Source organism: Erpetoichthys calabaricus, chromosome 15, assembly GCF_900747795.2.
Source record: "Erpetoichthys calabaricus chromosome 15, fErpCal1.3, whole genome shotgun sequence".
Lineage (NCBI taxonomy): Eukaryota > Metazoa > Chordata > Cladistia > Polypteriformes > Polypteridae > Erpetoichthys > Erpetoichthys calabaricus.
The window spans coordinates 24260879-24332967 of NC_041408.2; the positions used below are offsets into that span (position 1 = coordinate 24260879).

The window sequence follows — 72089 nt, forward strand, 5'->3', positions numbered from 1 at the left end:
TACTTGAACTCCTCCACTTGAGGCAGGATCTCGCTACCAACCCTGAGAGGGCACTCCACCCTTTTCCGGCTGAGGACCATGGTCTCGGATTTGGAGGTGCTGATTCTCATCCCAGCCGCTTCACACTCAGCTGCGAACCGATCCAGAGAGAGCTGAAGATCACGGCCTGATGAAGCAAACAGGACAACATCATCTGCAAAAAGCAGTGACCCAATCCTGAGCCCACCAAACCGGACCCCCTCAACGCCCTGGCTGCGCCTAGAAATTCTGTCCATAAAAGTTATGAACAGAATCGGTGACAAAGGGCAGCCCTGGCGGAGTCCAACTCTCACTGGAAACGGGTTCGACTTACTGCCGGCAATGCGGACCAAGCTCTGGCACCGATCGTACAGGGACCGAACAGCCCTTATCAGGGGGTCCGGTACCCCATACTCTCTGAGTACCCCCCACAGGATTCCCCGAGGGTCACGGTCGAATGCCTTTTCCAAGTCCACAAAACACATGTAGACTGGTTGGGCAAACTCCCATGCACCCTCCAGGACCCTGTTAAGGGTATAGAGCTGGTCCACTGTTCCGCGACCAGGACGAAAACCACACTGTTCCTCCTGAATCCGAGGCTCGACTATCCGACGGACCCTCCTCTCCAGGACCCCTGAATAGACTTTTCCAGGGAGGCTGAGGAGTGTGATCCCTCTGTAGTTGGAACACACCCTCCGATCCCCCTTCTTAAAGAGGGGGACCACCACCCCGGTCTGCCAATCCAGAGGCACTGTCCCTGATGTCCATGCGATGTTGCAGAGGCGTGTCAACCAAGACAGTCCTACAACATCCAGAGCCTTGAGGAACTCCGGGCGTATCTCATCCACCCCCGGGGCCCTACCACCAAGGAGTTTTTTGACCACCTTGGTGACCTCAGTCCCAGAGATGGGGGAGCCCACCTCTGAGTCCCCAGGCTCTGCTTCCTCATTGGAAGGCATGTTAATGGGATTGAGTAGGTCTTCGAAGTACTCCCCCCACCGACCCACAACGTCCCGAGTCGAGGTCAGCAGCGCACCATCCCCACCATATACAGTGTTGACACTGCACTGCTTCCCCTTCCTGAGACGCCGGATGGTGGACCAGAATCTCCTCGAAGCCGTCCGAAAGTCGTTCTCCATGGCCTCCCCAAACTCCTCCCACGCCCGAGTTTTTGCCTCAGCAACCACCAAAGCCGCATTCCGCTTGGCCTGCCAGTACCTATCAGCTGCCTCCAGGGTCCCACAGGACAAAAGGGACCGGTAGGACTCCTTCTTCAGCTTGACGGCATCCTTCACCGCCGGTGTCCACCAACGGGTTTGGGGATTGCCGCCACGACAGGCACCGACCACCTTACGGCCACAGCTCCGGTCAGCTGCCTCAACAATAGAGGCACGGAACATGGCCCATTTGGACTCGATGTCCCCCACCTCCCTCGGGATGTGGTCGAAGTTCTGCCGGAGGTGGGAGTTGAAGCTACTTCTGACAAGGGGCTCTGCCAGACGTTCCCAGCAGACCCTCACAACACGTTTGGGCCTACCACGCCTGACCGGCATCCTCCCCCACCATCAAAGCCAACTCACCACCAGGTGGTGATCAGTTGACAGCTCCGCCCCTCTCTTCACCCGAGTGTCCAAGACATGTGGCCGCAAGTCCGACGACACGACCACAAAGTCGATCATCGAACTCAGGCCTAGGGTGTCCTGGTGCACATATGAACACCCCTATGCTTGAACATGGTGTTCGTTATGGACAATCCGTGACGAGCACAAAAGTCCAATAAGTCCAATAACAAAACACCGCTCAGGTTCAGATAGGGGGGTCCATTCCTCCCAATCACGCCCTTCCAGGTCTCACTGTCATTGCCCACGTGAGCATTGAAGTCTCCCAGCAGAACGAGGGAGTCCCCAGAAGGTATGCCCTCTAGCACTCCCTCCAGGGACTCCAAAAAGGGTGGGTACTCCGAACTGCTGTTCGGTGCATAAGCACAAACAACATTTAGGGACCCGTCCCCCCACCCGAAGACGAAGGGAGGCTACCCTCTCGTCCACCGGGGTAAACCCCAATGTACAGTTTCCAAGTCGGGGGGCAATAAGTATACCCACACCCGCTTGGCGCCTCTCACCGGGGGCAACTCCAGAGTGGTACAGAGTCCAGCCCCTCTCAAGGAGATTGGTTCCAGAGTCCAAGCTGTGCGTCGAGGTGAGTCCGACTATATCTAGCCGGAACCTCTCAACTTCGCGCACTAGCTCAGGCTCCTTCCCCTTCAGAGAGGTGACATTCCACGTCCCAAGAGCCAGCTTCTGTAGCCGAGGATCGGACCGCCAAGGTCCCTGGCTTCGGCCACCACCCAACTAACACTGCACCCGACCTCCTTGGCCCCTCCCATAGGTGGTGAGCCCATGGGAAGGGGGACCCACGTTGCCTCTTCGGGCTGTGCCCAGCCGAGCCCCATGGGTGCAGGCCCGGCCACCAGGCGCTCACCATCAAGCCCCACCTCCAGGCCTGGCTCCAGAGTGGGGCCCCGGTGACCTGCGTCCGGGCAAGGGAAAACGCCGTCCAAAATTGTTTTTCTTCATAGGAGGTTTGTTTAACCGCTCTTTGTCTCATCCCTCACCTAGGACCAGTTTGCCTTGGGTGGCCCTACCAGGGGCATAAAGCCCCGGTCAACAGAGCTCCTAGGATCATTGGGACACGCAAACCCCTCCACCACGATAAGGTGGCGGTTAAAGGAGGGGTGAAGCCAGTCATGCCTGCTTTAAATCGAACTCAAATATACAGGTGCTGGTCATAAAATTAGAATATCATGACAAAGTTGATTTATTTCAGTAATTCCATTCAAAAAGTGAAACTTGTATATTAGATTCATTCATTACACACAGACTGATGGATTTCAAATGTTTATTTCTTTTAATGTTGATGATTATATCTGACAACTAATGAAAGTCCCAAATTCAGTATCTCAGAAAATTAGAATATCAATTAAGACCAATGAAAAAAAGGATTTTTAGAAATGTTGGCCAACTGAAAGGTATGAACATGAAAAGTATGAGCATGTACAGCACTCAATATTTAGTTGGGGCTCCTTTGGCCTGGATTACTGCAGCAATGCGGCGTGGCATGGAGTAGATCAGTCTGTGGCACTGCTCAGGTGTTATGAGAGCCCATGTTGCTCTGATAGTGGCCTTCAGCTCTTCTGAATTGTTGAGTCTGGCGTATTGCATCTTCCTCTTCACAATACCCCATAGATTTTCTGTGGGGTTAAGGTCAGGCGGGTTTGCTGGCTAATCAAGAACAGGGAAACCATGGTCCTTAAATCAGGTACTGGTAGCTTTGGCACTGTGTGCAGGTGCCAGGTCCTGTTGGAAAATGAAATCTGCATCTCCATAAAGTTCGTCAGCAGCAGAAAGCATGAAGTGCTCTAAAACTTCCTGGTAGACGGCTGCGTTGACCTTAGACCTCATAAAACACAATGGACCAACACCAGTAGATGACATGGCACCCCAAACCATCACTGACTGTGGAAACTTTACAGTGGACCTCACGCAACGTGGATTCTGCGCCTCTCCGCTCTTCCTCCAGACTCTGGGACCTTGATTTCCAAAGGAAATGCAAAATTTACTTTCATCAGAGAACATAACTTTGGACCACTCAGCAACAGTCCAAAGGCGAGACGCTTCTGACGCTGTCTCTTGTTCAAGAGTGGCTTGACACAAGGAATGCGACAGCTGAAACCCATGTCTTGCATACGTCTGTGTGTGGTGGTTCTTGAAGCACTGACTCCAGCTGCAGTCCACTCTTTGTGAATCTCACCCACATTTTTGAATGGGTTTTGTTTCACAATCCTCTCCAGGGTGTGGTTATCCCTATTGCTTGTACACTTTTTTCTACCACATCTACCACATCTTGTCCTTCCCTTCACCTCTCTATTAATGTGTTTGGACACAGAGCTCTGTGAACAGCCAGCCTCTTTAGCAATGACCTTTTGTGTCTTGCCCTCCTTGTGCAAGGTGTCAATGGTCGTCTTTTGGACAACTGTCAAATCAGCAGTCTTCCCCATGATTGTGTAGCCTACAGAACTAGACTGAGAGACCATTAAAGGCTTTTGCAGGTGTTTTGAGTTAATTAGCTGATTAGAGTGTGGCACCAGGTGTCTTCAATATTGAACCTTTTCACAATATTCTAATTTTCCGAGTTACTGAAGTTGGGACTTTCATTAGTTGTCAGTTATAATCATCAACATTAAAAGAAATAAACATTTGAAATACATCAGTCTGTGTGTAATGAATGAATCTAATATACAAGTTTCACTTTTTGAATGGAATTACTGAAATAAATCAACTTTATCATGATATTCTAATTTTATGACCAGCACCTGTATGTTTGTAGCTCTTTCGTATCACCAGCAGGATGAGACTATAGGGGGGTATTTTGTTTTGCACTCCCGTCATGTACCTTCCTGACTTTATCAGCAGTTTGAACACAAAAAGATGTCGACGAAAGAAGAGAAGACGCGAGCTGCTTGGGTGGGGAAGAGAAGAGCTGCTCAGGAAACAGCAAGTGCATCAACATCTGATTAAATGAATGGTAAATGGACAGAAAGAGGATAAAAACTAGGAACGCTCAAGTCAAGTGTATTCACTGCACGTTATCGTTATAGCAGTGCGCCATTATTCGTGATACTGTAGATAATGGACTACTGTATCAGCGCCTGTGCCAACCCTCTCACAGAACAGCTGAATAAATTATTTTTCCTGCCTTACTGATTCCCCAAGTAGCTGTTCATTATGGATTGACCAAGGCAATGGACAGAGCAGCACAGTCCTTTTACTGGCCCTACATGTCTTCGGAGTTTGCTAACTGCTGCCAACAGTGTGCTGCTCATCAGTCCAGAAGGTCTCCTGTACCTCATCCAAAGGCTCCTTTAGTTTCTATCTCACTTGAACGGCCACTCCAGGTTGTTCCTGCAGAGCTCCCAGTTTCCACAAAAGGTCACCATTACATGATAGTGCTGGTGGATCTTTATACTTCATTTATCAGTCTTTATCTGTTAAGGGATCAGACTTCTGTCTCAGTGGCACATTCTATTTTTGAACAGTTTATCCCACAACGTGTAATTCCTGAATCTCTGCCCTCAGACCAGGGTCGTCAATTCGACGCAGACCTCGTAAAACAGTTTTGCAACTTCTCGTCACTTCACAAGCTTCACACTTCTCCATATCGTGCACAGTGCGATGGATCAGTGGAACGTTGTAATCGCACCTTAAAAGAGGAACTGGCCAAATATCTGTTTGACTTGGGTCAAGAATGGGACAATCACTTACCACAAGTGACACTGGCATGTAACACTGCAGCCCATGCCAGCACAGGTTTCATGCCTTTTTTTTTTGGCTCGTGGGCGGGAGGCCTGAATTGTACTTAACCCACTTAATAATGAAATCAGCTTCAGCAACAGCTGGCACCCCTGCAGCGTATGCAGCCTTATTGAAGGCACGACTGACAAATGCCAACAAATCTGCAACTACATTTAGAAATAGAAACTGGAGATCTTGTACTGATGGACCACCTGGCACATCATCAAACCAAATGAGCCCCATGTTAGATAGGCCCTTCTTTGCACCTCTACAATCATCTGAAAATAATCCTCCTGTCAACTTTACACTCCATGACCTGTCAAAACCCCAGACTAAGCCATAAAGTCATCCAAGACTCTGTTTCACCTCCACCTTAAACAACAGGTCTTATTCCAAGTCTTGTGCCACCAGCTGCACCTTCAGTTCCTACGCTGCTTCAATCACAGCTACGACTGCCTGATCTTACTGTTACAGGTCAGAGCTGAACTCCCTCCACAGCAGAACCAATCCCAGACCCCCCAGTGACCTCCAGGAATGAAGCAGGATTAGGTAACCCAGGATCATCACCTTCTTCTCCTCTCGTTAGGGACTTGCATCCACATCAGAGGAACGTACCTGTAAGATTTAAGGACTTTGTGCTCTACTAAGTTGTATTGATTAGAACTCAGTGCTCTCTTACTTCGTCACACACTGTTTTATGTTGAAGTATTGCTTGTTGACATTTTCACTTTATTAGAACACCAACCTCGCTCATTTAATTTACAAATCCTGCTTTAGCATGTGATTAATATTTCAGTACTACTTAGGTGAATTCTGATAGCAGCTGAATTATATTGTGATTAAATTTGTTATTTCTTGAAAATATTATAGAAATGAGGACATTTCTTTATTAGGGAGCAATGTAAGCAGTAGTTCATGTATTAATAAAGTTTATTAATTATTAGAAAAAAGGAGCAATTAGTGAGGGCAGGTGTAGTGAAGTGAAGTTTTTGGTGTCACTCAGCGTTGTATGTTCACCCTCGTGTCATTAAAGGAATTGGCATACGGTCCACAATCTGCGGATTGAGGACTTCTACGCTAAGCTACCGAGGTCACTCAAGAGCTGAGAAGAACCAATGGCAGATTCGGGTTAGGGAAAAATAGTGGACTCCACCATATCCAGGACAGACAGCTTTTACATTTGTTTTTGGTGAAGCCACGTCAGCAGCAGTGAAACTCTAGATTAGATTAGCAGCCTGGAGACATTCTGGGGTTCTTCAGTTATTTATTGGGATGGACTGTTTCTGCACCAAGTCGTCTGGGCAGACTGGTAAATTACAGTTAGTATATTAGTGCTGCCACGGGGCACTTCATTCATGTAACACTGTAAACATTTGGTTTTCCTTGCATGCATTTTACACTTCCACGGTTAGGAAGATCAGTTTACTCACCGAGTTTGTCAGTTTTACCGTTTTTAGTTATGGAATCTCAGTTAGCAACAGGATGAAGAGTAGGTTGCTTGCAAGTTTACAAGCGGTGGAAAAATGTGGACTTGCAGCAATGCCTCAGCAGCTCTTCACAGCAATGACAGTAGGCAGTAACAGTGTTATAATATACTTACAATGCTTTTCACGGACTGGCGCCGGTCCATGGGACACACTGGTTTAAAGGAGTGACATGCTGATGCACTGGTTCTCCTCCGTTTGCAATCTTTTTCAAACTGCAGGGAAGACTTCATGAAGCCGACACAACTTTGTGATGGAAAGGTCTCCACATCTACCCAGCTAGGCTTGCAGATGATGGACTGGCTGCTCAGTCGCCCACGCATGTGCACAATGATGGCGAGTAACATTCTTCTCACACACGCACCCTGCTGCTGTTTCATTAACTTGTACTGGAGATGTTCCTTGACCCTCTTCACTCACCCTGTGATGACTGTCAAGTTTGCAGCTTGTCCAGAAGGCGATTGAGAAGGGCCAACCACTCGGGTCTATGCCCGAGATGACAACAGCATACCCTCGAATTAAAAATGTGTTTAAAGTTGATAGAAACAAATCAGAGACCGAGTTCTCAGTATTAACAATAAACGAACACTTTAATAATTATAAAAACAAACAGAAAAACAAATCTTTTATTTTTTGATGATCTTATCTTCGTCTTCAAGATGCCTCCATATCCTGGGCTACTAGACTCTTCCAGCCAAATGCACACTAATGAATCGGAAGGACAGCATGCAGCAAATGAATCATCAGCAGACCACCACACAGCATCTAAAGGAGACAAAGAAGAGAGAGCTGAAATGACTTGTTTACTGCTAGATGCTGACTAAGTAGTAGACACTAGGAGGCTCACCTGCCGAGGTGTCAGCCCATTATATAGCGCCTTTAAGCTCAGAAAAAGTTCAGTCAGCATGGCATTGAATTCACATCTTTGCTGATTGCAGTCCAACACCCTCACCACTAGGCCAAGACTTGCGGTGACAGCACAACACTGAGTTCAGAAGCTTTGGCATCCCTTAGATAGGGGGCAGCTTCAAAGTATCACTGGTAATTCTGACCGGCACCATTTCCACCAGTAACAGCAGCAGCATACCTGCTACGGGCATGCTGGCCGCTCACCAATTTCAATTAAAGGCCAGGATCAGGAAACAAAGAGCTTCACTTAATTCCTGACCAAGTGCGATCTCCACTGGGACTCAGCTGAACCACCAGTTATGAAACTCGACAACATAGGCTGGTGTACGCTGTAGCAAGGTCCTGTAAAATGGACAGTCAGAAACTGGAGCATGAACCAGTCCACACATTTCTATTGAAACATTCACTCAACATGGAGGCCAAGAGCTCACTCACCTCTGTAAAGCTGGCTTCGTTGTTTGTCCTTCTGCCTGTTATAGGATATACATAACAAATATGCTGCAGTACGCCATAAACAGCAGCAGTTGGCACACAACATTCTGAAAAAAAGAGCAAGACATCCAACTGTACTAAAGGTCAGTTACCTCCTCCTCCTCCAAACCGCAGTGACCCCCATATTTACAACTGTAACAGCTCCTGGCTTTGTTACACTGACCAGCATCCACCCATTTTAAGGTAAACAGTCCCTTCATAACTGGCCATAATGGCAGGACGGCCACACTCCAGTCAGACTTACCAGAAAATGCCAGCAGTATTTTTTAGTCCTGCAATAAAAGGTCACAAAGAGCCCCACAGTCACAATGCTATCAACTATCATGCTATCAGCAGAGAGTATTGCTAACGTCTGTGACCATTTTGTCTGCACTTTTTGCCGGTATGCCAGCACAAACAGGTGAACATCAAAAACCTGCAAAAAAGAGACAAATAATGAGAATGAAAGCACAAATCCACAAGTCCCCCATTCCTGGAGTGACCCTACCTCACAGACAACGTACTCAAATCCATCATGTCCACACCAACCTGTTAGAAAACTATAGGAGGAGACCGGACTGAAGACACTCAGTCACTAGCTGGAGAGCCATGTGGTTGGGGTGTGGGGCAAAGACCCCCTAACTTGACTAACAGAAACTGAGCACTGTAAGGCTGAAAGAACATCAAGCCCCTCTCACACCAACAGAGCAAGCCTTTCCAGTCTCCACAGCGCCCCTTTTATTGCCTCAGGCAGACAATGGACCAGCCTCATTCCATCTCCACCTGCAGAAGTCATCAACCACCCAGTGGTCATACATGCAGAGCAGCTGTCACCCTCCATGGCTGGTCAGGTAAAAATTAAGAGAAACAAAGTGACTTCAGGTCAGCTGAAGAGCTCAAATGGTGAGTGACCCATTGAGAACATTGACCCTGGCCTCCATGGACCAGGGTTCAAATTTTAGTAGTTAATCACAATCCACATAATTTTAAGTCTGTGGATGGTCTTTGGACAACCCAAGGACAAAATGGTCTGCTCAGTCAAGCTGGCATGTGCTGTGTAAAGTGAACGGCTGCCATTGGGGTGTCAGAAGTCCAGCAGGTCAACTGCCCATGAAACTCATTCATCAAGCCCCAAAGGTGAAGATGTCGTAATGGCGGGACCAGAGTCTGTGACCAGAACTGACAGGGGGCACACAGGTGGGTCTCCGAGAGTCCAGACAGACAAGTTAGGACTTGCTAAGAATCAAGTGGGCACTAACTCAGCTGGCAAAGATGCCCTTTACAGTGCAGGGTCTAAACCGCCGGGCCACAACACCTCATTAAAATACAATTCGAGCCTAAGCGTGTTTGAACTTTTGTTCAGGTAATCGTGTCTTGAAGGAAATACAGAAGAACCAGTGTGTGATGTCACAACATAGCAGTCTCCTGAACTTGCTCTAAAGCTAAATACACATTTAGTATGTTTACTTGGCTGATTATTTCCACAAAAAGTGCTATTTATCTTTTTTTTCTTTTCTGCACGCCCAGTAACAAGTCAACTGTGACTACATATTTCACTTAACAGTCAGACTGGAAACTGACAAGCATGTGCTGAATCTGGGATGAGAAACGTGACAAGTCACAACTGTGAAAAGCCCGACCACAACAGCAACTAGTGTGAGAGAAAATGAATTAGGGGTATGGAGAACCTCCAAAAAAAAAATCAAAAACAGGTAGATACAGCTTATGGTATTACAAATACATCCTGTGAATCCACAGCTGGAGCCTAACTGAGCAGTCAAGGGGCCTAAGGCAAGAAGAACATCTGGACAGGGTGACCGACTATGACAGGACCAACATAAACTCACCCTCGCACGGGCCAACTCATCTAACACAGAGCGAATTAAGTTCAGTCTCCTTACTGGGGAGGTGCCACCCTATAAATATGTACAAACTGGATACTGAGAGAGAGCCCATTCTCCTTACTGGGGAGGAGCCAGCCCACCGCCGCGCTACCCATCATCTTTATCTTTATTTATAATACGCTAGCGTGGCTGTTCGTTTGTCTGTCCCGGATTTTAAATCACCTGTAGCTCTCAAATCATTTGACACATTTACCTGAAATTTGGTACACATATACTACGTGACGTCTACTATCTGCTTTCGGGGTGACGATTGACCTCCAAGGTTATTCCTCATTTTATTTTATTGTAGAATCAACTCTCGGCAGCAACACATCCGTAGGGACGCCGTTCTTTTCACTACGACCTTCGCCGTCACTTCCCCTACCTCTTCATATCTTAAATCATTCTTGATGCACATTGAAGACTTAAGTGCCAGCTTACGTGAAAAATGAAAGAAAACGTACTAAGTAATTACAACACAAACACTGACTTAATCAGTTTTAACACGAAAAGATGGCTACAAAAGAACAGAAGACGCAGGCCGCTAGGGTGGAGAAAAGAAGAGCTGCTCAGGAAACAGCAAGCGCATCAACCTCTGAGCAAACGAATGATAAACGTACAGAGAATGGGGATGAAAACTAGGAATGTCAAGTCAAGTGAATTCGCGCCGTTACTGGTTATATACACACATACATACTGTATACACGCATAAATAACAGGTGACAAAATACAAACACCTGAACAAAGAGCTCAGTCGATGTTCCATTAGGCATTTTAGACATCTAAGCCTCAGCCTTGAATGAGTTTCACAACGTACACCCGGGCCCGGGGACAACTAAACGCAAACGTCCAACATGCGTCACCGCCATTGACGAGAGGGGCCAACGGATACGTGATAATAATGTATTACTAAAATTGACTCTTGTTAAAGACCGGAATAATGCCTCAAACATCATTATCAAATTAAAATAAACACACAAAACACGCGTTTTTAGAGCTGACACGGACTCCCCATAATCTACGCTGGCGCTCCTTACAGCTTTTTTTTTATTTAATTTTTTAGCACGTGTATTTATTTCCACGGACACGACAAGTTTCGTCTTGAGCACCCTGAGAAGCCAACTGCAGTTGAGCCAAAGGCCGACTGTGACAAATATTTTGGTTATAAAGAAAGTGGAGATTTTTTTTTTCATACAAATTAATAAATTCCAGCCCACGGCGGCTTAGGTAGATGTTAGCAATCAGGCCGTGACTTCTAACAAATAACCTGAAACTTGCCCCCACATTAATGGAAGCACACTGAACTAGTGATGTGTCGTTCGCGAACGAGCCGGCTCAAAGAGCCGATGCTTTGAAGCGAACAAGAGGAGCCGATGCCCGTCGAGCAGAGCCGAAGCTTCTGTCGCTCCTGCTCAGCTCTGCTGAAAATCCATTCGGCAGGGGCGGGACTTTACTTATATGGGCACACAGAACATTGGCTCATAATGCCGGCTCGTTTACGAACAACACTTCGGACTAGGATCGTACCATTATGTGAAAGAAGAAAGGGGGGCAGACGCTCCGAAGGTAGCGAGTGTTGGTACAGGCCAGATACACAGAGCGACTGCGACAGACGAGGAGCCAGATTTAAATGCAAGCGAATCGTGAAGAAAAAAAGAAGAGTGAAGAAATGAGTGAAAGCCGAAAAAGAAGCAGCATCTGGCTGCATTTCAGTGATATTGGAGACTGCAAAGCTAAGTGCAGAATTTGTAATATGAAAATATCCGTTAGAGCAGGGTCAACAACAAACCTGCACAGACATATAAGAACCACCCACCCATCCGTGCAACTGGAGGAGAGCGTGCCCTCTCTCCTGCCATCCACTGAGCCTGGAAAAGAGCCAAGTACTTCTGCTGCAGCATCCACTGTCTTACCGAAAACTGCCGGTATAACACAGTCTTCAGTTCAAACCAAAATAAGCACATTTATTCCAAAACAAATGACGCCAAACAAACAAATAAGTGTCGATGAGGAGCTGGCCAAAACGATAGCTGGCGACTTTTAACCATTTTCCATTGTGGAGGACAGAGGATTTACAACTTTTGTACAGGCCTTAAACCCCATGTATGTTCTCCCTAGCAGAAAAACTTTGTCCCAAACAATTATTCCATAACTATATATCTGAGGATGGAGTACAACACTGTGCTTTCAGAAACCACTGCTCTGGAAAAAGGTAGCATTTAATGACAAAAGAGCTGTGGATGAGGCATTTCAAAGAATAAGTGCAGCAGCAACAAGATGCAACCCCAGCAGCCTGTCTGCTCCTCCATCAGAGGGCCAAAAGGAAGAAATTGGAGCAGGGGCATGTTCACAGGAACCACCAGCTTCTGCTGTGTGGAGGCTCTTTGACGAAAGAGCAACAGGAGACACTGCAAGGAGAAATCCCACAGCTGATGCTATGCTGGAGTTGAGGTCCTATCTTGAGGAGCCCCTCATCCAAAGATCTGAAGACCCACTGAGCTGGTGGAAGGCCAAGGCTGCAGTCTACCCACGCCTGGTTAAGGTAATGGTAGGAAGACTTTGCATTGTCGCTACATCGGTCCCCTCAGAAAGAGTCTTCTCAAAAACAGGACAAATAATCACGGAGAGGAGAAATCGCATCAGCCCATCTAAGCTGAGGCATCTGGCATTTCTGAATGCCAACCTGGCCTAAAAACTTTTATTCAAAGAGTCATAGTGTTGTGTTGTTGTTGTTGAGTTTGGCCTTTATTTAATTTGCTTGCTGTGTTTTTGTGTTAAGTTGTTCATTTAAAGCTTTTATTAAAATGTTAAACAATAGTAACTGTGTATTTATTGTAATGAAAAAAATGCATAAAAATACGTAATGTTTGAAAACAATGAATAAGAAATTGCTTAGGCTATACACAAACCATTCACAATTGCTTAATTAGGCTAAAATATAAGCATCCAAGTGATACTAAACGAAGAGCCATTCAGGAGCCGTAAGAGCCAGCTCTTTAAAGGGAGCCGATCCAAAAGAGCCGGAGTTCCCATCACTACACTACGGAGTGGTGGCTCTGAGGCTAAGGATCTGCGCTGGTATCCCGAAGGTTGCCGGTTCGAATCCCCGTCACTGCCAAAAGAGATCCTACTCTGCTGGGCCCTTGAGCAAGGCCCTTAACCTGTACTTGCTCCAGGGGCGCTGTACAATGGCTGACTCTGGGGTATGCGAAAAAAACTAACAAATACTGTTGTAAGTCGCTCTGGATAAGAGCGGCTGCTAAATGATGTAAATGTACACTGAACCTCCCCGACCAAAGCCATCAGTTTAGTTTCATTTATTTGACTTACCAGTTCGGCTATAAATAAAGCCACCGATAAAGTCCAGAAATGCCTCATCCCAATCATCTTTACCCACAGGTAGCTGCCGTCTGTAAATGATAACAACACCTTGTGCACCGTCTTTTATACCTGAACCCATTCCTGGCCCCGCCTCGGAGTTCCGAAAGAAATGACTCATACTGCATTTTTTTTTAATTATTTTTTAAAAGTCAAAAAAGAGTTCATTAACCCTAAAGTTGCCGTCTTTGACAAGGCCAAACTCTATACACACTTTTTTGTTTTCAACACATTCACCATATTTGATCTCCTGACAAAACAAAATCCGTAGTGTTGAAATCTTGGTGTGAGTGTTCAATGTGTCATTCAATATGAATTCATTCCTCACAGTGCGACATCGACTCCGCCAGCCGAGTTCATGTGAAGTGTGAGCCGCCTGTTCACCGACCCGAGGTAAACTAACATCTGGGAAATAAACCCCGTGCCGGTACTGTAGGGCGTGCAGCTCGTGGAGACTTGGCAGCGCCATTAGTTCATGGATTGTTTTCTGGCTTGGACACTTTGAACGGGTGCACATCTCCTTAATTACTTGTTCTACAAATTGTAGGCTTGCCGAAAAACGTTTGCGCTTTATTTCAACGAATTTCAAATCTCCGCGGTGATCCTGTTGGAGAGTTCAAAGTGAGCTGGCCTAAACTTTCTATGTGATAGCGTGCCACTTTGCCGATTGTAGCATTTATAATATTAAGTCGATATCTGCCCCCGTTTGAGTTTCTAACTACAGATGTGTTTTTGCTTAGCTCTATCTTATTTCGGATACTTGCGTGGCTTGCGTTAGTAATGTTTGGCATTTTCAGCCAGTGAATATATCGTATTATTGTGTTTGCTCGAGGTATCTCATTTTGTCACTTAGTTGTACCCTTGAAAAGATGACACTACCTACAGAAGCGGTGCGGTTACTCGTTCAAAATAACTGGCTTGTTAAACCTTTCTGAGGTCGGCGTGGCGGCGCCATTTTGTCATCGCTCCAACTTCCAAATGCCGGCCGCTGTCGAGCAGTGATGAGACTTCTGAACATTTCAAGCATTCTGCATTGTTTTGATTTCAAATAAGATATTTCATAGAGATGCATCAGAGCCAGTATATAGCGACACAACAGAAAGTCTGTTTGACAGTTTTGGGGCAGGGGAACACTTCGTGAGCCTGGCATATGAGAATTAGAACTTCAGTTTTCCATCCATCCATCCATTGTCTCCCGCTTATCCGAGGTCGGGTCGCGGGGGCAGCAGCTTGAGCAGAGATGCCCAGACTTCCCTCTCCCCGGCCACTTCTTCTAGCTCTTCCGGGAGAATCCCAAGGCATTCCCAGGCCAGTCGAGAGACATAGTCCCTCCAACGTGTCCTGGGTCTTCCCTGGGGCCTCCTCCCGGTTAGACGTGCCCGGAACACCTCACCAGGGAGGCGTCCAGGAGGCATCCTGATCAGATGCCCGAGCCACCTCATCTGACTCCTCTCGATGCGGAGGAGCAGCGGCTCTACTCTGAGCCCCTCCCGGATGACTGAGCTTCTCACCCTATCTTTAAGGGAAAGCCCAGACACCCTGCGGAGGAAACTCATTTCAGCCGCTTGTATTCGCGATCTCGTTCTTTCGGTCACTACCCATAGTTCATGACCATAGGTGAGGGTAGGAACATAGATCGACTGGTAAATTGAGAGCTTCGCCTTGCGGCTCAGCTCCTTTTTCACCACGACAGACCGATGCAGCGCCCGCATTACTGCGGACGATGCACCGATCCGCCTGTCGAGCTCACGCTCCATTCTTCCCTCACTCGTGAACAAGACCCCGAGATACTTGAACTCCTCCACTTGAAGCAGGATCTCGCTACCAACCCTGAGAGGGCACTCCACCCTTTTCCGTTCAGTTTTATGATTTGAAAAGGCTGCCGTCATGTATCGCTAATACAGCGGGTCAAATACGGTACATTGCCTACGATGACTTGTACTGTTTTATAAATAACATTTTATGGTCAGCATTCTGAACGATTTCGCATATCTCTATACAGCATCACTATGCTTTTTAAAGTAGAGTACAGATGACACAAAAATACTCTTAATTAAAGCGTAATGGAGCCTCTTTGTCAGATTTACTCACAGAAGGTAAAGTATTCCTTTGTGATTCAGTCGATTTAAAATACTGCTGAGCACACTGGTAGTTTTTTAAACTGGAAGGACTGATTTTCATGTTAACAGAAATTCAACATCAGCAGTAACACCGAAGTGCACATTATGGACGACACCGGGGCCGAAGTCGATGAAGATAATCGTCAGTGAAGTGTTAGATGAGACGTCGGACATGAAATGGAAAGTTAGTGATGGTGCTGCACCTTCAGGTAAAATTAAAACAAGTCCTGTCCCTGCATTAGTAAAGTCTTTTTGACACTGCTTTGTCAAACGGTGTTTTAATCTCTGAAAGTGTTCTGCGTTACTTAGTACTGCTGTTGCAAGATGAAATCCGTGCACTCTTCACAACTGTAATTCCAACACATTATTATTTTTTTAAAATAATTTCAGACATGAAAAGGAGATTTTAATTTAATATTAATCAGTAAAACTGAGAGATTACATGATTTAATATCAACAAGTTTTTGATATTCTAACTGCAGATAATAATCCATTGTGGTTTATCCCTCACTTATTACTGTGGTGGTACACCAAAGTTCTGTAGTTTGACATGACTAGAACTGGGAAAATGTAAGACAGTAGAGATGTTTAAATTACATAGGCATTCAGAATAAAAGTGATTAGAACAATTTGGTTTGTTTAAAATAAATTAAGTTTGTATGGAAATTAAATATTATTCATTAAAGATGTTAACAAAAAAGTAGTAAAGAGAATATAGATAGATAGATAGATAGATAGATAGATAGATAGATAGATAGATAGATAGATAGATAGATAGATAGATAGATAGATAGATACTTTATTAATCCCAATGGGAAATTCACATTCTCCAGCAGCACCTTACTGATACAAAAAAAAATATTAAATTAAAGATTGATAATAATGCAGGTAAAAACAGACAATAACTTTGTATAATGTTAAATGTTAACGTTTACCCCCCAAGGTGGAATTGAAGAGTCGCATAGTTTGGGGGAGGAACGATCTCCTCAGTCTGTCAGTGGAGCAGGACTTTGACTGCTGTCTGTCGCTGAAGCTGCTCTTCTGTCTGGAGATGATCCTGTTTAGTGGATGCAGTGGATTCTCCATAATTGATAGGAGCCTGCTGAGTGCCCGTCACTCTGCCACAGATGTTAAACTGTCCAGCTCCATGCCAACAATAGAGCCTGCCTTCCTCACCAGTTTGTCCAGGCGTGAGGCGTCTTTCTTCTTAATGCTGCCTCCCCAGCACGCCACAACTGTCTGATAGAACATCTGCAGCATCTTATTGCAGATGTTGAAGGACGCCACCCTTCTGAGAAAGTATAGTCGGCTCTGTCCTTTCTTGCACAGAGCATCAGTATTGGCAGTCCAGTCTAATTTATCATCCAGCTGCACTCCCAGATATTTATAGGTCTGCACCATCTGCACACAGTCACCTTTGATGATCACGGGTCCATGAGGGACATATGCGTAGGCAGACAGATTTCTTAAGTTTAATCTACTGCTACAGTTTGTAAATCGACATCCCTAAATGAGGCAAACAAACCCTGTGTCCCCTGGTCTATACATAACGACCGCCAAGCACAAACCCGATTCGTTTTTACTATTTTGATATTTATGTAGCACCAGTCCGGCATTTAAAACAAATGCTCCTGCCCTTATAGAGTCATAACTTTTATTACAAACAAGTAACTAGATACAATAGAACTCGTCAAGGCTTAAATGAATACAAATGAACTTCATAAAATGCATGTAGTGAAAAGTTAAGCAAAATTACACCTTTTATTGGCTAACTAAAATGATTACAATATGCAAGCTTTCGAGGCAACACATCTTGCCTGAAGAAGGGGCCTGAGTTGCCTCGAAAGCTTGCATATTGTAATCTTTTTATTTAGCCAATAAAAGGTGTCATTTTGCTTGACTTTTCACTACATTCATAATGGATAACATACAACACCCTAGTACTATAAAATATATGAAAACCCCACAACCCAAAAAAACACTGGTGAAATAATGAATAAAAGAAAATCTATAAAGAAACAGTGCGACAATAACACAAAACAAGTCAATCTAACAATATATTGTGAAAAGAGTAAAGAAAAAACGTGACACGCCCTCTTGTATCATAAAACCAAACAGTTAAGGCACGGATTTCACTTCCTTACTGCGAACTCCCAGTTCAACGTTACTCTCCTCCCACACCTGCCTTGAGACTGCTACTGGGCCAGTTTATACAGGTGACTAATCTCTTAAAGACACACTCACACTATTTAGGCCATCCATCTTTATTAATCCTACATTTAGATAGAAACCTCCCTAGTAGTAGTACATACAGAAAGCAACTGTCAAAGGAGGTGTTAGATTGATTGATGACTTTAAACCCCACCCCCAAATATGAAAATATGAAAATATAAAAATATGAAAATATAAAAATATAACAAATATAATTTATGAAAATATAAAAATATGAAAATTTATGAAACTATAAAAATATGAACTATACCCCGCCCCTGGGGGGTTGGACCACCGTCATAATTGATCATCTCTAAACCACACCTTTTAGGGTGGGTCTTTCATAAATCAGACACCTATCACGCCCCATTAACAATACTCACGCCCCCGAGGTACGCCTTTATCTCTCAATCCGCCTATAGGGTTAGGGGTGAGGCGTGTCTCTCACCCCCGACTGTGGGAGGAGACGAAAGAGTTCTTGTATAAAATTCTAGTCATTTAGTGAAAACGCCACGACACACAAAAGCAAACAGAATGGACGGTCTTGTGAACGCTCCTAAGAAAGCAAACAGGGTGTCCAGAAGAACGTTATGGGAGTTATGGGAACCACGCTTCAGCTCAGTCTGGTACGACTCTAACTGTGCTTTGTGCCGGGTAGAGGTGAAAAGAAATGCTGAGGGACAGCTCACGATCGCTGTTTCCAAGAAGGAGCCTATCCTTCCCGAATATAATGAGGCCGGTCACGAAGAGGAGGAAGATAAAGAAAATGTGATAAAGGAGCGAGTGAGTGAAATTAATTTTTCTATAAAAGACTGGACTTTTTTTAAAGCTCTTATGCCAAATATTGATGAAGCTATTTACCAAGGGAAACTGTCTGACCAGATGAAAAGAATTAAAAGAAAATTGGAGGAGGTGTTTAGCATGTTGAATAATTCATGCTCGGAGGAGGAGGAAGAAAACTGGGAGGCAACCACCCCTAAGTGAGTGGGGATAAATACAGAGATCTTTTCCCCCCAGTCTACATTAACCTAAAAACCTATCGAGATGTCTTCAAATACTTACCCTACCGAAGCTGGTGCTAGCTGGTCCGGTCGTCTCCCTGTTCTCTCGGCCTCTGAGGTGGCAGAAGTCCTCGACATTTTGATGCGCTCCAAAGAACCAAGCTCTGGAGGTATGGAACATACGTACGCCGCTGACTACCTGTTTTGGCCAGCTAACCTTCAAGCCAACACTGCTTACTCTACTCCCGACGAGATGATCGACACTAACCTACAGCCCCGCTACTCTGCTGCAGACCAGATGCCGACAGACAACAATGTGTTTTGGCCGGCTAACCTTCAAGCCAACACCGCCTACTCTACTCCCGACGAGATGATCGACACTAACCTACAGCCATGCTACTCTGCTGCAGACCAGATGCTGACAGACAACGATGTGTTTTGGTCGGGTGACAACCAGCACCCCGCCAGCTACGCTCCTGATCAGACCTGTTGGTCTATGGAACAGACGGCGCTCCGCGACGGCCTGTTTTGGCCCGACGACATCGTACCTAACTCCGGGTACTCTGCCCCTAACAACTCTCCTTCAGACCCCCCGTCTTGGCCAGATCTTCTGATGCCCTCAAACGACCAGATCTATTGGCCCGAACCTCAGTTACCCGCCCCTGATGATATGTATTGGCTGGACAGTCTCCTGGAGAACCGTACAGTACCTGACCATTTTGTCCCTGCTGAGGATGCTCGGAGGAGCCTAACGGGCGCTGAGCAGATAGCCGTGCAGGCCATGCGGCAAGAAGAGGCCATGGACAACCTGGTAGATGCTCTGTCCGCATGGAAGCCATCGTCCCGGTATGCTGATTATGAGAGTATGGACATTGAGCAAACTGACGGGCCCCTGGGTCAAACACTTCGAAAGACTCTGAAACTGGTCAAGAGTTTGATTGCGGCTCTGCTGGACATAATAGTCGATCGGGACCTAAAAAGCACCTGTCATGGCTGTTTCATAGATCACCCCAGCCAGACGCAGCATACGTGTCTGTTTGAGCCTGACTCTGTTTATCGGGTTGGCCGCTTTCAAGAGGTTCTGACTGTTTTCCGCAAACCTTGGCTCAGGAGCCTGGTCATAAAGACTCTGGGTTGCTTCAACATCTTTCCGCCTTTTCACAAGGTTCATTCATTTGTGCAAAATGCCGTCGATGAACTGGAAAAAGAACATTCTATTAGCGAAGCCATTGTACAAGCCTTTCACAACATGGACGATCCCTCTTACTCGAAAATACGTGAAATAGCCGATGCCTTTTCTAAAAGACATTTTTCTGAACCGAACACGACCGATGCACCTTTGGGGTTTTACGGGGAGTATGACTTAGAAAAATCAGACAAAGTGTCTGCACTCAATGTTCCTGTTCTATGAAATGTTTTAATCATGTTTTTTAATACTGCCGTTTTGAAATTTTAATAATGTTTTTAATCATGCTGTTTTGAAATTTTAATAATGTTTTTAATCATGCTGTTTTGAAATTTAAACAATGTTGTTTTGAAAATTAACAATAAAGACTCATTTGATTTTTAAACCATTGACATTTTTCTTTCACCGTCGGCGATGGAGAGTTACTTGAAAAAAGTTTATTATAACCCGGCAAATCCTGGTAGCTTTGGGGGAAAAGACTCTTTGAAAAGAGCTCTTGAGGTTTCGGGTCAGAAAAGTAATGACCAACAGGTGTCGGATTGGTTATCCGGTCAATATGCTTATACAATTCACAAACCCGCTAGAAGGCATTTTAGGAGAAATAAGGTTTATGTATCCGATATAGACTCGCAATGGCAGATGGATTTAGCGGATATGACAAATGTGTCCGAGCATAATCTGGGTTATAAATATTTGTTAACCTGTATCGACGTACTTTCTAAGTACGCGTGGGTACGACCCCTGAAGAGCAAAACGGGTAAGGAAGTGACAAGAGCCTTCCAAGACATTCTGAGTGCCGGTCGAACTCCAAAGAAGCTCCAGACCGATAAGGGCAAAGAGTTTTTCAACCGAGATTTTCAAAAACTGTTAAAGAAGATCGGAATAAAACATTTCACCACAGGAAACGAATTAAAGTATCTATCTATCTATCTATCTATCTATCTATCTATCTATCTATCTATCTATCTATCTATCTATCTATCTATCTATCTATCTATCTATCTATCTATCTATCTATCTATCTATCTATCTATCTATCTATCTATCTATCTATCTATCTATCTATCTATCTAAAGGCCTCTGTGGTGGAGAGATTTAACCGCACACTAAAATCTAAAATGTGGAAATATTTCAGCGCTTATAACACGAGAGCCTACATCGATAAATTGCCGGATCTAGTATACTCTTACAACAAAAGTTATCATCGAAGCATAAAAATGGCTCCTTCCGATGTTAACGCGTTAAATTCCTGGAAAGTTTTCAAAAACTTATACGGCGTAGCCAGCCCCCCGGGTCCGCCGCTGTTTAAGTTCAAAGTAGGAGACACAGTTAGGGTGTCTAAAACCAGACATCCTTTTGAGAAAGGTTATGAGCAAACATTTTCAGATGAAATCTTTACCGTATCTGAACTTGTACCTAGGGAACCGGCGGTGTACAAACTGAAAGACTACGATGGTGAAGAGATTGTAGGATCCTTTTACGACCCTGAATTACAGAAAATTAAAGTCGGATCCACAGACGTTTACAGGATTGAAAAAATACTGGCTAGGAAAGTTAAGAATAAAAAACGACTCATTTTAGTCAAATGGCTCGGCTGGCCAGAAAAATTTAACAGCTGGATACCGGAGAGCCAAGCCCAAGATGTTCAATAAAATCCAGAACGCTCCTAATCGACTCTTCATTCTCTAGCGGTATACGATGGAGCGCAAAAGTTTTTTTGTGACTCTACCGAGCAACGCTTCCTCAGACATTTTCCCTAACAACACAATTTCCAATTTCACGACAAAGCTTGCTAAACCCATAGAATTAGAAGGTTCTTGGGAAGTCGGTCTAGCCGAAATTCAGTACCCACATACGTGGAATACCATAGACAAACCGGATAACGAATTCTAAGTTTCAGCTCCAGGGGTAAAAAAACATTACTACATTCCATGCGGATATTACGAAGGTATTCACGACCTACTGTCTTTTATGAATTCGACAACCTTAAGCCTGCCCACTTTGACAGATGTTGCAGCTGGATTTGTCCCTTCCGAGAGCTCTGCGAAATTCAGTTATAATGCTGTGGAAAGAAGAGTCTATGTTGTACCGGGTGAAAAGGATGAAACTATACACTTGAAAGGACAGCTGGGTCGAATATTAGGAGCGCATCCTGATCAGACTCGGGGTTTAACTTATAAGGCACCTTTCCCCGCCGACATCAGGGCCGGCTTTTACACTTTGTACGTGTACGGGGATATGGTATCTCATCAGAGAGTCGGAGACAGCTACGTACCCCTTTTGAGGTGTGTTCATATAGAGGATCAGGCGAATAAAATTACAACCATCACATATGACAAACCGCATTATGCCCTAGTCAGCAAGAATCATTTTGACACAGTGACTATTGAAATAAAGACGGACCAGAACAAAAACGTGCCATTTCAGTTTGGTAAGGTGATAGTGAAGTTGCATTTCAGACCCGTCAGGCACTGTATGCACGACTGAAACAATGAGGACTTACCAGGACCCGACACCTTACATCCAATATTATCAGACCCAAGCGGGTAACGGCTTACCGGGATTCTCTGGATCCCCTGTAATGTATGGTGGGGGGATTGGAGGTATATTTCGAGGATTGTTTAGAAGAGCTTTACCTCTCCTGAAAAAAGGCTTTGACATCGCAAAACCACATATCAAATCCGCGGCTAAAAATATTGTAAAAGATGTGATCACAGGGGCTATATCCAGTGCTGCGGGTGGAGTCCTAGAAAAGCAGGAGGGAGCGGGCTTGATGATCATGAGAAAGACAAAACGCAAGAGACCACCGGGGTCGCGTCAGGCCCCGCCAGCTAAAAAGGCCGGGCGCACTATTTTTACAGCATTATCTAAACGTCGTCAGAAGAGGAACAAGACTAAAGCAAGCAAAAAGAAGAAGAGAGACATTTTTTAAGAGAAGATGGCTTTCGTACACAGAATGTCCGAAGAGTGTGTCAAATCTGAACTGGATCTGTTTACGGTGCCTTTCACTCAAACGAGTGTAGATAAAAGTATATACGTTGAAGTCCCACCACTCTCAGCCCTCTCTGAAGTAGCTCCGCTAGAATTTCTCATAGCCGGAAATGGGGAAGATTACCTGGACTTGAATAACACTCTTCTACACCTAAGGGGAAAGATAGTGAACGCTGACGGGACTAACATACCTGCCGGGGCAAAGGTCGGATTTGTCAACTACCCTATAGCCAGTTTGTTTTCTCAAGTTGATGTCACCCTGGGGGACCGCCTAATATCACAGAGTTCAAATTGTTATCCTTACCGAGCGGTCTTAGAAGGTCTGCTAAATTACAGCCAAGAGACTCTTCATTCTCAGTTTGCTACAGGACTTTTTTACAAAGATACACTTAACAAATTGGAAGAGACAGACCCCCGCCGGAGAAAACATCGGTTTTAATAACAGAAGCGCCTATACAGCCGGTAGCAGGACTGTCGAACTTCTGGGGCACATACATACAGATCTCTTTTTCCAGGAAAAACTACTATTGAACGGCCTAGACGTGAAGATTAAAATGGTTCGGAACAAAGATGAATTCTGCTTAATGTCCGGTGATGTCGAACGATACAGAGTAATCATAACATCAGCCTCCCTGTTTGTAAAAAAAGTAAAAGTTTCACCGGCCGTGAAATTAGGACACGCTCATGCCCTTACATCAGCCAATGCTAAATACCCTGTGGAAAGGGGTGAATATGAAAGTATTCAGTATGCCCGCGGGAATCCGAGTATGCAATCAAGAAAACCTGTTTCTGGGTCAACTACCAAAGTATGTGGTGATTGGCATGGTGGATAATGAGGCCTTTTTGGGGTCTTATACACGGAACCCGTTCAATTTCAAACACAACGATGTAGAGTTCCTGGCTCTGTACATGGACGGTGAACAGATTCCCGCCAAACCTTTTCAACCAGACTTTGTAAGCGGCAACAGTGCTAGAGAATATTATAACCTGGTATTGGCCACTGGTAAGCATTTGAAGGATCAAGCTCTGTCTATCAGCCGTTCAGAGTTCTCGCAAGGATATACTCTTTTTGCTTTTGATCTAACCCCCGATCAAGAATGCGGTGATCATTTTTCATTAGTTAAAACTGGAAACATAAAATTTGAATTACGCTTCCGTGTCCCTCTCCCTCGGACCGTAAATCTAATAGTATATGCGGTCTTTGACAACATCATCGAAATCAACCAGAGACGTAATGTTCTGTATGACTACTAATAAGCACCATGAATACAAAACAATTAACACAACTACTGTCCCAAGACCCCTACACCGAAAGATATTTCCGCGGTGTGCTGGCATGTGATCAACTACCGGAAAAAAATAACATCTTGCCGGCCATGTTTGTAGTGAATGCTCACCGTCAAACCCAACCCGGAGAACACTGGCTGGGGATTTACCTCACAGAAGACGGAAATGGGGAGTTTTTTGATTCCTATGGTAATCCTCCGGACTTTATCTACTTCCCGAATGACATTTACCGTTTCTTAAGCAAAAACTGTAAACAAATCATTTACAATAACCGACAGCTTCAAAGTTGGTTCTCGGACAAATGCGGTCAACACTGCCTCTTCTATCTGCATCAGAGAGGAAAAGGTCTCCCGTACACCTCTGTAATAAAAAAGTATTCGGAGGACGCGAACAGTAATGACTCTATGGTCTCTAAATTTGTTCGTTCCTGGCTTCCTTCGCCGGGACTCTGTTTTTATCAGTACCCTTGCGTGCAAAGATCAGAGACCTGTAAATATTTCAATAGACAGTTAAAGGATGACGACACTCTGTAATGAGATAAAATTGTATTTAATAAACAAATCATTTTACAAATTAATAAGCAATCCATTCCAGTCTTTTTTTTCTCGGTTTCAGTCGGTAGGGGGTAACTTCTGTATGATGAGCAGGGTGGGGGGCTGCGGGTGGCTTAAAACTTTCAAGGAGTTCTCTCGTTTCATCATTAGGTACGACAGAAAATGGAATGTTCAAACCGGCCATGGCGTTTACAAATTCCTTCCACCCCTGCGGTCTCCTATGTTCAGGTATTGTATGAGAAGCGGTCAGATTACGGACCAAATCCACCATGTTGGATCCGACCAAAGGTTTACCTTCTAACAACAGCTCTCCACGATTATTCCAAAACACGTGATGGGGATTAACGGACATTTTATGTAAAACAAATTCAACATTTTTCTTTGCTTTTACAGGCGCGCTTCTCAAAACCTCTTGCCAAACCTTGTCCTCAGACACCTTGACTGTTCCAGGGCCCCCCTCGCCATTTTCTTCTTCTTTTGGTAATACAAGCATCAGACTGCTAGTTTCTTTATCGGCCTTTTTAACTAGAGTCAGATATCTCTGCAAGATAGAAGTGTAAAGCTTCACCTTCTCGTCAGCCCCTATATCATAGCGTTGCAGGACGTTTCTCATTTCTTTGTCCAGTTCAGTTTCTGTGGCACTCAAGAGATCGTTCGGGTTAGCGCTCTTTTGCTGAAAAAGAGACATCTGTTGCTGCGGGACCAAATACATTTTTTGAGCGTATTCCATGTTTATGCTCTAGAAGCTAATAAACTGGATATGAATGGCACGGCGACGCTTAAAAGAGCTCCCAAAAAGCCTCCTTTCTGGTTCAGAATAGCTTTCTTCTTTTTTAAGGTTAGTTTTCTGTCACTTATTTTTCTGACAGATGTTTTATGCTTCTTGATTAGCTTAAACTGTTTGGGCGAAAGAGGTATATTACCTTTTAAAGTATTACAGGCTATTTCGGACAAAGCATTAATTAAATCGTCAGAAGAGGCATTTATAAGAATTTTACGGCGGCGACAAGAGCAACGGAGTAAGGCCTTGAGAGGCTGTAGGTTTCTGCTTATTCTGGCCGACATGCTGACAGAATATGTAACTTGGACTCAGAACAGCTTCTTTTATCTTTTCACGGTGTACACGACTGGCCAATCGGGTGGAAACAGACCTGTTCTTAAATGCAGTTCGTCTGGGGTCTGTGCCTTTAAATCCACTAAGAGATAGCCGTACGGTAGTTTTGTAGCATCTTCGAAAGCTTCCAAAAAGAACTTAACACACCTCGGATACATTTGGCGGGCCAAGGTAGTAATCTGCAATTTGTCCCTGGGGTTTTTAAAAAGAGTAATATAATTGGCATTAAGATTAATCGTTCGGCTTTTCTTTCCTTGAAAGAATAAATTTTGAACCAAGTAAATGATAGACAGATTCCGATGATGAGTATATTTTGTGAAAGCTTTTTCTATTTCCTGGCTTTCGCTAGCCGATTCCATCAGATCATCTATAATGACCAAATTTATTTTCTCAGGAGGGAGAAGTTCGTCGTCGCATAAAGACTTTGGGAGTCCCTCAATAAATTTTAATTGCTGAAATTTAGCCGATAGCTCGTCGTACATTTTCTGCCAGCAACTATAAAACCAAATTTTATTTTGAAAAGGATGAGACACGACGTGGTTCGAATGTTCCAATAATTTTTTCACATAATAGGATTTACCGGAACAAGAGGGCCCCGAGATAATATTAGCGAAGGGGTGTTGAAGGCGTGCGTCAAAATCTCTTTTAGTAGCCATAAGGTCTTGTGTTGTAATCTTTTAGGAGAACCCTCTTGTTATACACCACTCTGAATTTCTTCCTGAGTGGTCTGTTTTCTAAAGTGAAACGTTTTTTATTTCGATGGATCCGCTTACCGTGAACCAGTAACTCTTGAGGAGGGGCTTCATGAGACGTCACAAAATTCTGAACTAGATTGGTTAGTGACTCAAGGTTTATAATTTTACCGGTTTCATGATTGATGGTTATACCTTTTACCTTCATACATGTTTTGCCTTGTGCCGTTTTATAACCGTACGTCTTTGGACCGCCTGAAGCAAATTCAGTAATATAATCACCAGGATTTAACTCACTGGTGAGCTCTCCTAAATAGTCACCCAGAGGAGGATTGTACTGACCAGGCTGAGAAGTAAAAATGACCAAGTCGGTGTCGTGGTACAACACCCTTTCTCCCAGACTGTCCAGTAAATCGTACAACTCTAACCGGGCATAGGCCGTGGTGAAAGCAGCAATGACAACATTAACGCTACCAGGTAGGGTATACTTTTCATCGGTGTACTTCCATTGTATTTGAGCAATCTCATCGCCGATAAATTCAAAATAAGAAACATTATACTGTTTGGAGAAAATATATTGCAAGAATTCCTCACCGTCCTTGACTAAGCTAGTAGTGAGATGGAGAGGTTTTTGCACAAATTTACCCCAAAGAGAATTTAAAAACAACTTTGAAATTTGTCTCTTAGCCGGATTTACGGCGATGTTATTGCGGTCCAATTGCACACCTTCCTTCTGATAATAATCTAAAATATAACGGTCTCGGGGAGCCTCATCCGTACACCAGGCAGGGTAGCCCGAGGCCTCCTGCTTGCCTGTTAGATGAAGCTTGATATAGTCTGAGAATAACTCAGAAGTACGTTCGGGGTAATGCCAAATCTCGTATACTTTTGAAACTTTATACCCTTTGTCAATGGCCTTTGCTATTTCCACACTACACCAAGTACCAGTTAAAGCTCTCTCATCCTCTGTGTGACGACAGTCCACAGTCTGAGCTTCTGTCTCCGTGCAGGTGCGACAGAGGGTGAACATTAATTTCCCACAAAACCTGAGAGGCAGGACTGGAAAATTGAGACCACGTGGAGGCTGGACGGTGGCTTTAATTAATCCAAAATACTGCCTGAGATCGCCAAACTGCTGAAAAATGATAGTGGGTTGGCCAACCGGGTACATTTTTGTTTTATTCACAAACGGGTACAAGCTGGTGAAATCATAATAGTGAATCTGTTCGGGCCCCACTGCCTTGTGGTACAATTTTATGGCGGTGGTACGGCCGCCGAACAACGAGTCCCTCGGTTGTATACGCTGAGGGAAATCACAGTGTTTTAAGAAAGTTTGTAGCCTGAGGTCTTGTTTTTTCATCGTCTCCTATTCATGCTCCCAGAGCACGTGCACATCTAAATTAAATTTAGTCCTAAGTATTTCCAATTTTCTCATAAACTTTTGGTACATAACTGCACAAGTCATACCGGTTAAAGGATGGGTACTGTTAAAATCATAACATTCCGGACAGCCGTGATAAAAACAACCGGCAAATTCAAAGGCAGTCGGAATACCTTTAACTACGGCATAGCCGTCAAGATAAAAGGAACCCTTCTTTACTTCCCCAAGGTTTAGAGCGTGTCGGATGTTCAATTTTTCTGTTTCACAGAGATACAATAACCATTGAATAGATGCGTTCGAATTGTTTTTCTGACTACTACTGTAATGGTCAGAAGGAATTATGCCGACAGACTTTGGAGGCATACAGTTTTGCCTGTACATGGCCATACATAGAGATGCCAGGGTCATGCATTGAAACGGGTCAATATTGCCAATTTTGATGACCTCGTCTCTGAATTTAATGCACGCTGTTCTAAGAATTTCGACGTCATTTTTACAATAAAAAGCCATCTCCTCTTTAAAATTAAAAACACCATGCTTGACACTGTCGTACCAGGTAAAAAATTCTTCTTTTTCTTTGGTCATCATGCTCTGAACACCGTAGCATTCAGGTTCAGGGTAGGGGCCGATATAATTCTGATTTTCAGCCAGATTGAAGAAATGGGGGAAATAACCTTTTGCGGCTTCAAACCCCATGGCTTTAGGCATGGCACTCAATTTCATTGTTAAAAAATTCAAAGAATCTATAAAACGTAATTGATAACCATCATCTGTGAAACACATCAGCTTATTTCCTTGAGTAGTAACACTAGGGTTCACACCATTTTCAAGCAAATACTTCATTAAAAAGTACCCATCGTAACCTTTTGAATTGTGAGCTATGAAGGTATAGCCTTGATACTTGGGGCGACGGTATCGGGCAAAGAACTGCTGTACACAATCTTCACCCGCCCAGAACCAGAATTTACCCCGCAAGGACTTACAGTATATGTAATTAGGAATGTGCACACCCGTTTCTTGCCGACTTTCAAAATCATAAAATACATATTTCTCACAACGATCCTCAGACTTCAAGGTTTCTATAAAGCACTGATGGTTTTTTGCATCATTTTCAATTTTTGCATTACAAACCCTGCATTCCTTGGGCCGACATTTATGGGGTTTTGAGGCGGCATTCACTGTGTAAGTTTTGTAACACAGGGGACAGATTTTTGCCGTGTCACAGGCCGCTTCCATATCGTTGGTCTTATCGTTAAATTTAGGAATCGTATGCTGAATAAAACAAAATTGGGACCGGCAGTAACGGTTGCAATCACCACACTTGACAAGTTCTTCAGGGATCGGACGGCAATCTGGTGAGAAACAGACATTGCAGTGACCTTCACAACGATGACTAAGGATGGAGTGGTAGCTTGTGTAACAGTAGTCGCACAAGTATTTCACACCCAGAAACCCCTTTAAATTCAAAATACCGTAGTAATGGTTATCATGTAAAAACATAAAATATGTTTTGGGGTTTCTACCTCGGGAGCTTTCAAATTTTAAAAATTTCTCATTTCTTAGACACCTGTACCAGACAACAATTTTAATACCCAGTAAGTTTTCAAATTTATGAACGTCCGCAAAGGACACTTTTTCATCCTCAGATAATCCAGCCCTGCTCTGAAGGTTATACGCTTCACGCATGCATAACTGTGGGTTTTGCATGTACCGGTCCTCCATTAGGCTAAGCAGACAAAAGGCAAAACAGAGCTGATTCCCGTAATTATAAGAAATTATTAAATGCCTCATTTTCTTTCTAACTATTTCATGATTGAGTAGAGATGAGACCTTGCGAGAGCCACGAGCGCCCCCGCTAGGTGCCCGAACAATCTGGGTGACTAGCATCAGAGACTCATCCGCTAGCACACTAGCATGACTCTGAAGAAGATTCTCTATCTGATGAAGAAAATCGTCTACATTAATATTAGAGCCATTCATCTGTATAAAAACGCTGATAGGTAATGAATCAGCACGCAATTCTAGCTGTACAACATCTTGCGGATTTAAAGTACCTGAAAAACTATCCAGAATTCTTTGCAGCGTCTCATGAATACTGTTAAACACCTCCTCATAAGACTCTAGTTCATAGGCATCAGCGAAATTTAAGGGGTGTCTTATTTCAGTGTGATTAAAGGCAGGTCTATCGATCTGCTGAAAACCAGTAGACGAGGGTGAAGGTTTAGATACCACAGAACCACCGGACATAACTGGCGCGACTGAAGGGGTAACCACAAATGGCGGGGCAATAGAGGCTGAGGAAACAGAGGGCGAGATTGAAGCAGAAGGGCTAGAAACAGAGGACAAGACTGGAGCAGAGGATGCAGAAGGGATAGCTGAAGTAAAAGAGACAGAGGGTGCCGAGGGGGTAGAAACAGGGGGCAAGACTGGAGCAGAGGATGCCGAGGGGGTAGACACAGGGTGCAAGACTGTAGCAGAGGATGCAGAAGGGATAGCTGAAGTCAAAGAGACAGAGGGTGCAGAAGGGGTAGCTGAAATAAAAGAGACAGAGGGTGCCGAGGGGGTAGACACAGAGGGCAAGACTGGAGCAGGGGAGACTGAGGCAAACGGCTTGGCAACAGGGTGCAAGACTGTAGCAGAGGGGGCAGAAGGGATAGCTGAAATAAAAGAGACAGGGTGCAAGACTGGAGCAGAGGTGTTAGCAGCTGGTGCTGAAACAGAGGGGGCAGCATTTACAGAACCCAAAGTGTTTGTTAAACCATGACCCGTTTGAGCATTCACATTTTCGTTCAAAGACCACTGAACCCTTTCTAACAAGTTATTTAATGTTTGCATTTCATCGGGGGTGGCTACTGGACGTAGGGCTTCTAAAAGGCTGTCAAGCTGGTCAAAGTCGATGGGAGTGGTAACAGGTGAAGGAACTCTCATGGTCGCTATTATATTATTCATTTGGAACATGTTTTGATTTTGCCAATTAATATATTCCATTTCATTAAAATATCGGGGTGGTGGAGTAGGCATTTTTGGGGGCCGAATAGAATAACTAAGTTCATTCACCATGTCATGCAAAAACCCAGCATTTTGAGAACCGCTCCCAGCGTCCAAGTCCTCACTTGCACGCCTTTTGTCAGACATTATTTGGGGAACAAGTTTTCTAAAATTGCATACAATAAAATAACCTTTTCACGTATATCTAGAGACAGGGATTAAGAGTTTTGAAAAATCAACAGCACTCGTTCGATTTCAGCCTTCAGCTCAACAGCCTTAGCAGCGGGATCAAATCTTTCAGGTTCACCGATTATTTGGGTGAGCGGCGGATTCTGAAAAAAAAAAAAAACAAGCAAGACTAAGTTTTCTTTAAAAATAAACATTTGGTGCGCACTCGCACAAATAGTTCAACTTACCGGGCTGCGTGAATGAGATGTTCAATAGTAGGCTGACTGGAAACTTCGGAAAATTACCACTCTGAGGCAGGATTTTTATTCTCAAAAAGACAATCTGTGGCCGCTATTAAATCCTCCAATTGCGAACTAGTTGGATTTAAAGAATCAAAGTTCAGCCTCCGATTCTAAAAGACTAGGTTTGTACGTACTTAAAGACAATTACATTAAAAAGTAATCAGCCAGAACGTTCTTATAAGTTTGTGCATTTTCATTAAAAGTAATTAGCATGAAATGTACATACTTAAAGACATTAAAAGTATTAAATCGGCGGTCTTATAAGCTACATTTCAATTTAAAAGTACGGCCGAAAGAAGATCTGACTCACTTTTTGAACAGCCAACCGGCCAGAAACTACAGCCTTCTGAAACAAGAAAAAAATACCACATTTATAAACTCTGTGCATTACGACTAGGTACAGTTTTTTCATTTAAAAAACAGAAAACCACCAACTCAAAGCCAGAACTATCTGATTTATAAAAGAATATCATTTCAACAGTTTGAAGAGACGGTTGATAATCTACACTTAACCTCAATCACAAAAGTATTTTTGCCATGCCAGCCATTGCGGAAGAAAAAAGCGAAAAACGCCTACCTTTTAAAAAAGCTCGCAGAGAAACTTGGATTGCTGGAAGTTATTGTGTTAATAGACGCAAAGCGGGAGACTTTATGCAGGCATAGGGCGCTGTACCGCCTTGGAAGGGCGGAGCGAAACACTTCGGGCGTTTGGGAGAGAGCTCATAGGTTCAGAGTTGTTGATGTTCCGCCTCTAAGGGGCGGGGGAGACCCTGGTAGCGGGAATAAGCTTCATTCAAAGTCTGACCGCTATAAGCAAATAGGAAAAAGATTAACCTTTTATGTTTTACCGAGAGATCGTTGTGCTAAACGCCACGTGTATTTTAAAGTTGATAGACTGTAAATGTGAAACGAGGCTTAAAATCCAGTACTCGAAATATAAATAAATTTATTAAAGATCATTGTGAATATAAGAGAGAGAGACGTTAGTGGAAAATATTTCATTTAATAACTTTGTTCTTAGACCCTAGAAATGTGAAAACGTCTGACATTTAAAATGGAACACAGGGAAAGAAGCTTAGTGTTTAATGAGCTTTCAACCCTCTGAATAGCGGGGGCTTCTTTAATAATCGTATGATTTTTCGATTTCATTAAACATAAAAGAATTTAGCATTAAGGACCATTTGCTGTTTGGCGGGTTCTTTTCCCACGGATTAAAATTGACCGCCGTCTGATGCTTGGCAGGGGGCTTCCTTTTAAAATTGGTGACACTATGTCCCAGCAAAGTGCCGCATGGCGGGATGCGTCCTTTTTAACACCAGAGTATCTTTTTCCGCAATTTGGCAGCAAGGGCGGCTTGGCAGGGGGGCTTCCTTTTAAAATTGGTGACCCTATGTTAAAGACACTATGTCCCAGCAAAGTGCCGCATGGCGGGGTGCTTCCCTACCATTTGCTAGCATGGGCTGCTTGGTGGTGGGGGCTCCCTGGGTCTCGACTGTTTCAGCAGCTGAAAATTTTACACTAAAGGTCCCGTGGTTTTTAGAAAGAGTCTTACGATTAGGCTAAGTGTATATTTCATTTTTAGAAAGTCACGTCCGTGCGTGGGCATGCAAGCAAGATCCGTGTATATTTCTTAATATGAAGCCACGTTTTAGAAAGTGCTGGAAAGATAAGGGTTTATTTCTTAAAATTAGTGTTTGTAAAATGAAGCGGCGTGTCTTGAGCTTATAACTTAGAAAAGTTCGGCTAGATAATTGTATATCTTATATGGTTTTAGTTATGGCTAAGCAGGAAAGACGCGTGTCGTGAACTTAGAGCGGGGAGTCAATATCTTATATCGATTTTAGAAAATTTTATAACTTAGAGCAGGGAGTCAATATCTTATATCGATTTTAGAAAATTGTATATTTATTTTCTTACTATTAGTTTATAACTTAGAGCAGGGAGTCAATATCTTATATTGTTTTTAGAAAATTTTATTTTCTTACTATTAGTTTATAACTTAGAGCGGGGAGTCAATATCTTATATCGATTTTAGAAAATTTTATAACTTAGAGCAGGGAGTCAATATCTTATATCGATTTTAGAAAATTTTATAACTTAGAGCAGGGAGTCAATATCTTATATCGATTTTAGAAAATTGTATATTTATTTTCTTACTATTAGTTTATAACTTAGAGCAGGGAGTCAATATCTTATATTGTTTTTAGAAAATTTTATTTTCTTACTATTAGTTTATAACTTAGAGCGATGAGTCAATATCTTATAGCTTATAAATCATATTAACGTAATCCATATTTTTATAGCTTCATAAATTTTCATGTTTTTATATTTACATAAATTATATTTTTATATTTTCATATTTTCAAAAATCCTTTTTTTTTTATTTTCATATTTTTATATTTTCATATTTGGGGCGGGGCTTAAAGGTCATCAACCAAAAAGGGGGCGGGGCTTAAAGGTCATCAATCATTCGTTGATTATAGCTATCTGTATAACTACTCTCCCTCATTTGAAGGCAAGTGAACAACTTAACATTATACTGTCAGGAGTGGTGGCTTAGTGGTAGAAATGAAATTTTCAGGTTAGTTAGTAAAATGTTTTATTTCTCTGCTCTGTCTTCTACTGACATGATGCCCTTTTCTTTTTTAAGAATCCCCTGTGCAGTCATCGTCACGTACAGACACAGGATCCATCTCCTCTGACAGTGAGGGTGCACCTCAGACACCTAAAAGAGCACAAATTGAGAATGATTCGACTTCTGCAAAAGAGCTATTTGCAATTAAACATAATTTGAGTTGCACATTAACATATCTGTGGTAATGTAGTTTGGGAAGAAGTTGAATAAGCAGAATGTAAGAATGCAAAGACTAAGTAACCGTACATTAAGAAAAAAATAGAAAAGAAACATCTGTTTTCTGTTTGAGTTCTGCAGTTTCATTACATTTTGTGAATTTATTTCATAGCTTGTCAAAAACACCCTACAACAGAAGCCAGGTGGTGACAAGATATTACAAAAATACAGAGAAAGTGGCACAATTACAGACAAAACATGGTGACAACTGGTTAATAATTTAATTTCAGCTATGAGTGAAAAGCATGGGTATGTGTAAACAGTATTCAATTTTTCTTTTCTAAATCAATTACTCTTCTTCATTTGCTTTTAATAAGGAATTTAATACACTTTTCACAAATGCTGTCCTTATGTATTTTACTATATAAAGACTTTTCTATTAAGGAATTATGTACTCACATTCTGTTTAATTAAAAGTTAAAAAGTTGTATCTTTTAACATTTTCTTTCTTCAATCTGTGTCAGATTTTAAAATACTTTTGTGTGTTTTCTATCAAAGAGTATTCCTCCAAGGGATATAAGAGTGCAGTGTGCATTAGGTATCATAACACTGTTCCCTTCACTGAAAGACCCCAATTCAACAAAAGGCTGTGCAGGTCTGTCAGTGTATCTGTGTATCTGTCTACCTGTTTGGAGAGCGTCTGTATGTTTAACCACACCATTTGTATCATTGCAGTTTTAAAGAGTTGTCAGACAATTTGTACAGTAGGTGCCTCAATGTTATTTTTTCAACTTAGTGGGATGAAAAATGGACAAACATTATGGTCCAAAAAATTAGCTTAAATTCCCAGATAGTTACATGTTTGCCTAATGTTTGCGTTCACTTTTTAAACCTATTATGTTCTCCATTTACTGTAAGACAGCTTACTGTACTTCATATAACAATAAACCTGTAGAAGTTTGAAGGGAGTTATTTCACTAAATTAAGAAATCCAGAAAAGGTTTTCACAACGTATTGGCTTAAACTGTTTAGGGAGTGAGAAGGTTGAGTTGTTTTTAATTTTATGCCGTTTTCCTTTTGTGTTTTCAGGAGCACTTTTGCGAGGGAAAAAGTAGCATGGCACTTAAAATCAACTCCGCACAAAATATTCTGGAGGAGCAGTGACAACCACGGAAGAGCCAGAGACAGTTGAGAAAGTAAGTGGCCAGGCACTGAACGATCATTTAACTTGCCTGAGGATCAGCTAGAAGGTGACAACTGTAGAGAGGCTGTTCCCTTACTGAAACATGCAACAGTTCGGGCCCAGGTCATCTCAAAGATGAGATCAGCCTTCAAGTACAGGCCACAATTAATCCATGATGCAGAGAAGTCGACTATGGCACTTGAAGTGTGTCCGTGGTTTCTGGATGTGAAAGGCCTGGTAAGTTTATCATTCTAACACATACCCTTTGAGACATTTTACATTTTAATATTTGACCCCACTTTTTTGTACTTTACTGTATATATCTTTATGTTAAGGTTGTCACTATGTATATTTAATATTTCTTAGTGATGCATGATTGAACATAATCTTGTCATTGCCTTAAAACTGCAGTCCAAAATTATGTCTAGTACTTTTTTTTCCAATACTGTGAGGTTCTTCGAGACTTTGAATTGCTTTTTGGGTATGGAGACTTCATCCAAGCTTCTGGAGACATGGGTCACATTCTTCAAGACCAAACTCATCAGAAAGCCAAAAACATTACTCAGACTTATTGCTGAGCTCACTTATCCAGTCTGCCGAGAATATTCATGATCCGAGGTAAATATGGCAAAGCTATGTCTAAAATGTTACAGTTTATATTATTCACTTGCCTTGAGTTATTGTTGTCAGTATTGGTGTACTTCAAAAATTGTCTGAAAATGCATAAACTAATTTCATGAGGTGGATAGTTCAAATCCGGGCAGCCACTTAGTAAAATCTTTTTCTGAAGCTCAACGTGTATGTTTTTAAATGTGTGGTTTTTGTTTTTTCCCCTCTCCGCAATGTGTGATAGTGACATGGCATCAATCCTGCTGCTTCGATATCTGTTTCCACCTCCACCAAACAGAGGGCTGTAAAGAAAAGTGTCCATGAAGCTGTTGACCATGTTGTCAAATTTCACAAGAAGGTGTTCTCGAGAAGAACTTCAGAGTCTAAATGTACGTGCGGCTAACCCTGAATTGTTTTATTATTTATTTATTTATTTACATACATGCCGTAGCCTTGAAGATCACATCAATCAGACTGAGGAGCGAACAGTCCTACCTTCTGGCAGCTGGAACAAAGCAAAGAACGGCATCCGTGACTTCTACATTGTACTGGATGGTCAGCTGTTTTCTTGTGAAGTGAGGTCTTCCCTGTCAGTTTTTGATGAACTTTTTAAAATACATTCTGTGTTTGACATCTCTTATGATGAGTCATTTGACAAAGCATGTACACTGTAATATAGACCACTACATAGAAGTAGAGGTGGCAAAAGAAAGAGAAATGGAGAATAAAAGAATAAAGAAAGAAAAAAGGAAAAGGGAGTGAACTTTATTGTGAAGAATATTGGTGTTGCTGCTGATTTGTGCACTGTGCTGAAAGAAAGCAAAAGAAGAAAATAAAAGTGTGGGCCTTTGGGATTTGTCTTTCGGTGTGTGTCTGTGTTGAGGCTGATCTTCCTCAGTGTTTTGAGAGATTTTGTTCTTTTTTCATGCTTTCTGAAAGCATCTTTTTAAAAATTGCATGTTTGTAGTGACCCGCCACTTCCACATGAAAGTTCCTTTCCTCCAGTTTGCAGACCAGAACCCCGAGCTGATATTTCTCTGCCCAAGTTGCCTTTAGATAGTCCACAAACATCAAGTAAAGTTGTTTAGACCAAAGTTAGCACCCAAGAAATGTGTGCATCTGCAGTTGCAAAACTTCTTGGATGTGGTGTTGCCACTAATGTCATAAAATCAGCTGTTGAAATTTTTGAGGAATTTGTTCATGACTTGCATGTAGATATAAAGGAAGAAGTGTTAAGTCTGCTCCCAGCTGATCGTGGGTTAAGATCCAAGGTACAGGAATACTTTGATAATCGTGACAACCCTGTTTCAGATTTTAACACAGAGAGCAAGTGGAATAAATATCAGTGACAAGGGGGTTATGGTGGAACCTGTTGAGGTACCTTTAGACGTGAGGTACGACTCGAGAAGGAATTGGAGTTGAGGTACTTACGATGAAGTTCCTGTGACTGACAAGTTAGTATTTGTGCCACTGTTCGAAACTCTAAAATTCATATTTTCTAATCCGCAAGTTCTTGGAATATACTGTGAAGCTCTGTTAAGAAACCGGTATATTTAAAGATTTTTGTCATGGCAGTTACTTTAGAAATCACCCCCATGTTTCCAAAGAAAAATCGGCTCTTCAAATCCAACTATTTTATGATGAGTTTGAAACAGCAAATCCTTTAGGCTCAAAACAAGGTATCCACAAGACTGGAAGTACAATCTTTACTTTGTTTTAAGAAACCTGTAAGAGCCAATCTTTGAAAGTTAATGCTTTAAGTTAGTGGGTTTTGCTTAATTTGAATAGCATATAATTTTCTTTCTTAGCTATAGATTATGGTATAACCTTTTACCCCCTGTAAGTTAACATGAGGTAGATACAGCATGAGTGTTAATTGAGTCAGTTTTGGAATTAGTCCCATTGCTAGCATGGACAGAGAGACCCATTTGCAGTTTGTAAATGGGACAGACATACAGTTTTCTGACCGTTTAGAAATGGATCTACTGTATGAGAAAACTTAAAGAAACAAAATAATACAAGCTTTAAAAAGAACTTTTCTTTACTTTGCAATACCATCTTTTTCTCTGTTTTTGTGGAAACTGTTTTACTATGAATTTTTACTAAAGATTTTAAAAACAAAGATATTTTTTTCTCTGGAATCATTCCAACGCATCAAGCTATTGATAGAATCCCATGAAGCAAACTAAAGCTGCACAACTTTGGTAATTTTGGGGAAACGCAGCTACAAAACCTTTCCCCAAAGGTCAACTCTGTCTTACTGAACATTCATCTTGCAGCACTTTTTCACTTAATAATAATAATAATTCTTTGTATTAATATAGCACTTTTCTCACTACTCAAAGCGCTTAGCAATTGCACGTTAAGGGCCTTGCTCAAGGGCCCAACAGAGCAGAGTTCCTTTTGGCATTTTATGGGATTCGAACTGGCAACCTTCCGATTGCCAGTGCAGATCCCTAGCCTCTAGAAGTACAGTTTCAATACAGTTTTAGAGCTCTTAGTCAACGATGTCAAAATATTTGAAAGCACTGGGATCAAAATACGTTTTTACGCTGAGCCTGCACAAGGAACAGCAGGGCAAGTGACAGGTGACGATTTGGGGTTGCACATATTTCTTGAGTATGTTCTGCCGTTTATGTCTGGTTGACAAACGTACGTCACGGTCTGTATACTGATGATGAAGCAGGGGTCACTTTACGTGATAAAGTACTGCATAGCACTGCAGCAAACCTTTAAGTGATCGTACAGTTCTGCAGTCTTGGGGTGAAGTGAACATGCCTGTTAAATGACCTTGAATATTTTCCTGTTTCTGACAATTATGCAGCAGATATAATGCATGATATTCTGGAAAGAGTGGCACAACTGGAAATCAAGTTGCTCTTTGGGTACCTTTATGGCAACCTTATATTCAGACAAGACTTATATAATAAGACATACTCCTATGATTATGGCTATGTTGAGGGAAAAATAATCACCCAACATGGTTACATTTTGTACAATCGAGAAACAGCATTGGACTCGGTGCTATGCAGACATTGTGCTTGAACCTCAATATTCCTTTGATTTTTGGGGATCATGTTGATGAAGGAAATTAATACTGGAGGCTCCTACTACTTTTGCTACAAGTCATAAATGTAACTTTCGTCCCAGTAATTAGTGGGTATAACCATCAACCTCAAGCACCTTATTTTTGAACTTCTCAAGTCTCTTTAAAGAGCTGTACCTTCAGTGCCACCTGATCCTCAAACACCATTTCATGAGCCATTACTTCACATGTGGGCAATGAGGTTGAAAGCAAAACATCGTTTTTTTTTTTCTTAAATCCTAGTAAATAATTTTCTTATGCATTTACCACATGAAGTATTCTGTACATTTTTTTTACTGTTTTCGAAATATTTCACAATAAATATATATTTGGACGAAACCAGCTGGACCGATGCTGCACATGCGGGGCGGAGGAGACCGGCTGGCTCATCAACGAGATACTGGAGGCCTTCGGAGATGCCAGTGACACCATGGGTATCCTGCTTTTGGACCGTGACAAGATCCAGGACATCTGGAAGACACAGGGGTGCCACCTCCACTGCATCCAGGACCCAGCCGGCGTGCACCTGTATATGCAGACCGGGCAGCTGGTCAAAGGGGGATCACTCTGCCAGTGTTCAGGTTTGCACAGGGTTCGTCTTCGTTGGAGTCGTTTCACCAGCATCTGGACCATGTCATACCTGGTAAGGGCCCAGAAACCTGTCCTTTGTGACCTGTATTTTGTGAGGGAGTGGGTGGCATTGTATTTTTGTCTCTGTCTCACCCTTTCTTTCGGGCACTTCAGCCAGCACAGCCCACTTTCAGGCCTATCTCCTGGAAAGCCTGGTGTAGTGGAACGAGGACCGCGCAAGACAGTGGAGGCAGCAGACCGTCATCTCGTCTGCTACAGTGACCAACTCCAGAACCTCCTCAGTCAGCCTGATTGACGATTACACCCGGCCTGCGAAGTACACTGGTGAGGCGAGCGTCCAGCTCTGTCCAGCCCTTGTCTGTGTGTCTGTCTCCATCCCTCCCATCTTTTCATTTTAAACCAGTTCCCTCTTTTTCACAGACGAGCTCATCGGCATCTAATACCTGTTTTCGCAGACCAGTTGAGTGCTGGAGGAAGTGATGGGCAGGGATCCTGACGCTCCGGATGGGACCGAGACAGACGACCACAGTGACGGCGTCAACGAGGGGGATGGTAGAGGAGCCTCTGGACCACACACTCTTCAGTCTGGAGGAGGACTTTGCCCCACTGACTGCCAAACCCATGTCGTATAAGATGCCCCAATCACGCCCTGCCACCGGTGCCGCACAGTCCGGGCCAGCTGACCAGGAGACCTCCCCTGGAGACGAGGCCATTCAAAGGGTGCGCCTCAAGCCGGTAAGTGTCCCCCAAGGAGTCGTGATATACAGTGCATCCGGAAAGTATTCACAGTGCATCACTTTTTCCACAGCCTTATTCCAAAATGGATTAAATTCATTTTTTTCCTCAGAATTCTACACACAACACCCCATAATGACAACGTGAAAAAAGTTTACTTGAGGTTTTTGCAAATTTATTAAAAATAAAAAAATTGAGTAAGCCTTTGCTCAATACTTTGTCGATGCACCTTTGGCAGCAATTACAGCCTCAAGTCTTTTTGAATATGATGTCACAAGCTTGGCACACCTATCCTTGGCCAGTTTTGCCCATTCCTCTTTGCAGCACCTCTCAAGCTCCATCAGGTTGGATGGGAAGCGTCGGTGCACAGCCATTTTAAGATCTCTCCAGAGATGTTCAATCGGATTCAAGTCTGGGCTCTGGCTGGGCCACTCAAGAGTTGTCCTGAAGCCACTCCTTTGATATCTTGGCTGCATGCTTAGGGTCGTTGTCCTGCTGAAAGATGAACCGTCGCCCCAGTCTGAGGTCAAGAGCACTCTGGAGCAGGTTTTCATCCAGGATGTCTCTGTACATTGCTGCAGTCATCTTTCCCTTTATCCTGACTAGTCTCCCAGTCCCTGCCGCTGAAAAACATCCCCACAGCATGATGCTGCCACCACCATGCTTCACTGTAGGGATGGTATTGGCCTGGTGATGAGCGGTGCCTGGTTTCCTCCAAAAGTGACGCCTGGCACTCGCACCAAAGAGTTCAATCTTTGTCTCATCAGACCAGAGAATTTTCTTTCTCATGGTGTGAGAGTCCTTCAGGTGCCTTTTGGCAAACTCCAGGCGGGCTGCCATGTGCCTTTTACTAAGGAGTGGCTTCCGTCTGGCCACTCTACCATACAGGCCTGATTGGTGGATTGCTGCAGAGATGGTTGTCCTTCTGGAAGGTTCTCCTCTCTCCACAGAGGACCTCTGGGGCTCTGACAGAGTGACCATCGGGTTCTTGGTCACCTCCCTGACTAAGGCCCTTCTCCCCCGATCGCTCAGTTTAGATAGCCGGCCAGCTCTAGGAAGAGTCCTGGTGGTTTCGAACTTCTTCCACTTATAGATGATGGAGGCCACTGTGCTCATTGGGACCTTCAAAGCAGCAGAAATTTTTCTGTAACCTTCCCCAGATTTGTGCCTCAAGACAATCCTGTCTCGGAGGTCTACAGACAATTCCTTTGACTTCATGCTTGGTTTGTGCTCTGACATGAACTGTCAACTGTGGGACCTTATATAGACAGGTGTGTGCCTTTCCAAATCATGTCCAGTCAACTGAATTTACCACAGGTGGACTCCAATTAAGCTGCAGAAACATCTCAAGGATGATCAGGGGAAACAGGATGCACCTGAGCTCAATTTTGAGCTTCATGGTAAAGGCTGTGAATACTTACAGTGGTGTGAAAAACTATTTGCCCCCTTCCTGATTTCTTATTCTTTTGCATGTTTGTCACACACAATGTTTCTGATCATTAAACACATTTAACCATTAGTCAAATATAACACAAGTAAACACAAAATGCAGTTTTTAAATGATGGTGTTTATTATTTAGGGAGAAAAAAAATCCAAACCTACATGGCCCTGTGTGAAAAAGTAATTGCCCCCTTGTTAAAAAATAACCTAACTGTGGTGTATCACACCTGAGTTCAATTTCCGTAGCCACCCCCAGGCCTGATTACTGCCACACCTGTTTCAATCAAGGAATCACTTAAATAGGAGCTGCCTGACACAGAGAAGTAGACCAAAAGCACCTCAAAAGATAGACATCATGCCAAGATCCAAAGAATTCAGGAACAAATGAGAACAGAAGTAATTGAGATCTATCAGTCTGGTAAAGGTTATAAAGCCATTTCTAAAGATTTGGGACTCCAGCGAACCACAGTGAGAGCCATTATCCACAAATGGCAAAAACATGGAACAGTGGTGAACCTTCCCAGGAGTGGCCGGCCGACCAAAATTACCCCAAGAGCGCAGAGACGACTCATCCGAGAGGTCACAAAAGACCCCAGGACAACGTCTAAAGAACTGCAGGCCTCACTTGCCTCAATTAAGGTCAGTGTTCACGACTCCACCATAAGAAAGAGACTGGGCAAAAACGGCCTGCATGGCAGATGTCCAAGACGCAAACCACTGTTAAGCAAAAAGAACATTAGGGCTCGTCTCAATTTTGCTAAGAAACATCTCAATGATTGCCAAGACTTTTGGGAAAATACCTTGTGGACTGATGAGTCAAAAGTTGAACTTTTTGGAAGGCAAATGTCCCGTTACATCTGGCGTAAAAGGAACACAGCATTTCAGAAAAAGAACATCATACCAACAGTAAAATATGGTGGTGGTAGTGTGATGGTCTGGGGTTGTTTTGCTGCTTCAGGACCTGGAAGGCTTGCTGTGATAGATGGAACCATGAATTCTACTGTCTACCAAAAAATCCTGAAGGAGAATGTCCGGCCATCTGTTCGTCAACTCAAGCTGAAGCGATCTTGGGTGCTGCAACAGGACAATGACCCAAAACACACCAGCAAATCCACCTCTGAATGGCTGCAGAAAAACAAAATGAAGACTTTGGAGTGGCCTAGTCAAAGTCCTGACCTGAATCCAATTGAGATGCTATGGCATGACCTTAAAAAGGCGGTTCATGCTAGAAAACCCTCAAATAAAGCTGAATTACAACAATTTTGCAAAGATGAGTGGGCCAAAATTCCTCCAGAGCGCTGTGAAAGACTCATTGCAAGTTATCGCAAACGCTTGATTGCAGTTATTGCTGCTAAGGGTGGCCCAACCAGTTATTAGGTTCAGGGGGCAATTACTTTTTCACACAGGGCCATGTAGGTTTGGATTTTTTTTTCTCCCTAAATAATAAAAACCACCATTTACAAACTGCATTTTGTGTTTACTTGTGTTATATTTGACTAATGGTTAAATGTGTTTGATGATCAGAAACATTTTGTGTGACAAACATGCAGAAGAATAAGAAATCAGGAAGGGGGCAAATAGTTTTTCACACCACTGTATGTACATGTGCTTTCTCAATTTTCTTATTTTTAATAAATTTGCAAAAACCTCAAGTAAACTTTTTTCACGTTGTCATTATGGGGTGTTGTGTGTAGAATTCTGAGGGAAAAAATGAATTTAATCCATTTTGGAATAAGGCTGTAACATAACAAAATGTGGAAAAAGTGATACGCTGTGAATACTTTCCGGATGCACTGTACCCGTGGATTGTCTGATGAGTACTCCCCTCTCTCACTCTCGCTGTCTTCCCCCAACAGGATAGCTTTGTACCTAATAGTGGCCTAGGTTACCAGCACTTGGCCAACCTGGCCTGTAGTGTCGTGGAGCTATGTCACCATGCCTACTTGATGCAGCGCCAAGTGGCAGAGATTGTCGCCCTCTGGGAAGGATTACCAGAAGGCCACAGGGCCCCGGTTCAGTTCCCGCCACTCCACCAGGAAAGACTGGTGAAGGGGAGGTTCTGACGTAAGCACACAGTGCAGAGCTTGCAACGGGAGTGCAGAGCTTGCAACGGTAGGTGCTCGACCTCTTTGACGGCCTCCTTCCTTTTGATCAGGCGTATCGATGGCAGGACTGACTCTCTCCTCTCTGCCCCTTCTGCAGGTGCATGGTTTGACAAGGTGGCCAAGCTGCGCAGATGTCTAACATCAGCCGCCTTGTGGAGGCAATTTGTATCCAGCTGTCCAGGATTCACCCAGAGAGAACCACCATCTGCGGCGTGAGGGTGAGTCGCTGGACAGCCGTCATGAGGGATTACATCTGTATCCTGGAGAACGTCCTCAGAAAGCTGGTACTCCTGGCCCGGACCCGAATTCAGCACTTCCCCCTCAGGCAGCGCACCCTGGCACAGTGGTAAGTACACACCGGACAAGTGGGGTCCGTGTGCCCCTTTCCTCCCCACTCTGACTTCCTTTGCTTTGTGTCCCTGCAGGCACTACGCTCACACCAGGGACCTGGTACAACAGGCTCTGGAGCAGACCGTGCCATTGCTGAGGACCTCAACCCTGGCTTCAGAGCCCACCCTTTCCGTGCACCCACGTGCCCTGAGCTGATCACTCCACAGGATTTTTTTGTTCCTTGGCCTGGCAGATCTGTCTGGTCAGGTGACGCTCGGGGCCCCATGAATGCGGCACCACCTGTCATTGGGCACCCCAACCCCGCAAGTACCACATGAAGCACCTGCCACTCCCCCTGCCGGCTGACACTCCTGTTCCTCCACCGGCACAACCTCCTCCACCCCGCAGTACTGCCTGGTGGCACAGGAAGAAGCAGGAGGTGGAGGACCTGGTGTGCCAGCAAGGTATCTCATCCAAACAAAGGAAGAAGGTGGAGGCCATCATTCAGGAGTGGCTGGAGGAAAAAACGGAGGCAGAAGTGAGATGGGTTGGGGGGTTGTCCATTAAAGTCTTTTATTTATTTATTTTACTTATTTAATCTGTAGATGGGCCCATACTTTACTTTTTTTTTGTTCATGAGAAGACCTACTTAAGATCTTGTTAATCTCTGATAGTGACTGGCACTTTGTATGTTGGGAGGCCTCCTCCTCTCAATTTTCTTTTTTAATTATGGGCTTCATCTGCAGGGAGGTGTCACTGCCTGTAAAATCGTTTTCTGCCTTTTGTATTCTATTTATTGATTGTATTTATTTTTTGTAAATAACTGCCTTTTGTTTTCTGTTATTGTATGTATATAGTTTTTCTTAGACCTTGGATTGTTGTTTGATTTTTAGTTATTGCATGTGTATCGTTCCATCCATCCATCCATTATCCAACCCACTATATCCTAACTACAGGGTCACGGGGGTCTGCTGGAGCCAATCCCAGCCAGCACAGGGCGCAAGGCAGGAAACAACCCCCGGGCAGGGCACCAGCCCACCGCAGGGCACACACGCACACCAAGCACACACTAGGGACAATTTAGAATCGCCAATGCACCTAACCTGCATGTCTTTGGACTGTGGGAGGAAACTGGAGTACCTGGAGGAAACCCACGCAGACACAGGGAGAACATGCAAAACTCCACGCAGGGCGGACCTGGGTCTCCTAACTGCGAGGCAGCTGTGCTACCCACTGCGCCACCGTGCCGCCATGTGTATAGTTATTTGATGTTATTTATTTCTAACCCTTGGATTGTTGATTGAATCGTTATGTCTGTCTGCTTCTGTCCCGTCGTCCCCTTGAAGTGCTCTCTATACGTAGCTGATCTGCTGTGTGCCCACACCTTTCATTGCAATGCCGGCGGCCCTCTTCCATCACGAAGATCGGCTTACATTTTAGAAGAACACTAAATCTCTACATACAACCCAATAAATGCAAGTATAGCAACCTTCAACTGGAAACTACTGAATTTGTACATGGCCACTCTGCTTTTCCCCTTCTTGCTTGAAGGCCAGCCACTCACTGCATTTGTCGAGCACAAACCACTTGCCCTCGCAATGTCCAAAGTCACTAAGCCATGGTCTGCCTGGTAGCAACGGTACCTGGCCTACATGTCAGAGTTCTCAACAGACCTCCAGCATGTTTTGGGTTGGGGGAACAACGTGGTGGCTGAGTGTCTCTCTCAGCCCTCATTAGCAACCATACATATTGGAATTGACTACTCTCAACTGGCAGCTGACCAAGCTAAGGACCCGGAGGACCTCAGTTGTCAGAGGTGCAGTTGGACGGCAGTGCTGCTAAGCTCCTTTGTGTACAGGTTACCTAAGGCCAATTGTCTACAGCAACAGGAGATGACACATTTTTGACACCATGCACTGCCTTCTCACATCCAGGGTGGCGGGCATCCCAACGTTTGGTGGTGAGAAGATTTGTTTGGCAGGGCCTCAAAAAAGATGTTCGGAGCTGGGCAGCAGAGTGTGTATGTAGCATGCCAGAAGGCTAAAATACATCGCGATGTTAAATCTCCACTGACACCTTTCCTGGTACCCACTCGTCATGTCGACCATGATCACGTGGACCTGGTAGACCCCCTTCGTCTTTCCCACGGTTGTGCGCGCCTGCTTACAGTTCCTGACAGGACTACCAGGTGACCTTTGACGTCCACGACTGTAGCAGAAGTAGCGACAGCTTTTATCAGCACTTGGTTTGCACAGTTTGGCATGCACAGTTCACCTCACAGCTCTGGGCTGCGATGCCACAGGACCCTGGGGCAACACTACGCCATACCACCGCCTACCACCTCCAAGCTAATGGCCTTTGTGAGCGATTTCACTGGTCGCTAAAGTCAGCCCTCAAGGCCTCTTTTACCAGCGGCCGCTGGGTCGACCATCTGCCCTGGGTGCTACTGGGGCTACTTACGGGCCACGTAGGCCTACAGTTCCGAAAGTGGATCTGCAAGTCTCGCCCGCTGAAGTGGTGTTTGGACAGCCTCCCCGTATCCCTCCTAGTTCTGTTCCCTGGACTGCATCCCGACACCGCTCTCCGCTCCCGGACACAGCAGTCCACTTCCAGCCGGTGCCTTCCACACCTCGCGCCTGGTTCTCACGCCATCTGTAGGCAGTCAGCAAACTTTGTGTTTGTCGGGCTGGAGGCACATCGCGGTGCACTGAAACCACCTTATGACGACCCTTTCCGAGTCCTGGAACATGGAGACAAAACGTTTGTGCGCTTAACATCAGTGGCAAAGAGCAGACGGGTCGCCTCAAGCCTGCGCACATCGATTTCCCTCAGGATTTGGACTCTTTTCCGGCTCCCTGTTTCCTCTAACACACCTGTACTTACTGAGCATGCAGATGTTCGTTCTCATGTCACAGGTGTCTGGTCACACTTATAGGTAATCTAACTTAGACATCATTAAAATATCCAACTACGCCACTCAGTTTTATTAAGAGACTGGGAACTCCATGAAATTTACCAATAATAGCACACAAGTTTCTTTAAATTGGGCGGTGAGTAAACACACAGTGAAAGACACAACAGTAATTTCGGAAAAAGGCAACAGTAAGTTCTATTACACAAAACAATATACGGTACATTAAAAAGACAAACGAACATAACAGAACCTAAACATATCAAGAATTAATTTCCCTTTTTTAAAAGGAAAATACACAGTCCACACTCTAAAAGTCCGTAAAAACAAGAATTGGAGGATACAACCTTTAGTGGTGCAGAGTCCAGTTTGGGCACTGTGTTACCCCAACACTAAATTGTTCATGGATGCACTCTGTTCCCCGGCAGCGTCTCTTCGTTGTTCCTTTTTCTTCCACTCTGGGCTCCTTGTGTTGCTGGGACCTAGGCATGCCTCATTTCACATCTGTCAGCTTTACTGGGTCCTTTCATGCAGATTCCCTCTCTCGCTGAACCCACATCCGGCGTCTCTTTGTGGAGCTGTCTCTTCCTCCCTGGAAGTGTTGCCGTCCTTGTGCCTCACGTTGTGCCAGCCAGGTACCCTTGTCTGCCTGCGAGCCCCTGTGCCCTGTCCGAGTGTCTTGGCAGCGTTTCCTGTGGACTCTCCCCCTTGCCTTCTGCTGGCCAGCAGTTTATATTTACTTCACCCCTCTGTTGTCAGTCCTGGACAAACAGTTTAATCAATGGCACATCTAAATTGCCTGGGTTTAACAATTAATAAAAACACAAGTTAACAAAATGTATGGTTACCAAACATTAATAAGTACAGATATGCTGATTAGGAACCAATATTTCCAAGCCAGGTAAATACAGACATTCTACCAAGGCCAGACTTCAAAGCAGTGACTCCCTTGCAGGACAGCAAATACCACTAATAAGTACAGATAGCCTTTTAACTTCTCACCCCCCAGTCCCAACAGTGGGTGCCTAATGGAGCCACCCAGTGCACAAAAAAATGTAAAAGTGTCCCCCTCTGACACTCAACCTTGCCTACCTGCACTCGGACTGGGCGCATGTTGTGTGCCCCGACCAGGTTAACGATACCCATGAGTGTGAATTCTGTCGGGGTCTGTGTAAGGCCACAATTCACACGCACTGCGGTGGCGGGGTGATGAGTTATGTACGCAGTTTAAACACGTTCAGTAATAAAGTCCGTAATCTTTGACTGCATTGAGAAAATGTCGTCTGGCGTGTTTTCGTCCCTCGCAGGGGGCTACACACTGGCTTAAAGCGTTGGGAGAACAGACATGCTGATGCGCTTATTCCTCTCCATTTGCGTTCTCCCTCATGCCGTGGGCACACTTCGCAAAGCCGGCACCACTCATTGAAAGGTCTCCGCGCGCGCCCAGCTGCACTTGCAGAAGCCGGATTGGCCGCGCATGTACAGTGACGGCGAGGAACGTTCTTCCGCTCAGGTCTGCGTCTGAGATGACAACATGTTATATTCCTTTTAAAATTCTTTTTAAGGTGATGGAAATTAGCCGGAGACCGAATCTGAAAGTCAATAATGAATGAACACATTAATAATTCATCCATCCATTATCCAACCCGCTATATCCTAACTACAGGGTCACGGGGGTCTGCTGGAGTCAATACCAGCCAACACAGGGCGCAGGGGCAGGAAACACACCAGGGCGCCAGCCCACCACAGCACTTTAATAACTGTAAAAGGGAAAGAGATTATTTTTTTAATTTTTAATTGATCTTTATTAATCAATACAACATGCCATTTTCAATACAATTAAACTGTAAAAAGTAAAATAAAAAAAAATTCATTATCTATTTTTCCAAAGGTTTTTAATTTCTAGTCAGCTTAGAGAATCTATTATTTCTCTTCTCCTTTATTTTCTTTTCTTCCTCTTGTTCCTGAGACCACTGCAGTTGTATTTGTCTGCACCCACTGTATTCACAGGTGTCCTCTTTATTTTAATTATTCGTACTTTTCCTCTTTTACATGTTACCTTCACATCTTCTGATTTTCTGCTTATCGCCCATCAAATGCTTGAAAAGATGGTATGGGAGATATGCAGGAGCATTAAGCCACCACACAATGTCTAAAGGAGAGAAAGAAGTGAGAGTTGAAATTAGTTCTTTACTGCTAGTTGCTGACTAAGTAGTAGCCACTAGGAGGCTCTGCTGCAGTGGTGTCATCCCATTATATAGCGCCTTTAAACACATGCAAGGTTCAGTCAGCGTGGGACTGAATTCACATCTTAGTTGATCGCAGTCCAATGTGAGCACAACTCTGATTTCAGACACTTTTGACCACTTACATAGGGGGCAGCTTCAAAGTATCACTGGTAACCCAGTCCGACAACATTTCCCCCAGTAAGCAGCAACAACACACTTGCTACTGGCATGTTGGCTGCTCAGTCACTTCAGTACAAGGCCAGAATCAGAGTAATCCTTGGGTTGTGATGAAGCACAGGACTGGAAACAAAGACCTCCATTTAATTCCTAATGGAGTCCGATCCCCATGCAGATAGGACTCAACTGAACCACCAGTTATGGATCTCAACCATGTAGGGTGGTGTACACTGTAGCAAGACACTCTAAAATGGACATTCAGGAACTAGCTCCAGAAGTACTTCAGATATTTCATTTGAAACATTCAGCCCACATGGAAGCCAAGACCTCACTCACCTCCAAATACATGTCATCCTCCTTTGTGATGCTTCCTCTCTCCTTCGTAAAAATTAGCACTGCTAATTGCAGGATAAATACCAATATGTAGAGTCCAACCATCACCCATTGGATCACCATATCCTAAAAGAAAGAATGAGACATCCAACTGTAGTAAAGTTTAGTCACCTCCTCCTCCTCCTTCTCCTCAGGGTAGTGCTGACCCACACAGATATTGCCAGCATCCAAATAAATTCAAAGTGGGACATCAGGATCGTCTGCAGGGCTGGATTTATATGAAAAGAGGCCCTAGGCTATTCCACTTATGAGGCCCTTTCACCTTCCATTTTTAAGTTTGTAAATTACATGAGAGATAATAAAATTTTGCTAACAATTTGAATGTAGGCCCCTCTTGATCTTGAGGCCCTAGGCTGAAGCCTAGTTAGCCTATAGGAAAATCCGGCCCTGATCGTCTGGTTCAAACATTAACTTCACCAACAAGCCAGGTGAGATTTTATGGCTGCCTGGCCCATGGAGCACTTTGCAGGCCATGGAGAAGACCATCAGAACCCATCAAACCAATGGACCCCCATATTTACATCTGAAACAGCTCGTGCAGGCTTTGTTACACTGACCTGCGCCCAGTTGTTTAAATGTAAAGAACAGTCCCATCGTAATTAGCTGTAATGGTAGGAGCAGCTACACCCCAGTAAGACTTACCCATACACGCCAGCGGGACTTCTCTAACATCCTAAAATAATATGTCATTATGACAGTGAGACTAATTATACAGGGCGGCACTGTGGCGCAGTGGGTAGCGCTGCTGCCTCGCAGTTGGGAGACCTGGGGACCTGGGTTCACTTCCCGGGTCCTCCCTGCGTGGAGTTTACATGTTCTCCCCGTGTCTGCGTGGGTTTCTTCTGGGCGCTCCGGTTTCCTCCCACAGTCCAAAGACATGCAGGTTAGGTGGATTGGCGATTCTAAATTGTCCCTAGTGTGTGCTTGGTGTGTGGGTGTGTTTGTGTGTGTCCTGTGGTGGGTTGGCACCCTGCTCGAGATTGGTTCCTGCCTTGTGCCCTGTGTTGGCTGGGATTGGCTCCAGCAGACCCCCGTGACCCTGTGTTCGGATTCAGCGGGTTGGTAAATGGATGGATGGAAGTTATCTGCTTGTCAGCTGGACCCCCTGCCTACAGTTCTGGTTAAAGCCTGCCTCCCCTCTCTAGTCCCTCTCATTTCTCCCATCATTCACTCTTCTCTTACTACTGGTATTATTCCCTCATCTTTTAAAACTGCTGCTATAACCCCAATACTGAAAAAACCTGGTGCTGATCCTACTAATTTCAATCATTTTCGCCCCATTTCTAACTTGCCCTTAATCTCCAAAATTCTTGAAAAAATAGTAGCCATCCAACTTCACACCCACTTATCTCACAATAATCTATATGAAAAGTTCCAGTCTGGTTTTCACCCTCTTCATAGTACAGAAACGGCACTTGTTAAAATTACCAATGACCTCCTTATGGCTGCTGACTCTGGTCTAATCACTATTCTCATCCTCCTTGACCTGAGTGCGGCCTTTGATACTATTTGTCATACCCTCTCCTTAATAGATTATCTTTGATTGGCATTACTCACACTCCACTTGATTGGTTTAGATCCTACCTCTCAGGCCACACTCCGTTCATACAGCTTAAAACCTTCACATCCCAACCCACTGCTGTTACTTCTGGTGTGCTCCAGGGCTCTGTCCTGGGGCCTCTTCTTTTTATTATTTACCTTCTTCCCCTTGGCAATATTTTTTGTAAATATAACATTAATTTTCACTGTTATGCTGATGACACCCAGCTCTACCTTGCTAGTAAACCCACCTCCTCTTTTCCACCACCCTCGCTTATTGACTGCATTGCTGAAATTATAACTGAGGTTCTCGTCTCATTGATTCAAAATCATCATTATCCAAAACCAATAATCTTTCTCTTGTTATTGATAACTCTGTTGTTTCCCCATCATCTCAGGTCAAGAGTCTGGGTGTCACCCCTGGCAGTACTCTATCTTTCCAATCTCACATTAATAACATCACCCGGTCTGCTCACTTCCACCTACGTAATATTAATCGCATTCGCCCCTCCCTCACTCCTCATACCACTGCCATTCTTGTTCATAGTCTTTGTCACTTCTCGGCTGGACTACTGCAATTCACTCCTCTTTGGTCTCCCTAATAAATCTCTTCATAAGCTTCAGTTAGTCCAGAATTCTGCAGCACGTATCATTACTCGAACCCCATCTATTCACCATATTACTCCGGTCTTGCAGCAGCTTCATTGGCTCCCGATCAAGTTTCGTACTGATTTTAAGATTCTGCTATTAACATTTAAGGCCATTCATAACCTCGCCCCTCCATATCTGTCTGACCTTCTTCATGTCGCCATTCACTCCCGTAACCTTAGATCCTCTTCCTCCACCCATCTGATTGTCCCTCTCGCCCGTCTAACCACCATGGGGAGCAGAGCATTCATCCGTTCTGCTTCCAAGCTCTGGAATTCATTACCTGCGGAGCTCTGAAACATCAAATCATATTCATCCTTCAAATGTAAACTTAAAATGCATCTGTTTAAAATGGCTTTTTCTTTGATTACAGTGGTTTTGTTTGGTTTTAATTTTTAGATTTTCTGATGTTTTAAGTTGTTTATAATTGTGTCTTTTATTTATTTATTCATTGTTTGTTCGATGTCCTTCAATACTCTGACAGGCGCCTTGTATAAATAAAATGTATTATTATAGCCGATGCTCCCGGTTCACGAGGAGAAGATGAAAGCGCAGACTGCAAGGCCATTTCCAATTTCAAGTGATCTTCTGGAATCAATGAGCTATCGTGACCTGCATAAATTGCACATTCGCTCCCATTTTTGCTCTCGACTGGAGACGATGCAGAGGAGCTGGGTCCTGGGGAGTCTGTGCTTTCACCTGTCTGTTCCAGGTCAGTCTCTGAAAGGCCGTACCTTGAACTTGGACTTGGACTTGATGCCTGTCTAGGCTTGAATGTAGCCTTAGATTTCTTTTCCGTTTCTTTCTGAGCCCCTTTCTTGCTGTTCATGTTTATATATGCTGACATATACTGTAATAGAACCTCCTTGGGTTGGGTAAATACAGGATACCTCGGGATAATAAGAAATAAGAGAAAAAAGACTGCTGCTAACAGAGCTCCGCTTCAGATGTCCATCTCCCGCAATGGACAAGACCAACTCTTTTCTTTTAACCAGCCCATTTAGTGTTCCAACAAAGCGCTGTCATTCTTTGTGACGTGTTTTTGTCCATTTTTTAAATGCGATATTGGATGGGTGATTTCTATTTAATGACGAGGGCGAGTGTATCATGGGCTGTAAAGTGAGGCCCTGCATTCTAATGGGGTACTTTCACAGATTTTTAAATTTTGCCTTTTAAGTCTCCCATGTTACTTTGTGTTGGTCAGGATAAAGCAGGTGTAGACAATGGATGGATGGATGGTCCCTGTTCTTCTCTTAGGTTCCCACCTTCTCTCTGTGCCTTTTATCGCCATACTTTAAACTGGTAAAGTTGTTAACGTCAGATTGTTTGGAGACACCAGCATTTATGGGACCAACCACACCTTTTTTTTTTTTAGCTACCTTTTGGAAGCAGTAAGTTCACTGCACACATAAATTCTTATTTTAGATTTATTTTTTACATCTTCTAATGTAGACTGAGTGGCGCAGTGGTAGTGCTGCTGCCTCGCAGTAAGGAGACCCGGGTTCACTTCCCGGGCCCTCCCTGCGTGGAGTTTGCATGTTCTCCCCGTGTCTGCGTGGGTTTTCTCCACACAGTCCAAAGACATGCAGGTTAGGTGGTTTGGCGATTCTACATTGGCCCTAGTGTGTGCTTGGTGTGTTTGTGTGTCCTGTGGTGGGTTGGCAACCTGCCCAGAATTGGTTCCTGCCTTGTGCCCTGTGTTGACTGGGATTGGCTCCAGCAGACCCCCGTGACCCTGTGTGTGGATTCAGCGGGTCAGAAAATGGATAGATGGATGGATAATGTAGACTGTATTTCGTCTATCCATTCTGAAACTATAAAGGTTTATTTGTTCAGGGGCTTTTTGCTTTGCATATTTTTTTAAATACTGTCGAAGTCACTAGTTGAACAATAATAGCAGAAATAAAGACTGCATTTTACAGCCATACCATATACATAAAATACTGAACATCTGTTACAGGTATGCCAAGTCAATGAGAGTGATGTACAGTCGGTATGGGTGGAGTGGTGGCTCTGAGGCTAAGGATCTGCGCTGGTATCCCGAAGGTTGCCGGTTCGAATCCCCGTCACTGCCAAAAAAAAAAGGGCCACTGCTCTGCTGGGCCCTTGAGCAAGGCCCTTAACCTGTAATTGCTCCAGGGGCGCTGTACAATGGCTGACCCTGTGCTCTGACCCCAAGGGGTATGCGAAAACTACCAAATTCCTAATACAAGAAATTGTATAAGGCGAAATAAAGAACAAAAAAAAAATCTACAAAAAAACGGTATGTATATGTACTGCAATTTTATATATCAACCACGAGAGGGCAACAAGATGTATTTTTTAATTTGATATACTGTAGCACCTTTCATAGATCCATCCATCCATCCATTATCCAACCCGCTGAATCCGAACACAGGGTCACGGGGGTATACCACTTAATGAATGTCTAGTCGTTCTTTCTTTTTTTTTTCTTTCCTATAGAGATACTATTATGAAGCTCTAAATAACTTCAATATTTCTTTTGCTCATATAGCGTTGTTCACACTGAATACTATTACTGTATATAGCACTTAACGACTCTTCCATTATTTTTCATTACTTTCTTTTTTCAATATATTACCTGTCAGTGTGGACAAAGGTATGGCACTTGTATCGCATGCAGTTATGCAGAGGTAGAGTTAGACAGAGACGTGTTTTTTTGACCAGAAGCGCATCTTTTTAAAATAATTTTTATGTACTGAAACTTTCTATTGCTACCAGAAGAGGGCGACAAGACATCACTTTTTGTTATTTATTATCAACATTTGCCATTACTCTTTCTTTCTTTCTTATAGTACCTTTCATACTGGTCACTGTTATATAGCAGGCCACTGTTATATACGACTGAATGACTGCCTAATCTTTGTTTCTTTCTTTATCTTTCGTATAGCGTCTCTCATATGTGAATGAATGTCCTGTCTTTCTTTCCTTTTTTATAGCGTTTTTTATAGTGGTTACTATAATACAGCCCTTAATAACTGTTGTATCGTCCTTACTTTATTCCCTTTATTTTTCATATAGACTTTTTTTTTTTTTTTTTTACCAGAAGCACATTTTCAAAAAAGAATTTTTATATGCTGCAATTTTCTATGTCTACCAGAAGAGGGCGACTTTACCTTTTGTTATTTGTCATCCTCTTTCTTTCTTTCTTTTTTTCTTTCTTCATATACTGCCTCATATTGGACACTATTATTTTCCTCTTAACTGTTAATATTTCTTATATAGCACTAAATGATTTTCTATCATTCTTTTTTACTTTCATTCTTTTTCATATAGTGCCTTTCAAAGTGGACACTAATGCATAGCAGTTGTAGCACACAACGATATGCTGAGTATTTGAAAGAGACTTTTTTTTAAAATAGGTGCATCTTTTTCAGTATTTATGAACTGCATCTTTGTATTTCTACCACAAGAGAGTGACAAGATGTGAACTTTGCCTTCTTTTGTTTGTCATCTCAATTCCCCATTACTCATTTTTTTCTTACTTTCTGCATTTTTTTTTTCTTTCATATGGCACCTTTCATATGGGACAGGCCATGATGCTGATGAGGCCGTTCCCGGTTCAGATGTGCCACTCATGAGCATTGAATTTTTCACTGCTCACTTTGATTCCTTCTTCACTCCCACTTCGCTGTCAGTTGTCACAGATAATGTGTCGTAAGGTTCTGGCTGATCCATTCCTTCACCTGTCTCCTCAAGCTACAGTGCATCCGGAAAGTATTCCCAGCACATCACTTTTTCCACATTTTGTTATGTTACAGCCTTATTCTAAAATGGGTTAAATTCATTTTTTTCCTCGGAATTCTACACACAACACCCCATAATGACAACGTGAAAAAAGTTTACTTGAGATTTTTGCAAATTTATTAAAAATAAAAAAACTGAGAAAGCACATGTACATAAGTATTCACAGCCTTTGCCATGAAGCTCAAAATTGAGCTCAGGTGCATCCTGTTTCTCCTGATCATCCTTCAGATGTTTCTGCAGCTTAATTGGAGTCCACCTGTGGTAAATTCAGTTGACTGGACATGATTTGGAAAGGCACACACCTGTCTATATAAGGTCCCACAGTTCACAGTTCATGTCGGAGCACAAACCAAGCATGAAGTCAAAAGAATTGTCTGTAGACCTCCAAGACAGGATTGTCTCGAGGCACAAATCTGGGGAAGGTTACAGAAAAATTTCTGCTGCTTTGAAGGTCCCAATGAGCACAGTGGCCTCCATCATCCGTAAGTGGAAGAAGTTCGAAACCACCAGGACTCTTCCTAGAGCTGGCCGGCCATCTAAACTGAGCGATCAGGTGAGAAGGGCCTTAGTCAGGGAGGTGACCAAGAACCCGATGGTCACTCTGTCAGAGCTCCAGAGGTCCTCTGTGGAGAGAGGAGAACCTTACAGAAGGACAACCATCTCTGCAGCAATCCACCAATCAGCTACCTACCTCTTAACACGTCTTGCAACGATCTGCTTCTGTACTCATCTTCACAGTAAAAATCCAGCACTTAATAGAGAGCAGACATGTTGGTTAACACCAGGAAATGGTTCATTTGGCACTGAGTTTAAGCTCTGTAGAGTAAACGCACCCATTAACTGATAAACAGGACAACATGTGAGGAGACTCCAAAGCCACACAGCCCTAAATCATCTCCTCCTGCAGGTGCAATGAATCAGCCAGACAAGTTTCTTTAGGTTCTCATCAATGGTGGGTTGATAGGCTTCAAAATTTAAATCAAACTTGCCATCCCTCAAGTTTCGTAGGCACTTCTAATATCCGTAAAAAACAATTGAGACAAGCGTTTCAAGTATCACAACACCTATCTCTTAAGCACGTCTAGGAACGCTTTGCTTCTGTAATCGTCTTCACAGTTAAAACCCAGCACCTAATTGAGAGGAGACACATTGGTCAACAGTAGCAAAAGGTTAATTTAGCTCTGGGCTTAAGTTCTTTAGAGTAAACGTGGCCATTAACTCTTAAAACAGGACTGCATGTGAATTTATTAAAAGCATATAACATTCCATACAATCAAGTCAAACTTAACAAAACTAACAAATGAGAAAGAGAGGAAGTAAAACGTTTGAGAGAATTAAAGAGGGAAAAAAGTTCTTCTCACCAATACAAATGCTTATTCTAAATTATCAAATATTATATTACATCAGTTACCCGCTGACTTAAAAGAGGTAGGCTAAGATTCTTCCAGTTGAGCAAGATAAGTTTACATGCCAATAGTGTAGTAAAGGCAATTCCAGTTTGTTTGTCCTTCTCCACTTTAATCCCATCTGGAAGTACACCAAAACACAGCTGTTAGTGGATTAGGAGGGATTGTGACACCAAGGCTGTCTGATATGCATTTAAAGATTTTGGTCCAAAATGATGTTAATTTGGTACAGGCCCAAAACATGTGACCCAATGAGGCCGGAACTTGATTGCAACATTCGCAGGTTGGATCTTTCCCTGGAAAATTTTGGACAATTTCAAATGAGATAGATGTGCTTGATAAAAAAATTTAATTTGAATAATTGTGAATTTCCCATTGGGATTAATAAAGTATCTATCTATCTATCTATCTATCTATCTATCTATCTATCTATCTATCTATCTATCTATCTATCTATCTATCTATCTATCTATCTATCTATCTATCTATCTATCTATCTATCTATCTATCTATCTATCTATCTATCTATCTATCTATCTATCTATCTATCTGAATGCTTTGTCCATATGGAGCTCGAGTGAATTCTGTGCATGGCTGACTTCTACTTCTTTTTCTAAAATATTGTGTAAGAGATCCTTTTCCTGCTGTACTCTGGGATCTTTAAAAGGAAGGGAGTTTAAAATGGTTTTATATATTATAGAAATTATGTCTGAGTCTTCTAGACTGATCAATGTTTCTTCTGGAATAGAAATAAGTGGGAGGTGAGTAAAATTGGGCAGATTTTGTTTAGCAAAGTTTCTGATTTGGAGACAGTGGAACAATTGTGTTGATAGGAAACTAAATTTAGAGTTTAATTGTTAATAGGATGCAAAGACATTATCTGTACAGAAATCTCTAAATGATTTCATCCCATACATTTTCCAAACATTAAAAATGGTTTAAGTTTAAGAGGGTTTAAAAAGGTGGTTATCATATCAGATAAAATATTCTCTAACTTGAAGTGCTTCCTACATTGGTTCCATATTCTTATTGAATGAAGGACAGTTGGGTTGTTGGTATATTGACGATACCTCGTATTTACTGGTGTAGAAAGCAAAGACAATAAAGAAGTACTGCAGGATTTCATTTCTATTGCAGACCAAGCTAGTGTGTGTTCATCTATTTGCATCAATGTCCAGGTGTTTATAGCTTGTATGTTTGCCACCCAGTAATAAAATTGAAAATTAGATAGAGCCATGCCCCCTTCTGGTTTAGGTCATTGTAGAGTCACTGAATATTTCAAATTCCAAATAAATGAAGTTATAATTGAATCTAATTTCTAAAAAAATTATTTGCTAATAGATATGGGAATGTTTTGAAATAGAAACAAACGCTTAGGGAGGATGTTCATCTTGATAGTGTTAATTCTCCCTGCTAAAGTAAGATGAAGGGAGACTATCTATGCAGGTCTTGTTTATGTTTGTCCATGCAGACTGCAAAATTTTGTTGAAAAAGAGCTATATATTTACTTGTGATGTTTACCCCTAGATATTTAAACTGATCTGCATTAATAAAAGGGCAGGTGTCCAATCTAATGTTGTTTCCTAGATAATTCAATGGAAAAAGCACCCTTTTGTTCAATTTTGAGTACATATATCTTTTGAAATTCTGCTATTACAGTTAAGGCTGCAGGTACAGAATTTTGTGAGTCTGATATATCCAGTATCATATCATCTACATATAGTGATATTTTCTGTTCAAGTCCTTCTCTGAAAATCCCTTTTGTCTCTGAAGCATTTCGAAAGTGAACTGCCAATGGCTCAATGGCGATTGCAAATAGCAGTGTTGACAGGGGGCGATCCTTGTCGAGTACCACATTCTAGTTTGAAGTAGTCTGGAGTAATGTTGTTAATACAAACTGGACAGGTGTATAGTAGTTTGATCCATGTACATATGTTTTGGGCCAAACCCAAATTTAAGCATCAGTATTCCTATTGGACAAACTGTTCCTCAGAGGATGCTATTGCCATAAATTTCCATACAGTACTAACCCATTAAGAGCAACAGGGGGCATATGTGAGAATGTTGTTTGTGGACTACAGTTCTGCATTCGACACTGTTGTCCCCAGCAGGTTAGTCATTAAACTCCTGAAGCTGGGCCACAATAATCATCTGTGTATGTGGATCAAGGACTTTTTATCCAACAGGCCACAGATAGTTAGAGTTGGTCATCGTTTTTCTTCAAGTCTGATCCTTAGTGCCAGTGTGCCACATGTATGTGTGCTGAATCCCCTTCTATACACCCTGTACGCATATGACTGTGTTGCCATACATCCTACAAATACAGTCTTCCGATTTGCAGATGATACAACAGTGGTGCGTGTCCCAATGATCCTAGGAGCTCTGTTGTCCGGGGCTTTATGCCCCTGGTAGGGCCACCCAAGGCAAACTGGTCCTAGGTGAGGGATGAGACAAAGAGCGGTTAAACAAACCTCCTATGAAGAAAAACCATTTTGGACGGCGTTTTCCCTTGCCCGGACGCGGGTCACCGGGGCCCCACTCTGGAGCCAGGCCTGGAGGTGGGGCTCGATGGCGAGCGCCTGGTGGCCGGGCCTGCACCCATGGGGTCCCCCTTCCCATGGGCTCACCACCTATGGGAGGGGCCAAGGAGGTCGGGTGCAGTGTGAGTTGGGTGGTGGCCGAAGGCGGGGACCTTGGCGGTCCGATCCTCGGCTACAGAAACTGGCTCTTGGGACGTGGAATGTCACCTCTCTGAAGGGGAAGGAGCCTGAGCTAGTGCGCGAAGTTGAGAGGTTCCGGCTAGATATAGTCGGGCTCACCTCGACGCACAGCTTGGACTCTGGAACCAATCTCCTTGAGAGGGGCTGGACTCTCTACCACTCTGGAGTTGCCCCCGGTGAGAGGCGCCGAGCAGGTGTGGGTATACTTATTGCCCCCCAACTTGGAGCCTGTACATTGGGGTTTACCCCGGTGGACGAGAGGGTAGCCTCCCTTCACCTTCGGGTGGGGGGACGGGTCCTAACTGTTGTTTGTGCGTATGCACCGAACAGCAGTTCGGAGTACCCACCCTTTTTGGAGTCCCTGGAGGGGGTGCTAGAGGGCATACCTTCTGGGGACTCCCTCGTTCTGCTGGGAGACTTCAATGCTCACGTGGGCAATGACAGTGAGACCTGGAAGGGCGTGATTGGGAGGAATGGCCCCCCTGATCTGAACCCGAGCGGTGTTTTGTTATTGGACTTCTGTGCTCGTCACGGATTGTCCATAACGAACACCATGTTCAAGCATAGGGGTGTTCATATGTGCACTTGGCACCAGGACACCCTAGGCCTCAGTTCGATGATCGACTTTGTGGTCGTGTCGTCGGACTTGCGGCCACATGTCTTGGACACTCGGGTGAAGAGAGGGGCGGAGCTGTCAACTGATCACCACCTGGTGGTGAGTTGGCTTCGATGGTGGGGGAGGATGCCGGTCAGGCGTGGTAGGCCCAAACGTGTTGTGAGGGTCTGCTGGGAACGTCTGGCAGAGCCCCCTGTCAAAAGTAGCTTCAACTCCCACCTCCGGCAGAACTTCGACCACATCCCGAGGGAGGTGGGGGACATTGAGTCCGAATGGGCCATGTTCCGTGCCTCTATTGTTGAGGCAGCTGACCGGAGCTGTGGCCGTAAGGTGGTCGGTGCCTGTCGTGGCGGCAATCCCCGAACCCGCTGGTGGACACCGGCGGTGAAGGATGCCGTCAAGCTGAAGAAGGAGTCCTACAGGACCCTTTTGTCCTGTGGGACCCCGGAGGCAGCTGATAGGTACCGGCAGGCCAAGCGGAATGCGGCTTTGGTGGTTGCTGAGGCAAAAACTCGGGCGTGGGAGGAGTTTGGGGAGGCCATGGAGAACGACTTTCGGACGGCTTCGAGGAGATTCTGGTCCACCATCCGGCGTCTCAGGAAGGGGAAGCAGTGCAGTGTCAACACTGTATATGGTGGGGATGGTGCGCTGCTGACCTCGACTCGGGACGTTGTGGGTCGGTGGGGGGAATACTTTGAAGACCTCCTCAATCCCATTAACATGCCTTCCAATGAGGAAGCAGAGCCTGGGGACTCAGAGGTGGGCTCCCCCATCTCTGGGACTGAGGTCACTGAGGTGGTCAAAAAACTCCTTGGTGGCAGGGCCCCGGGGGTGGATGAGATACGCCCGGAGTTCCTCAAGGCTCTGGATGTTGTAGGACTGTCTTGGCTGACACGCCTCTGCAACATCGCATGGACATCAGGGACAGTGCCTCTGGATTGGCAGACCGGGGTGGTGGTCCCCCTCGTTAAGAAGGGGGATCGGAGGGTGTGTTCCAACTACAGAGGGATCACACTCCTCAGCCTCCCTGGAAAAGTCTATTCAGGGGTCCTGGAGAGGAGGGTCCGTCGGATAGTCGAGCCTCGGATTCAGGAGGAACAGTGTGGTTTTCGTCCTGGTCGCGGAACAGTGGACCAGCTCTATACCCTTAGCAGGGTCCTGGAGGGTGCATGGGAGTTTGCCCAACCAGTCTACATGTGTTTTGTGGACTTAGAAAAGGCATTCGACCGTGTCCCTCGGGGAATCCTGTGGGGGGTACTCCGAGAGTATGGGGGTACCGGCCCCCCTGATAAGGGCTGTTCAGTCCCTGTACGATCAGTGCCAGAGCTTGGTCCGCATTGCCGGCAGTAAGTCGAACCCGTTTCCAGTGAGAGTTGGACTCCACCAGGGCTGCCCTTTGTCACCGATTCTGTTCATAACTTTTATGGACAGAATTTCTAGGCGCAGCCAGGGTGTTGAGGGGGTCCGGTTTGGTGGGCTCAGGATTGGGTCACTGCTTTTTGCAGATGATGTTGTCCTGTTTGCTTCATCAGGCCGTGATCTTCAGCTCTCTCTGGATCGGTTCGCAGCCGAGTGTGAAGCGGCTGGGATGAGAATCAGCACCTCCAAATCCGAGACCATGGTCCTCAACCGGAAAAGGGTGGATTGCCCTCTCAGGGTTGGTAGCGAGATCCTGCCCCAAGTGGAGGAGTTCAAGTATCTCGGGGTCTTGTTCACGAGTGAGGGAAGAATGGAGCGGGAGATCGACAGGCGGATCGGTGCGGCATCCGCAGTAATGCGGGCGTTGCATCGGTCTGTCGTGGTGAAAAAGGAGCTGAGCCGCAAGGCGAAGCTCTCAATTTACCAGTCGATCTATGTTCCTACCCTCACCTATGGTCATGAGCTATGGGTAGTGACCGAAAGAACGAGATCGCGAATACAAGCGGCTGAAATGAGTTTCCTCCGCAGGGTGTCTGGGCTTTCCCTTAAAGATAGGGTGAGAAGCTCAGTCATCCGGGAGGGGCTCAGAGTAGAGCCGCTGCTCCTCCGCATCGAGAGGAGTCAGATGAGGTGGCTCGGGCATCTGATCAGGATGCCTCCTGGACGCCTCCCTGGTGAGGTGTTCCAGGCACGTCCAACCGGGAGGAGGCCCCGGGGAAGACCCAGGACACGCTGGAGGGACTATGTCTCTCGACTGGCCTGGGAACGCCTTGGGATTCTCCCGGAAGAGCTAGAAGAAGTGGCCGGGGAGAGGGAAGTCTGGGCATCTCTGCTCAAGCTGCTGCCCCCGCGACCCGACCTCGGATAAGCGGGAGACAATGGATGGATGGATGGATGGACAACAGTGGTGGGGCTGATCTCAGGCAGGAATGAGATGGGTTACAGAGATGAAGTCGCTAAACTGGTAAAGTCGTGTTCAGTAAATGACTTCACTCTGAACACCAAAAAACCAAAGAAATCATTCTGGATTTTTGGAGACAATTAAAGGATCGTTCTCCTTTAAACATCATAGGAGAAGTTTCCAATTTTTGGGAACCCATATCTCTGATGACCTCACATGGACAACCAACTTCACTGCCCTCAGCAGCGGCTCTGTTATTTAAGGATACTTAAGAAGACCAAATTGGCTGCAGAGTTGCTCATGTCTTTTTATCGCTGTTCTGTTGAGAGGGTTTTGACATACTGTATTATAGTGTGGTATGCCAACTGCACAGCAGCAGACAGGAGGGAATTACAGACAGTCATTAATACAGCTCAAAAGATTATTGGACTTTCTCTGCCTTCACTGGAGGATATCTTCAAGAGTTGCTGCCTCCAAAGAGCTAGCAACATCTGGAGGGATACAACTCACCTCTGCCATCCCCTTTTTTTCCTTGCTACCATCAGGTAGGAGCTATAGGCACCTAAAAACTCACACTAAACGGCTCAATAACTGTTTTTTTTCCTAGACCTATCACTGAACTGAACTCCAGTTAAGCTCATTATCGTATGTATTGTATGTCTTTGTGTAAAGTTTTTAACTTACAACTTTTGTAAATTTATTCTGGTGTAAATTGTGATGAATTTTGGATGACCAGATATATGTAAATCTTAGGGACTGCAAAGCAAATATTGTTGTGCAAAAAATGTGTAGCGGCAATAAAGATATTCATTCATTCATTCATTCATTCATCTCATCATCATGTCTCACAAATAAGATTGTTCTACATTTTGCCAACAGGCACTAAAGCACAGAAACATAGGTATAGACCTCAAAAAAACATGTAAAAAGCTTTGGATTTTTTGGCTTGAAAAATTACATTTTTATTAAATCTCTTTCTACTGTAAAACATGCAAAACACTAAAAGTACAAAGTCAGAAGAGTAGAATGTATAATAATGGTACAAATAATAATAATGATGAACAATAATAATAATAAGTTGAACAGCACGCTGTACATTTGTGAGTAATGCGAGTGTCCCTTTTGGATTTCAAGAAATCACTTCTGGTCTCACTGACCATTTCACTTTCACCTCCTGAAGACAGATTCACTTCGTCATTACTGCTGATGAGAGGTGTTTTTTCTTATGAGATGCCATTATGAGGCTAGGAGAAGATACAATACAATATAATTTATTTTTGTATAGCCCAAAATCACACAAGAAGTGCCTCAATGGGCTTTAACAAGCCCTAGGAGAATGTGGAAGATTGTGGGTTCGCTTCCCGGTTCCTCCCTGTGTGGATAGCGCTTTGAGTACTGAGAAAAGCGCTACATAAATGTAATGAATTATTATTATTATTATTATTACCTCTTAAAAGCCCCCCAGCCTTGACTCTCTAAGAAGACAAGGAAAAACTCCCAAAAAACCCTTGTAGGGAAAAAATAAAAGAGACCTTGGGAAAGGCAGTTCAAAGAGAGGCCTCTTTCCAGGTAGGTTGGGCATGCAGTGGGTGTCAAAAAGAAAGGGGTCAATACAACACAATACAATACACAGAATAGAACAAATCCTCAATACAGTATAAAAATAAAAAAAATGTACAAGTACGAGCAGAATTTAACAGTAGATGATATCACATAATATGATTTGGATTTGTTTAGAGTCTTGGAGAGCTCAGCCAAGCTGCCTTCCCCAACTGGCCATTCTACATCTAAGACAGCGTTGGGCCAGCCAATCCTATGAAAGGACCCCTCTACCCGACGATTCCTGCAATCCTCCATCAGGGATGACTTTACCTTAGGCAGGCAAAACAACTTGGCAGGTAGGCCGTGGCACCAAGTGCCACATTTGAATATCGAGAAGAGAAACTGAATAGGTAAGGGTTAGTAACAAATTATAACTATCATGTTACTTATGTTTTAGTGCTAATGACTAACAACAGAGATACAGTCTATACAGTTAATCAGCAGCTCTAGTCAGGATATGCTAAACTGAAGTAGTGAGTCTTCAGCCAGGATTTGAAAGCGGAGACCAAAGGGGCATCTCTTATAGTAGCAGGCAGACCACAGTTCAGGGGCCCTGTAACTAAAAGCTCGACCTCCCACTGTTATTTTATTAATTCTTAGAATCAGAAGCAGACCGGCATCTTGAGATCTTAATGTGCGCTCTGGTTTGTAAGTCATGTTAAGTTCAGACAAGTAAGCCGGACCTTGGCAATTTAATGCTTTATATGTTAAAAGGAGGATTTTTAAATCTGCCATAAACTTAACCGGGAGCCAGTGTAAGGATTTAAGAACTGGAGTTATGTGTTTGTATTTTCTTGTTCTTGTAATAATTCTTGCAGCAGCATTTTGGATTAACTGGAGGCTGTATAAAGAACAGTTTGAACATCCAGTGAACACCGCATTGTAGCAGTCAATCCTACTAGAAATAAATGCATGAATTAATTTCTCGGAATCGTGTTTATATAGAAGCGCCTTAATTTCCCAAACATGATTTGGACAATTTTGTAATTTGCGCTTTAAATTACATGCTAGAGTCAAAGAGGAACTCCTAGATTGGGGGCTGATTCATTAAAATCAATGGAGATTCCAACTGATTTAAATGATGACAAAATATTGTTATGTTCAGCATCATAGATTTTATATATATATATATATATATATATATATATATATATATATATATATATATATTTGCAGTTGGAGATCCACAAAGGGAGAAAAAACGAATCACGTATCATAAAATAGTTTTATTCCTGAGCTTTCAACCCCTATCAGGGGTCTTCATCAGAGGATAATGCTTAGACTTACAAGAATCAAAGGCAATATATAGCAACACATTCAGGGGGGGGGGGTGGGTGGAGGTGACTAAGTCCGTATGATCAAAAAGGGGGGGGGGGGGGGGGGGGTTTATCGTTAAATTAAAGTGCATATGTCCTTAACCCACCAACAATCTGCGCATGGTCCTGTTTAATGCTAAAAACAAGAAATCAACAGCCGAAACACGAAACGCAGTTTATAGTATTCCATGCAATTCTTGCTCAGCTGTATACATAGGACAAACGTCAAAAAGAATTTCAACACGTGTACAGGAACATCGCAACGCTGTCAGAAGAAAGGACGCACTATCATTGATATATGCACATACTAAATTGACAGGACACACATTCAACTTGGACAACGTGAAAGTAAAATTTAAGGCCAGTACAAAAAGCGCCAGAGAGTTGGCCGAGTCTTGGCTATCAGATGAAAATGCCATCAACAGACACTTGAACATAAACCCAGCATATGCCAACTTAAGAAGGACATATGCACTTTAATTTAACGATAAACCCCCCCCCCCCCCCTTTTGATCATACGGACTTAGTCACCAACATCCCACCCCCCCGACCCTGAATGTGTTGCTATATATTGCCTTTGATTCTTGTAAGTCTAAGCATTATCCTCTGATGAAGACCCCTGATAGGGGTTGAAAGCTCAGGAATAAAACTATTTTATGATACGCGATTCGTTTTTTCTCCCTTTGTGGATTTCCAACTGCAAATATGCAAACCGTATCACAGACCTTCTCTTCCATTCATATATATATATATATATATATATATATATATATATATATATATATATATATATATACACACATACATACATACAGTGCATCCGGAAAGTATTTACAGCGCATCACTTTTTCCACATTTTTTTTGTTACAGCCTAATTCCAAAATGGATTAAATTCATTTTTTTCCTCAGAATTCTACACACAACACCCCATAATGACCACGTGAAAAAAGTTTATTTGAGATTTTTGCAAATTTATTAAAAATAAAAAAACTGAGAAAGCACATGTACATAAGTATTCACAGCCTTTGCCATGAAGCTCAAAATTGAGCTCAGGTGCATCCTGTTTCCCCTGATCATCCTTGAGATGTTTCTGCAGCTTAATTGGAGTCCACCTGTGGTAAATTCAGTTGATTGGACATGATTTGGAAAGACACACACCTGTCATGTCAGAGCACAAACCAAGTAGATAGATAGATAGATAGATAGATAGATAGATAGATAGATACTTTATTAATCCCAATGGGAAATTCTGAAGTCAAAGGAATTGTCTGTAGACCGCCGAGACAGGATTGTCTCGAGGCACAAATCTGGGGAAGGTTACAGAAAAATTTCTGTTGCTTTGAAGGTCCCAATGAGCACAGTGGCCTCCATCATCCGTAAGTGGAAGAAGTTTGAAACCACCAGGACTCTTCCTAGAGCTGGCCGGCCATCTAAACTGAGCGATCGGGGGAGAAGGACCTTAGTCAGGGAGGTGACCAAGAACCCGATGGTCACTCTGTCAGAGCTGCAGAGGTCCTCTGTGGAGAGAGGAGAACCTTCCAGAAGGACAACCATCTCTGCAGCAATCCACCAATCAGGCCTGTATAGTAGAGTGGCCAGACAGAAGCTACTCCTTAGTAAAAGGCACATGGCTGCCCACCTGGAGTTTGCCAAAAGGCACCTGAAGGACTCTCAGACCATGCGAAAGAAAATTCTCTGGTCTGATGAGACAAAGATTGAACTCTTTGGTGTGAATGCCAGGTGTCACGTTTGGAGGAAACCAGGCACCGCTCATCACCAGGCCAATACCATCCCTACAGTGAAGCATGGTGGTGGCAGCATCATGCTGTGGGGATGTTTTTCAGCGGCAGGGACTGGGAGACTAGTCAGGATAAAGGGAAAGATGACTGCAGCAATGTACAGAGACATCCTGGATGAAAACCTGCTCCAGAGCGCTCTTGACCTCAGACTGGGGCGACGGTTCATCTTTCAGCAGGACAACGACCCTAAGCACACAGCCAAGATATCAAAGGAGTGGCTTCAGGACAACTCTGTGAATGTCCTTGAGTGGCCCAGCCAGAGCCCAGACTTGAATCCGATTGAACATCTCTGGAGAGATCTTAAAATGGCTGTGCACCGACGCTTCCCATCCAACCTGATGGAGCTTGAGAGGTGCTGCAAAGAGGAATGGGCAAAACTGGCCAAGGATAGGTGTGCCAAGCTTGTGGCAGGCATCATATTCAAAAAGACTTGAGGCTGTAATTGCTGCCAAAGGTGCATCGACAAAGTATTGAGCAAAGGCTGTGAATACTTATGTACATGGGATTTCTCAGTTTTTTTATTTTTAATAAATTTGTAAAAACCTCAAGTAAACTTTTTTCACGTTGTCATTATGGGGTGTTGTGTGTGGAATTCTGAGGAAAAAAATGAATTTAATCCATTTTGGAATAAGGCTGTAACATAACAAAATGTGGAAAAAGTGATGAGCTGTGAATACTTTCCGGATGCACTATATGTTGCATCTCTGCAATCGAACCTTGGACGTTAGCGTTAGAGGCAAAATCAGATTGTGATTCAGACTACAAATACTATGAATGTAATTACCCCGATCTCCAGGCTGTCAAATAAACGAACCACACACCGTTGGACAACGGGGGTTCGATCCCCGAGAGGGGTGCAGTGAGTGTGTACACCTGATGAGCCCAAATATGGATGAAACACGTGTCGCATACTCTTTGCATTATTTGACAGTAAACTGTGCAACTGAGAGGGCACGGTGGCAGATGATTGCTGACTTGCAGACCAACCATAAGTGTTACCTGGTAGGTAACCACCCATACAATCAGATTGTGATTCAGACTACGAATACTATAAATGTATATATACACACTGTATCCTCTTTAATAAAATCCCTGTGTGTGTCCAGGTGTCCGTGTGTGTGTGTCTTCTGGTGAAGTGCGCATGCCCGGGGCAACGCGCAATATTACTGTCAGAGAAAGTTACAGGCGTTTTACGGAAATACAAGCCAGTATTACTGCGAGAGGAAATTAAAGGCATATTACCGACGCGCACGCCTGTATTACCGCCTGAGAAAATTAAAGGTATATTACGGACGTACAAGTAAGCGGATGTACAAGACAGTATTACTGTCACAGAAAATTAAAGACACACAATACACGGCGGCAGCCCACAAAGAACGGTCAGCTCAGCAAGTAAACATCAACAAAAGAAAGGCTGAAAAACAAAGAAAAATATAAGCAACAAACAGAATGAGGTCAAGGTCCCTTGCCATTTAATATAGACTGTTCTTACTAATGTTTATGCACTACTGTTCTAGCGCCCGTTATTGTAACGGGCTTAATGACTAGTTTATATATAAAAGGGGGTCCCAAAAATAACAAGAATTTTTTTCTGGAGACTTAAGGGGCATTATTTCCAACATATGCCGCTAGGTGCTTGTACTAGACTGCCCACTGCATCATTTGGCCAAGTGGTGTTCTTGAAGTGTTCGAAGTGATTGCGTGATGCAGCGCAGAGAAAACGGCCCGAATTGTGGTGATCAGGGGAGTGGCTTCTGCATCACAACAACGCTCCCACGCACAAAGCATTGAGTGGCAGTTTCTCATGAAAAACGGGATGACAACGGTTCCTCCAACTACTAACCAGACCTTGCAACCTGCAATTTTTTCTTATTTTTAAGAATGAAGAGAGTCCTTAAAGGAAAGCATTTTCAGGATGTAGAGGAGGTCAAGAAGCAAACAATGGAGGTACTGAAGGCTATCGTTTTGTAAGAGAAGTGGGACAAGTGTATCATGTCTCAGGGAGAGTATTTTGAGGGTGATTAAATTTTGGAAATGTTCTGAGAAATGTACAATTAAGGAAAAAAAACTCTCTCTTTCTCTATCTCTCTCTCTCTCTTTATATATATATATATATATATATTGTGGTGGATTGCCGCCATTTTACTCCGGCCCTCACCCCCAGGCCACCAGGAGGAGCTCTCCCGACAGCATGATCGTGCCCCGAGTTCCAGCAGGGCCTCATTGACTATGTAGTGTTTATACACAGCCCTGCTGGATACCTTGGGGGCCACTGGGAGTCGCTGTAGGGGGGCTAGCGGGCTCTTATGTGCCCTATAACCCGGGAGTGCGTCATCATCACGTGACAGGAAGGAACGACGTGCTCCCGGGCTGAAGAAAGGACTGTTTACCCTGACCCGGAGGGAATAAGGACTTGTGGGTTTGGCAAGGAACCACTTCCGGGTCAGGGGATATAAAAGGATTGTGGGAAAGCCCAGACACTGAGCTGAGCTGGGAGGTAGGGTGGCAAGCGTCTGGGCGAGCAGGAGAGAGTATTGGATTATTGTGAGAGAATTGTGTTTATGAGTGTGGAGTGGAGGGTGCTTTGTGCACAGTGTAATAGTAAAATAAATACTATTTATACTTTCATCTGGTGTTCAGAGTGGTACCTGAGGGTTCAAGAGGTGGACAAAGCCTCAATCTGTTACAATATATATATATATAGGGAGAGAGAGAGTCCTAACCAAAGAGAAGATATGACGCTGTAATTGCTAGCAAAGTGTCTTTTACAAAGTAGGGTCTGAACACTTATATGGATGACAGATTTTTGTTTTTGATTTTTAATAAATGTACAGACCTTCCTGAAAATATGGTTTAAATGTGTTATTATGGGTTATTGATAGGTAGATTGATGGGCAAAAATGGCAAATTTATCCATTTAAAATTAAATTTACAGCAGAGGTTAAAAGGTTCTGAATAATTTCTGAATCTGCTGTATAACTGCTGAAATGTTTTTAGAATAACTTTCTTCTTCTTCTTCTTCTTTTGGCTGCTTCCATTAGGAGTTGCCACAGCGGATCATCTTCTTCCATACCTTCCTGTCCTCTACATCTTGCTCTGTCACACCCATCACCTGCATGTCTTCTCTCACCACATCCATAAACCTTCTCTTAGGCCTTCCTCTTGTCCTCTTCCCTGGCAGATCTATCCTTAGTGTCCTTTTCCCAATATAACCAGCATCTCTCCTCTGCACGTGTCCAAACTAACTCAATCTTTCCTCTCTGTCTTTGTCTCCAAACCATCCAACCTGAGCTGACCTTGTAATGTATTTAGCATAACCATCCATGCACTCAATTTTTATTGTACTGTTTTTCTGTGTTGCACTACCACACAGCACAGGGCATTACCATATGAGCCAGTCCTGTTTGGGGCAGCATTATTAAAAAAAAAAACAGGAGTTTTCTGAAGCTCTGCTTAGTACATACCACCAGGTCCTGTGTTTATCAGCGTTTGTGCTTATCTGAATAGTAAGTTCACTTAAACTATTAAGACATGCTGTTGATGATGATTAAACAACATCACAGTTAGGCTCCTTGAAGCTGTTTATTTGGGGCTGCGCATCAAAATAAAAAATAAATAAGAGAGCCGGAATCATTGCCAGCAGGGATGTGATATTTGCGGCTGAGTGTAAATGACAGGACCGTGAAGCACACGTTTCCTTGTGTATTGAAAGGAAATTAATTACCCTGGAAGTGTTTTAAAGTGTCGTGTTGAGTTTAGTGTTCACCACTGTAAGAGATCAGACAGCTCCCATTCTGTTAGAAAACATCTTTATGTATCAGAGAAAAAAAAATGAGAAAAGAACAAGTTATCAAATAAAGAGAAGAAAGAATAAGAAAGATGTATGTGAGTGGGTGTCAGCTTTCATAGCCTTCCTTCATCTTCTGCTATTGTGTTTCGAAGAGTCTGAGCTCTGAAAATCCCAACTAAAAATTAAATGAAACAGAAAAGAAAAAAAAAACTTGATTAGACAGCATCTACCTAGACTGCACCATTACTGGATGAAGAAAACATCAGAGTAGGCAGACCGTCTATAGCTAAGACAAGGGTGGACTAGCCTGGATAATGACGACAAAGCTTTGAAAACACAAAATGCCCACAGAATGCAGCAGGAGATTTGGTTATTTCCTAATCAGGGCACCCCCTTAGTGGGGTAGGCGGTCTTGTAAATGATTGATCAGCTCTCCAGGTTTGACAATTATGGCTTCTAAGAGCATTTATTTAGTTATTTGTTTGTTTATCTATCCA

General features: G+C 43.7%; 1 long non-coding RNA gene across 1 annotated transcript; it reads left to right on the forward strand.

The window, feature by feature from the left end:
• Positions 1-15605: 15605 nt before the first annotated feature.
• LOC114666108 (uncharacterized) lies at positions 15606-36422 on the forward strand. Its single transcript, XR_007933618.1, has 3 exons — positions 15606-15823; positions 35370-36081; positions 36317-36422. It is a non-coding gene; the product is annotated as an uncharacterized LOC114666108 (long non-coding RNA).
• Positions 36423-72089: the final 35667 nt, after the last annotated feature.